General features: G+C 38.4%; 1 pseudogene; it reads right to left on the reverse strand.

Moving 5' to 3' along the window:
• Positions 1-11,942: 11,942 nt before the first annotated feature.
• Positions 11,943-36,790, reverse strand: LOC101434702 (cullin-2 pseudogene; annotated as a pseudogene).
• Positions 36,791-72,089: the final 35,299 nt, after the last annotated feature.

Consider the following 72,089-nt stretch of genomic DNA (forward strand, 5'->3'; position numbering starts at 1 on the left):
TTAGTGAAAATGTTTTGAGGTTGAAGTATAAGAGCTGAGAGAGAATAAAAGGGGGAATGTCCTATTCTATTAAGTAAGAATTATTTACTAATGCATGGGGCAGCCAGAGAGGATGAGTGCAATGTGCCTCCAGGCAAGGCTAGGAAGAAAGCACCTCTGGTTGGGCGCAGGGCCTGTCAACGTGTCTGCTTACCCTCTGACTCTAGTTGTGACGTCTCTCCACTATGCCCAATTAGGAAAATAAAAACTTTGAGAAAAAGATCTCTCCTTTCATCACTGCTGAGAACTACAAGCTCAAAGAGACATTTCTGGGTCTTTCTTTCTCTGATTTTGCTATAATTCTTCATGTTTGAACTTTGGAGGGAGAGAGAGAGAAGCAATAAATCCCTTTAAGGAATTATGGAGCAGGAAACAAAGAAAAGTAAAGAAATAGTGATTCATAAATTGAAATTTTATCAAAATCCTATGTACCTGTTGCAGATGGTATGTTAGTGACTGATGCTGATTTAAATAATGTTTTTCTGAGATATCTTCTCTAAATTAGAAACAGGCAAAGGGATTTTGTCTTACTGTCATGATCTGTTTTCACTATTAGACAAAACATGCGGTAGTCGAGTATTTGCTGTAAAATACATGGACTGGACAGAACAGAGGATTATTCCTGATATGTATTATTCTTGATACGTAAAACAAGATTAGGCCGAGACACTGGGATGATTCTTGGTGAATTGGAAGGTGACCCTTCTTCTGATATATGGTATATCTGCCGAGAGGAAGCCATTAGAGAGTTGTGTACACTGAGGGGGTTACTATTCATTAGAGTAAAGAACTAGAACCCTAGTAGACACACTTTGCTAAATTTTAAAAATTATAAAACAACCACATTGAAGCAGTGAGAGATGTAGCAGAGTGGAACAGGCGGCCTCGTATGAGGGAATTCTCCTTACGCTGGGCACTGGCCAGGGATTGAAGATCTGTGTTGGGGTTGTAGATGACTTCGAATGCTTCTCTGATTTGGAGATTCTGAAAGCCTAAGGAACCTGAATCCCAAGGACAAATTAGTGTGTCTCAGCCACCGCCCCCCCCCCCCCCCCAGTACATCACCTGGTTTCTGGGTATCAGGTTCATGGCACTGGGTGCTGGATGTGCCGGCGGTGGTGCAAGGAGCCCTGGCCTGAAGCTCAAGGCCAGGATATGGCTTCGGCCCTGATGCGCCCTGTCCACGTGCACGTGGCCAAGCCGCCGAGCCTTCTCCTCCTCCCTGAAATGGGAATATTATAATATCCTGATGTCCCTTTTTGTACTTAAAAATATAACATATGGGAGGGAAAAAAAAAAAACAGTGCTTAAAGAGATTTATTTTATACTGTGTTTGTTTTCAATTTTATCTAGAATATACTTCCATAGCACTTGCTGGCCAGTCACTATCCTAGGTGCTTGACAAATAGTCACTTAATCCTTCTAATTCCCTGTGAAGTAGGTATTAATATTGTCCCCATTATAAAGATGAAGAATCTAAAACCTGGGGAGATTAAGTAGTCTTCCCAAAGTGATCCCCCTAGAGAGTGTTCTGCAATAAACTGCAGCTATGATTTTCCCACTTCTAGCTCATTTTAAATTCTCAGATCATTTCTGAAAAACAGGACTTGACTCCTCCATTTTCTTTTTATTTAGGTACAACTCTGGCCCACATTCTAACAACCTTCCATTAGATGACCACCATATGCTAAGATTTGACTTCTTGTTTATTGTCTCTTGTCAACAAATGACAAAAATAATACCTTTCTTTTTTTTTTTAATCAGATACTTGCCAACAGTACCGAATTGCCCTTGTTATCAGACTCCGAATTGTGTGTCTCAAAGCCTTCTAACTATTGCAGCTAAAATGTACTGAAGCTTATTAACTAGGCTTTGTACTAAATATATTATATATTGTTTTCTCGTTTAATCCTCACTGAGTGGTTATTATTTTGAGCCCCCCTTTTCAGATAAGTGTATTGAGTCCGAGAGAGACTAAATTTGCGAGTGGTCCTTGAATCTCAGGTGAGTTTGTCAAATGGCAGAGTCCGTGCCCCTTACCTCTGCTTCGTTCGCCCCCACTCATTTACTTGCTGTGTTGTGTCAATTAATTTTGTTTAGAGTTACTTATTTTATTTGCTATTCCAGTTCTCAAGTCTGCTTGGGGTATGTGATGTTTCATTCTTGAGTCTTCATGACTCCATGGCTACCTTTTCCTTCTTCTCAGTCAAATCGAATCCCCCAACCTACAAAATTCAGCTTGCATCTCCATTGCTTTGCAAATGAATTCTTTCCAGTCTAATTCTCAGATAAGTTCTCAACACTCAGAAACATGTCCATTGTTGCTTTGATGCACTTTTCCCAGTCTCTTTCATTTAACTTACGTCTGATCCTTAGCTAGATACTGTTTCTTTTCTTTGTAAATCATCACACTAGTCTGTGACAGATAGTAGCAACACCAGGGAAATATCCACCAAGCATAGGGAATATTCTTCTGAGTCCTTGGAGTTCTAAATTCCACATTCTAAATTCATGCCAAGTCCTGATTGTTCAGAACTAGGAGATCCTTGCATAACAGGTGCTTTGAAAACATTATCATTAATTTGTAGTAATTATTTTTCCCCCATGGGAAAGAAAAACAAAATGAGCTGGCTTTCCTTTTAACTAATTTCACCTCTTTATTTTACTCATTGTCTACATTTACATCTTGGTACTCAGCCACAAAAATAGTGCACCATTATGTATTCTGCCAGGCACAGCTTCTTCTTTTTACCTTGTCAATGTCCCTACCATGAACTAATCAGAGTATTTATGCAAGCTGCCCAGAATCGTGTTTATTTACATATGACCTCATGCTCTCACAAATGTATCATTCATTTATTTACAGTTCTATAAAAATGCATACTTGATTGCACAGATACCCAGATGCACACAGCAGAAGTGGAAGAAGGAAATGGCTCATAAGGTGAGAGGATGCATGGCTTAGTAAACAGAGGAGAGTTAGAGTGAATCTAAAGGAACATGTTTCTATTTCTCCTCTCAGACTTGAGTTCTCCTTGGTTGCCAAGTGTTATTGTTTTAACTACAGATCACATTCATTATAGTCTAGTTTGTGTTAGGGCTTTATGTATACTTCTTTCTCTTTTTTGAGAATGTGATTTATAGATCTGTTCTATCCAATGTGGTATTCAGTAGCTGCATATGAGCAATGGGTTCTTGGAGTATAGCTAGTTCAAATTGAGATATGCTGCAAGTATAAAGCACACTCCAGACTTTGAAGACCTGGTAAGAGAAAACATGTAAAATTTCTCTACTTTTTATATTGATCACATGTTAAAATGATAATATTTTTGGCATTTATAATAAAAAAAAATACTAAAAATCCATTTTACCTTTTGCTTTTCACTTCTTAAACATAGCTACTAGAAAATTAAAATTTATACATGTGACTTGTATTTGTGGCTCACATATTATTTCTATTGGAGAGAGTTTTTAGAGATGGCAGAAGTTGTGGAATTTTCAACCTTGCATTAATGCATAAAATGTTGTATGGCATTTCATGCCAGTAGATGCTAAGTATTTTTTGAAACTGAGTAAAGTAGATTGCTAGCTTGGTGAAAGTAAGTGAGTGAGTGATAAGTAGCTCATAAAGCTTGGTTAAGTCAGAGGACTAAAATTTACTGCCAGACATTCAAGAATCTAGATGTTATATGACATGGTGGAGGTTTGGAGGCAGATGGTTTATACAAACAAATATGGTAGGAATGAAAGTGTCGTGGCAAAGACATTCGTAATACAGACAATAAATATTTATTGAAGACCTATTATATGTTAAGCCCTGTTTTAAGCATTGGAAATGCAAAAATAATTCAAGTATTTTACCCATCATCCAGTAGATCACAGTCCTGTGCCAGAGACTGTGATTAATTAATGTTCAATGAAACTAGTTAGAGTAGACAATAGTTGCTGTAATGCCATATATGGAATAAAATGGAGTAAGCAAGCTAAGTTTAGGTTTCAGAAAGATCCTGCACAGCCACATGGCAATTAGATGAGAGTTTAATCATGCGAATGGGAGGAAAGAGCCCCACAGAGGCTGTCCTAAAGTTCTTACTACTTGCTTTACTTGGAATAATTCCATGGGTAACAGGCTTGAAACAGAAGGGAGTTCTGCAAGTATTATCTGTGAGAGTTTTTAACTAACAGTTTATCACCCATACTTATGGTAACAGAAAATGTGTTAAGTGTGGGTGACTAAGTGTATGTTTTAAGCATTGGCCAAGCTTCTGACTGCCTAACAACAGGAAAACAAGTTCCTGTAGAGTATGCCAGGCATTCCCACTGTGTTCTGTGATTAGGTTTATTTGGTTTTGTTTGGGAGAAGTTCAATTTTTGAGTTAAAATAGGAGAATCAACATGTTTTGAGTAATTACTGTGTGATACAGTAACCAACGTTGGCGTATTTGCCAGCAGCAGAGGTGATGTCCTCAAATGTGTACCAGGCAACGGCTGTACCATTATCTCTGTCAGTTTCATGCCCTTTCTAAATGCAACATCTCATATGGTGACCTTCCCAAAGTAGTGTGTAGGGAACTTGTTCATGTGATACTAAGGTCACACGGCTAACATTTCTGCCCACTTCATCTGTGAGAACTAGATAGAGAAAAACACTGCCTTCTTTCAGAAGAGACATAAAACAGAGATCTGGACCACTTGTGGTTGCTGAAATACCTCTCTGGTCTCCTGCTTGGGGTGGGCCATTGGCTGCAGTATCCTGGCCCACCTTATATTGCTATGATTATACTAGTAAGGAGTTATTCTTTGGATCCATCCAACTAAGGCTTAAAAAGTACTGATGCCTGGGACCCACTCCCATAGATTCTGATTTTGTTGTTCTGGCATGTGGTCTGAGCACTGGGATTTCAAACTCTCCTGAGGAGATTCTAACATGCAGCCAAGTTTGAGAACTACTCCTTGAACCAGATCACAATGCTCACAAGGCTGCTAAGCTACAACTATTTTTACCCCAGGTCAGCTTAGAGGATTTGTAAGGTGGCATACATTAAGGTAGAAGTGATTTTCCATTGGTAAAAGAAGTGGTGTTCAAGACATAATGTCAATTGGCTACAAATATGATATAGCCATCTTAGCCTTGTCCAAAAGAACCCAAGAAGCTGGAGGCCTGAGCCACCTCTATCTTGATTCCAAAATCTCTGGAGGGTTCTGTCACCTGATCCAACTAGATAGAATATTAGTGGACTCCGTCCACTAGACCATCTGTTTCTACTTAAATTTTATGCAAAGTGCTTACTGTCAAAGTGCCAACAAGGATAGCAGACTGGGGCTTCATTTAGCATTCAGAAAAGTTTACATGATTATTTTCATGGCTTCTTTCTGATAAATGTTGGTAGGTATGACAGAATTCAGCGTCACTCCTACTTTAATTGTTGCATACCTCCTAGTGGTGAGCGGACTGGAAGAGGACTCTCAACACCCTCATTTACCCATAAGTATCGGAATTTACTGGTATCTTCCAAAATGTACCTAATGGCAGTGAACAAACAAATTAATTGATTTAGAGCAGTTCACATGCACACATTCTCTTGGTGGAAGTTGTTTCCAGGTTAAATTCCACCTTCAACAGAATTCCTTGTTAGCAGTGGTAGAGATACCATGAAACTGGAACTTTTCATGTAACAATGTTAAAATACATTTTGGCTGAGTTTTAAAATTTTGTCATTTAGGCTATATACTTATGTTACCCAAGGCTCTGTAATTGCTGTGAAAAATGTCTTATAAGTCTACCTTAGCATCCCAGGCCTTCTATTTTGATCATATGCTAAGTTTATTGAGATATAATTTAGATATGTGAAGTGTACACATCTTAAATGCACAGGTCAGCCAGCCTTGGCCAATGAGTACATCTGTGAAACCAGTACTTCCATGAAGATATAGACTATTTCCATCACCCAAGAAAGCACTTGTGCTCTTTCCCATTTAACAAGCCTCTCCCCACACAAACCTCCCAAACTATAACTGATTCATTTTGTCTAATGTCATACTTTATTTAAATGGAATCATAAAGCAGGCAATCGTATGTGTCTGGCTCATTTTCCTCAGCATAATATTTTTGAGACTGATCCTTGTAGTTGTATGTAGGAATAGTCTGTTCCTTTTGATTGCTGAGAAGTATCCCATAGCATGAATACCATAGTTTGTTTATTCGTCTGTTGAGCCATTTCCAATTTTGGGCCATAATGACTAAAACAGCTATAAGTATTCTTGTACAAAGCCTTTTATAGACTTATGTTTTCATTTCTCTTGGCTGAATATCTAGAAGTAGAATTATTGGGCCATAGGGTGAATGTAGATTGTACCATATTTTACTCTCCTTAGCAATGTATGAGAGTACTAGTTGCTCCATATCTTCAACATTGTTTTCCAGCTTTTTCATTTTAGTCATTCTAGTCCTTGTGGTTTTAGTTTTCACATACTTGATGACAAGTAACTTTAAATACTTTATGATGTACTTAGTAGATATTTGTATATGTTCTTTTGTGAAATGCCTTTTGCCTGTTTTTTAAAATTGGGTGTTTATCATTTTACTGAATTGTAGGAGTTGTTAATATATTCTGAATTCAAGTCTTTGTCATATATGTATTATGAATATTATCTCCAAATCTGTGGGTTACTCATTTTTTTTTTTAATAGAAGTTTTTGATGAACACAAGTTTTAACTTTGGTAGATAATGTTTACCAATTTTTTTCTTTTATGGTTTATGCTTTCTTTCTCTTGCTTAAGAAATCTTTGCCTTCCATAATTTTGAAAAGATATTTTCCTATATTTTCTTCTAAAAGTGTTATAATTTTAACTTTTACATTTGGGTCTATGAGTCATCCTGAAACATGACTTTCCTTTTCCCATTATGTTGCTTTTGGTGTTCTTGTTAAAAATCACTGAATGTGTGTGGGTTAGCCCTTCTATTCTGAGAAAGAAATTTATTATTCATGAAATAATACAAGAATGTGCAAACAGGTATTGAATTGTGTGCTACAGGGTCTCAGCAATTAAAGTTTTTTTCTGTTACTATAGTAGCAGATAAACATCCTGCCATACTTTCCTCACAAATACACATCAATAGCAACAAAAGTATAAAATAAAGAAATAATGGAATACCAAAATCTAGAGATCTCCCATTAATTTCAAAATCAATGAAAATTTTTACCTTGTGGATATTTTTCCATTCATTGTACTGGGTACTTAGGGGACCTTTTCATTCTGGAGATCCATGTACTTTAGTTAGAGAAAATTTTCTTGTATTATTTCTTTGATGATTTTCTCCCCACCAACATTCTATTCATACTCTTTCTGGAGACCCTATTGCTTGCATGAAGTATGTGGAAAGGGGCATTCTGAACACAGTTTTCTGCCTTTCCCTGTGACCGATGAATGAACCCTGTGCTCGGGGCCAGAAGTGTTGGCCTAGTATTTAGGATAGTTGATATATGTGTGCTGACTCCTTCTTGGGGATCTTTGACATAAAACACATACCCTAGCAGATATTGGTCTGCTGGGGGCATTCTTTCCCCTTTTGTTTGCATATGTAAACATTCACTGAGACTGCTTGGCTGAATGTGTGCATTTTATGGCACCTGACCAATCATTGCTTTGTCTGTTCCTGATGTGGAGGGAGCCAGGGATGCACGCAGCATGAGTGGGATGCATATGTATCGTCATCTTGATTTAGCTATGGATCAAGACCTGCTGGCTATGGAGGGCCAAACCGACTAGTGAAGCTGAACTTGCTCTGACTTTCCTTTATGTGAGTAAAGGATTATTCACGCAGTGCCTGGTGAGTTGTACTTTGGCCGACAGCTCCAACACCTACAAACCATGGTAGACATCCTCCATGTGGTGGAGTGAGACTCCTTCCCTGGGAGTGGTAACAGGTATCTCTTCCTTGACAATGTATCTCCGAGATTAATCTCCTTTATTCTTATATTTTCTCTTCTGTTATCCATTTCATCTACTTTCTGATATTTCCAGAACATTATTATCTAAACCTTCTTTTGAATTTTATATTGCAGAAATCATAGTTTAAAATTTAAAAAGCTTTTTCTCTGATTTCCTCTTTCTTACCACACTCCTTTCTTTTTCTGGAATATCATAGCCCCTTTTATTTATATGAGAATGTTATTATCATTGCTACCTGCATTGTCTGTTATTTATGTTGTTTTATTTCTTCCTAATATTTTATTTCCTGTTTGCTTGTTTTACTTTCTGTAATTCATTTGGATTCTTTCCTCAAATATCTAGTAATCCTTGGTTGGCCACTCAATTTGAGTGAGTAATTAAAAATCCGGGTGGAAGATCTTTGGGCAGGAGTAGGCTCAGACCATGGTAAACTTCAATCTAGGATAACCAGATGGGCTAGTTATTTTTGTCATTATGGAATTTAGTAGCTGTAGGTCTTTTTTTCCCTCTTTCCTTTCTCTAGAGAAGAATCTTGCAGCCTCCTACCTAGGAACATGAGCATAACTGCTACCATTCTGGAGGAAGGTGGGAAGGGGTTGAGGGATTGGGCCAATATTTCCATGTACAAACTTAATCCCCTGTTTTCATATGGCCTCTCACACTGGCCCTTTTCTGTGCTAGAGCTTATAGCTACTCTTGTTAGGTTTGTCCACAGAGCAAATCTTTCTCTTGATTTTCTTTTAGAAATTTTATTTTCTGTACTGTGGATACTGATTCTTGTATGGGTTTTAAAAATAAATCACCTTGCTTTTGCCCTTTGCCTTTTCTTCCTTTTTATGTTATCTGATTTTGAGCCATTCTGCATTGCTACCTATATTGCTACTCTGAGCTTCTGGGAGAATGTAGCAGTATGATATAGTTATGATTCCCAAAAATAGATATTGGATTATGTTTGTAATCTGATCTGTACCTGGGTTTGATTAAGTATGATTAGGGCTTTGATTGGGCCATGTCATTAGGGTGTTGTGTCCCCACCCACCAAGGGGTGGGGACTCCTAGATAAAAGACATGACAAAGGACAGAGTTGGGGTTTTTTTGATTTTGGAGTTTTGATGTTGGCGTTTGATGCTAAAGCCTTAATCTGGAGCCCTGGAAAGTAAGCTCACAGAGGAAAGAGAAGCAAGCCCCAGGAAGAGAAAACCTGAGCCAGGAGAGGAACACAGAGGAATAGAGACGGCTCCTTAGACACAGCAGAAGCCCCAGGGAGAGAGACAAGGCCGTTTGCCTGATAGTCTACAGCTGACCTTATGGAGAGAGGCAAAGCCTAGAGAGCCTCATAGTCTACAGCTGACTTTGTGGAGAAAACAGAACCTGAGCCTAGAGAGAAGCAGAACTGGGGAAGGGAGGAACTCTAGAAGCCTGAACCCCGGCAGACGTCGGCAGCCATCTTCCTCCAACACTTGGAAATAGACTTTGGTGAAGGAGGTAACTTATGCTTCATAGCCTGGTATCTGTTAGCTCCTACCCCAAATAAATTCCCTTTATAAAAACCAGCCAATTTCTGGTATTTTGCATCACCACTCCTTTGGCTGACTACTACAGAGAACAACTGACTTTCCAGTGGTTTTCACCTCTCATAGGCAGTTGGGTTCAATTTTTTTCCTCTTTGTTAAACCATTGACAATTCTCTCATCTACTTACATATTCATATAAATAGTTTGCATTATACATGCCTCCTTGCAATGAAGGTGGAGTTAGTTTTCCCTTTCTTGTTCTCATTATTTTAGAGTGATTCTTTGTCATTAGAAGACATAGATACATATGATATGCTTCATTTGTAAGCGTTCTTATCACTGTAAAACACATTCCTATCTGTTTCTTGGAATTAGATATATTGTTTCCTTGTTGCATTTTTATACTGTGTCTAATATGGGTAAGCATTCACATCATCTTCTTTAAAGTAAATAAAAATTGTTATTTTCTTAGGATAATAGGTAGCAATAAAAGTTCATTCTATATTGTACACATGTATACTGATACAACCACTGGAGACAATACCTGTGGCTCTTAATCAGATTACTTTTATTTTCTAAAATGTATTTCCTCTTATATTACACAGTAAAGTAATTCTTGAGCTACTTCAAATATTTTCCCACTCTATTGGAGGCTTGGTATATATTATTTTTCAAGGATGCTGTAAGTCATTTTAAATTAAAAAATACTTTTAGGGTAGCAATTGGATGTCTATCTACAATTCTACAAAATGAAGAATATAGGCACTTATCTTTTATTTTAGGAAACTGCCTATGAGGATGATTTTTTTTTTCTTTCTTTTTTTTTTCGTAAGGACCAGGAAATGAAGCCAGATGATTCACGGGGCAGAAATGCTACAGCTATAGGTAATTCAAATAAAGCTTGGTTTGTTGTTAAAACTCACTATGTCATTTTAGACAGTTTTTTACCATGTAATAATGATAATGTTAAGTTGAATTGGGAAAATAAAGGAAAGAAAAATTACTCAGTGATCTTCATGGTGCAGTTGTAAGGACTTGTAGAAATTTCCTTTTAGCTTAAGATGTTAGTATGCCTAGCAATTATTCAGCAGTTTATGTAAAGTAACTTAGTGTTCCAAGAGTTTATTTTTTTTAACTGTTAATTTTGTCTTTGACTGTTTTAAGAGGAATTCAATTATCTTAATGTTTTCCAGCAAATTTCATGAAGGTTTTACTTTTAATTTTGTATGTGACAATATCACAAGTAGGAGAATTACGTGATATGAGTGTGGAAGCAATCATTCAGCTGATGCTGAATAAGGAATAAGAAATGTCCATGGACTTGAAATCAAGTTTTAATTGTGTGGTAAATTCATTTAATAGTTTTCCAACTCAGTTTACCCAGACATTGACTTTTGGAGAATGAAAAACCCACAGTAGCAAAAAATCAGTGTTATTTCACTATTACTTAACTGTGATGTTTCTCTCTCTGTGGAGGAAATTTTGAGAGATGTAAAACCCAACACATCTCTCAGCCTTATCCATTAGAGTACCTGGCGAAAGAGCAACCTTCTCTTCATACCTGACACGGAAAACTGTTAGAGACAAGGACTTTCAGAATTATGAGTGAATTTAGAGATCATTTCTCAGCCAATACTGCCTCTTTTCCCTTCTAAGATAATGCAATCAATCCATTTAAGTGATAAGTAAATACAGTTAAGATACTTTTTGATACTAGTATTTCTCCTTACCACATGAGTCCTACTAAAGAGATCTTAAAGAAAATAACATACTGGATCTTTTAAGGTTACAAATTCTATCACTAAAGGGAAATCTTCTAAGATTTGTCCTTCTATCTGTATTTTCCTTTTCCATCTATTTCTTGAGATTGCTTCCATTAATTAACCTCTTTCTCTTAAACCTTTTCAGATGCTCAATCTCCTCTCATCAACTTTGATTTCTTGTCATCTTGGTCTTTCATTTTTTTCTTTGTTTTTTCTTTGACAAGCAGCAATGCCATGCTTGTCATTTTAATGTAGATACAATTATTAGGTTATCTGTCATACTGCAATATTTAGGTTTTTAACATTTTATGTCCTTTAAAATACATTTAAAAAACCCAAACACATCAACTGCAAGTATGAGGGGGAGAAAAACCATGGTACCCAGTGAAATTTCCACATTTCAGCAATACTTCACTCATTCTTTTAATAAAGTTTTAAGGAATGTCATAATGACATAAGCTTGAAATTATCTAGAGGCACTTTCTTTGATGTTCATGATGTGGCATTGGTGACGTAAAAAGCAGAAAAACAGGGACTGTCAAATAACCAAATGATGGAGGCACAGGTCTGCTTTTTTCCCACAGGAACATACCAATGATGATGGCAATGATCTTCTTACACCCCCACTTGAGGATCTTCTTGCACCCCCAACTGGAGGACAATGACATCACGCTATGTACTGTGTTCATCTGTCTGGCTGCGTTTGGCATACTGTTTGCCTATCAGAACTTCAATGCACTTCCTTATCAGGCTGATACTTGGATTAAACCCAGCTCTTGACTGGCTAATCAACCTCTTGAATAAGGGCATTATGCCGAAGCACTTTTCGTGCTTTCGTAATAGGAGCTATAGCAGCTTGGAGGGACATTGTCCAGTCCTCATCTTCAGCACTTCTATCTGCTCCGATTCCCGTGGTGTGTCTTTCTGCATTGGGGTTGTAATTTTAAAATTTGTTCTTTTACTGCTGAAGTTCATGTTTAATGAAAATGAAGATTCTGCATAGATGTCTTCTTTGCTGAATCATGGTTAATCATTTTCACATTAAGTAATGATTTGTTTTTGTCAGTTTGCTTTCATCCTTCTGGGTGCTATCTTGAAGCTCTTTATAGCTGACAGTTTCACTGTCGTTAAAGACAAGAACCACCATTTGGTATGTTGTGACCATGGCTACATATGTTTTGCCCAAATAGTTCATTTTTATTTCACCCGTACAAAGATAATATAACCATGTAAGTTTCCTTCCACTGAAATGTTGGCTGTAAAATAACTTGAACATCTGTATACTTTTTTCTAATTCCTAGGGAACTGCAAATATAGATAGAGTCTGCATAAGAGACCATGCATCAGCCTGTAGAACAGATATTTGAAAACTAATTCCCAAAACTATTGCTGTGTCTTGACTTTGATAATATTGCTGAACTTATTGTTGAGATCAGCACTGACACTCATATCTGTGTATATCTGATGTAACTTTTTGGTAAACTCATAACCACAAGCTTGCTTTAATTTATTGATCATGGCTTCTTCAGACTCTGTAGACATAGATTACCCATGAATTAAGTGTTTTGCCAGCATGCTTACATAGAACTTTTGAAAAACGTCCTTATCATCACCATATTTGAAAACAATAATGAAGCTTGTAAGTTTTTCTACTTTCTCAGTAGATTTTGCTGATTTCTTTAGTAAATTGTCTCAGTACTTAGCAAGCAGTTAAGGTGCTTTGCAAACAGACTTGGGTTCCTTGTAATTTACTACTGGTGTAAGGGCCAGTAGCCAATTCACTCAAAAAGTGCTGATCATCATTCAAAATGGTGCTGATAAGTTGAACAGATTTACCAAGGACTTCTAAAACTGTCTCTACAAATAGTGTTGGCATAGTTTCCTGAGTAAGGTTACTCGTTGCTCTAAGACCCTCATCATGGATATGATTTTGCAGTTCCTGAATCATATGAGGTAAACCAGTGGACACAGCACAAAGTAAGACATTCATATTTGCCACGTCATTTTTTCCCTCCTGTTGAATGATACTATGGCATTCTGCATGTATGAACTGTAAGTGGCCTGATACCAGTCTTCACTGACATTCATGAATCACTTTAGTATATGAACTTGAATGTAAGTATTTTTGGCCTCAAATTTCTTCATCTTTTAACTCACCCAGAACCTTTTCAAAATACTGTGAGCAGCTCAATTCTTATAATAAATTTGAAGCTTCTTGTTTGTAATACTCTCCTGTTTCTGTTAGAAAGGGAGACTCAAAGATTTCCAGATAAAACTTTAAGGGCATTTTTTTCTTATGCTGTTCAACATCAACAAAGTTGTTAAGAACCCCATGGACTACTTTCTGGTTTGGGTCTTCTCCACCATGATAATTTTTTATTTCTCCACATATCCAATGCCAGCTCTGCTATCTCCACAAGCAGTTCATTCATATCTATACCACCATAGCTATACTGAAGGAGAGCTTCTGTCAATGTATTCTTCTAAATAAACGGTGTGAAAATACCTATATAAACAGCCCATATAGTTAGCACATTATATTCTTCCCAATACCTATGATACATAACAAGTACTTGTTCTTCAGCCTCCAGAACTCTCTCGTACAAATGCCGAACTTGATTTTCCAAAAAAATTGGTTTCTGTGTAAAGTGTTTCTCCAAGGGGTTCAGGACAGACCACACATAAAGCATAGCTATCTGAGAAGGGATCATTCCAAGCTGTTCTTTCACCTATTCCAATGTGACAGCAGCTTTGACTGTCCTTAAAAGTTTGTTCCATGTTTCACCAAAATCTACTACTCTTGGTTTCAAAGACTGTGTAAGTTTAGTGTTGAAAGCTTCTGCAGAAGCAGGACAAGGGGCAGGGGAGAGGGAGGGGGAGGCAGCGGGAAGGCGTAAAGGACGCAGCCCCCTGAGGGGGTGCAGGCGCTCAGCCCCTTGTCCGGCTCCCAGCACTGCCACCCCTCTGCTGCTGGGGCCGCCTCCCCAGCCGCCTTTCCTTTTTTAAATTCTCAGCATGATCTCCCCTTTCTGCAAAGACCCTGCATTATTGATCTTCTCTCCAATATCTAGCAAAAAATTCCCATCTTTCATTCACTGAATTCAGCCCTTAGCATGTTCTAGTTTTCTAGAGCATGCTGCATTTCGAAACCCCATGGCCAAAGCTCCCCAGCAGGGCATTCACTTTTCACCATCTGCCTCCAAGCTCCTTTCCTGCACCATTTCCACATCCACCCTTTCCTAGTGGTTCAAACTCTTGTCCCACGTGAACCCGTGCTTCCTCATACCCTTGTGTGTTATGCTGCCCTCTGTCTGGACTGCCTTTTACTGTCCCTTTCCCTTACATGAATCTGAAATCGCATCCGTTTTATTCATGTTATTAACCTTTTAACTCCAGTACCACTTTCGCAAAAACAGAAAACACTTCCTTCTCATTCTCCAGTTCAAAATTAATTGGTCTTTCTTGTGCACTGTTAGATATCTATTTCATTGTAGATTTCCTTGCATACATTTTTTCATTATGCTGGGACAGCAGGATACATAAAAAACTCATAATCTAGAGGAAAAATTTAATGCAGTCGTGTACTATTGTACAGGTATAAGAAAATTGCTCTGGGGTATAAAGAAGGGATGACAACATTTTCTGGGGGAGCTGAGAAATGCCTCCCAAAAGATATGACAGAAGAGTGGCGATTGCCTAGGAGAAATAGGAAGTTTTCCAGGGATTCTTCTTCCATTTAGAGAATTTTTACATCATACCTAAAGTGTGCCTGGCATTGTGTTAAATGCCGTAGATTGAAAAGAAAAAATAGTGGGGGGCGGGGCTGGAGAATGATGATAAAATAACCATTAGTCCCCTCGTTTTTTTCTTAAGAAGACAAAGAGCAACAAAACCTTTTTTCCTCCCTGTAACTCATTCAGGACATGAAACTGCAGTGTCCTAGGGATAAATATATTGGCATATAATAGGCACTCAAAAATACTTGCTGAAAATTTGAATACATAAATGAATAATCTTTACTCTTAAGACCTAAATAATCTAGTGGTGACTATAGGTGTGTATTCAAACACCATTTGGTGTGAAAAAAGGCAAATTAAAGCATAAACATGAAATTTTGGAACCACTAAGGATCAAATAACCCAGCCTTGATGTAGCCAGGGGAAGCTGAAGAGGCTATGAGGCTGAGCAGACGTCAAAAGAGTAAGTATGACTTTATTAGGGAAAGTGTTAAAAGTTCATTTAGAAGCAAAGAATCACCAAGACTGTAGAATATTCCAGAAAAGATCAATAACCTAGCATGGTTGGAGCATAGGGGAATGTGTATGAAGACTTGCTGAAAATGCGCTCCTGGTTTGACAGTCAACCTTCGATCGTGGATGCTATCTTTTGGCAAATTCGCCTCTGCTACTCCAGCCTTGGGACTCTAGGTATCCAGGGGAAAAGGTTTAAGCAAAGGATGAGACTAAGATTTTGGAGAGATTAATACGACTGTGTTGTGGAGATCAGCTTGAAGGCTGGAAACACAGATGCAAAGAAACCAAAAACAACCAGTTAGAAGACTATTTTGTAGTTTTCATATGAGAGGCGGTGGTGGGCTACCTAGGGTGAAACCAGTGGAAATGTATTTAGGAGATAAGATCAGCAAGCTTGGTGTTGGCTAGGATGTGGGGTCTGAGGAAGAGGGAGATGAAAAAGATGCCTCTTGATTTTATGGCTGGAGGACCTAAAATAGATGGTCGCTCTGCTATGAGCTAGAGCATTGCAAGGGGACGCACTCGTGGAAAGAGATGATTTTAAGTGCTGATTTGTGCATGTTGTGAGGTGTTTTCTGTATCCTTTACTAAGTGGCAAACATCTTGAGGACAGGACTTACATGTTTTCACTGTTTTATGATCAGAAAGGAGTTTATAGTTGGTGCTCGTAAGAGTTCCTGGTCAATATGCCTTTTTTTTTTTTTGCTAAGAGGAACTCTTCTTAGTCCTGTTGCCAAATTATGCTTATTCCACCTTGGTGCTTAATGAAATATTTCTTACATTACTTACAATATTTTAATATCATGGCACGTGAAGGGAAATTTCCCACTGACAAAGTTCTTGTTTCCCATTTGTTCTGAGTGGTAAAAATAAGAAAATTAATTATAAAATACCTTTTATAATTGGGATTAATCCAAGATTATGATGATTATGAAGCTTGATTAGCGAGGAAAAGAGAATCATTTAAAAATTGGGGTGTACTAATTAGGTATTTAATCTAAAGCTATTTATTATCAGTTGTTGTATCCCTGTCTCTGTTCAGAACACAAATTTAATAAAGGAGAAGCATAAACAATGTTGAATAAACAACAGGATATTGTGGCTCTAAAGTAAGGCAGCAGAAGTTTCCCACTGTTATTGATTGCCTCTCTGTTAGAAGTGCTAATCTTTTACAGATCTAGAGCCCACGGTTCCCAGTGACGCAGTTTGAAGAAACACAAAGCCATGCTGAAGCCAAAGAAATCGATTGCATAGAGGTATCTCCTGGTAGGCAAACAGCTTGGACATTCTAATATTTGTTGCCAGCAGTTAGTCATCTGACTTCTTTTCTGGGTGGCTAACTGGTGACTGATGTCACAGCAGGAGTGTGTTATTCTTACTGAACACATGCTAAGAAGCCACAGGACATAGACCCTGTGCAGAGCAGATCTAAGAACTAAGTAAAGATGGATGAAATGCTGGGTAAGGGGACAGTGGCAGAGTAGAACCTTCAGATGACTCCATCTGGGGAAATAGTGTGTATGCAGTGAGGATGTCTATCACAGCAGCCACCTATGTTTGTCACATCTTTCACCCACTCTCCTGCAAAGTGTTTTCTCACACTGTGGAGCCAGCCTCCCTGATACAGTTATCTTCTGTTCACTCATGCCAGAGGGAAATGATTTTCTGCAGACACTGCAGAAGTACATATATTGCACCTTTTCTTATTTCCCAGGTATTCTGGCATTACAAAATCCTGCCGCTGTTTACAAAAAGAAGAGATAGCATTGACAAAACAACTAGACTAATGAATGGAATTTAATTTATGCAACATTCACATAGGGTGAGCGCGCTGGGTAAATCTCCATGGCAGCCCTTTCCTCCCCTTCCCCTCTGTGATAGGTGCTGCTCCGCTGACTCAACTCCCCTTGAGAAGCTTGGCACTCAAGGTTATGTAAGCAGCACACTGATGTTCAAATATTCATTACAAGAATGACTGCGTGAAAAAGAAAAAGAAAACAAAAATGGAAGGAGGAGTCTGGGGTAAATTGCCACCCAGTTCAGCTAATATAAAGTGAAGAATAGAGATTTGAAAGCTAATTTGAAATTGGGGGTTTACCCTCTGAGTTGATTAATAAAATGGTTTGAGCCATTTCTAGAGTGGTATTGATTGGCTGCCAGCCCAAATAGATTTCAGTGCCATCCCCAACCCCCACTCAATAAAGCCAAAGAAAATTAATTTTAATTCATCATAGAAAAATAATAGTTTCTTCTCTTTATATAAAGTTAGCAAATTATTGTCACTAGGCCTATGTTTTTCTTTCTTTTGTATTATAAATTGCTAACTACCCAACAGGCAGGTTTGCCAGTGATCGGACAGAATGGACAGGCAAATACCTAAGTGCAAGTTCTTAAGAATTATTGAATAATTTGGGCCTGTGTACAGAGATGATTTATGATAAAGAATTTATTTCACTTATTTTCTGGTAATGAAAATATTCTAGCTATGAGATGCCCATCATAAACCGAGAAATAATTAATAGGGAACTTTACTTTGAATTGAAGAATTATAAATGCTTGGGTAGTTTTAAAGAGTATTAGGAATAATGGGCAGAGCTTACATGCTAATTTCTCCTCTTTAACTCATGGTTCAGGAAGGTATAGATAAATATTATCATAATGCTAGAACCATTTAGACATATCAGTCCCAATTCTTCCATTGATACAGAGGAAGAACAGGGCTTAGCAAACTTTCAATTAAATTTCTCTAGTAAACAACTTGAAGTTTCAGTTTAATTTTTAGGTTTGGACCAAGTTTATACAGTTACTTTGAGCTGTTTGGCTTATTTGCATAAAATGCTATCTAGTTTATAGGACAAGAGATTGCATAAGTATTAAATGGAAGTTTTCTCATAAAAATGGCAAATATTCTCACTATAAAAACAATTTGACTCTTTTCAATTCAGGGGAAGATAAATGTTGACTTTCCCTTGATCATTCTTCTAAATCCCTTACATACGCTTTGTAGAAAGATTACATTTTCAGGAGAGAGAAAAAATTTGTTTGGAAACAAGGGAAACAATGTGCAATTTCCCTACCATTCTTCTTGAAAATACATACAGAAAAAGAACTGTAAGCAATAAAGGGGGAAAAAGCACACGGCTGTTTTCCTAATATAGAATAGACCAGGATATGCTAACAGTTGAAACAGTAGGATGTCTTCAGTACCATCACTGTTTCAGGCCACCCTGACCTCTCATCTGGACAGTAACCAATGCCAAGCTGTTTCCCTGCTTCCTGTCTTTCTCCCATCCATTCTTACAGAAAGCTGGTGATCCTTTTGAAAACTGCAGATCTGATCTGATTGTTTTAGTCTCCACTTCCCACCCTTTCACTGGCTTCTAATTTTACTTAGAATAAAATTGAGCCCCCTTGGCATGCCCTGCAAGCCCCCTCTCTGGCCCTGGCCTTCCACGCTAGGCTTCGGCTACACCAGTCTTCTTTTGCTTCCAGAACACCCCAAGTTCATTGCTCCGTAGGGCCTTGTGCATATACGGGTTCCTTTGTCTAGACCATTATTACGGCAAGTCCTCTTGTCTTGGAGGTCATGTCCAAGAAGTCTTCATTGAGTACCATGTCAGAAGCAAATTCATTCCTCCTCCTCTTCTCCATGTTCTTTCAGCCATTATTTGCCCTCATGGTACCTGGTAAGTTTTTTTTAAAAAATAACTTATTACTGTTTTGTAATAGTTATATTTTATGTATTTTTTCCTTCCCACTAAACTATAAGATCTTTAAGGGCCTTAGACAGCCCTGATAGTATGTACTCAAAAAAAAAAAAAAAAAAAAAAGAAGAAGAAGAAGAAGGAAAAGAAAGATAAAAGAAAAAGGAGAGGGAGAAGAAAACAGTGGAGAAGGGAGAGGAGGAGGAGGAACTCACACAAAATATTTGGTGAATAAATAACTGGCTATATTTGTGTGTGTGTGTATGATATGCCTAATACATTGTTTTGAAAGTTTTCTCCTATTGTGAGCCATGGAATCAAATACAGATTTAAAGGTTGTTAAGGAACCATTAAATATATGTATACATATATAAGTTTTATATATATATGTATACATACATGCGCATCTGCTTGGAAAATAGAAATATTACAAATTAAAACAAGAAAAAAATAATGACCCAAGACACATCAAAGTTTGAGAGAATCCAATATCGTGGATGCTTATCTGATTTAAATGTGCAAACTTCTCAGAGTTCAGTCATTACTCATAATTAGGGTGACTGTGGAATTCCCAAACATTGTCTGACTACCATCTGGATCAACGCTTTCATTCTCTCCCTGGAATTTCATTTAGCGCTTCCAGGCATTTTGGTGGGTCACTTGCTTATTTCTGTAATGTCAATTTAAAATAAATTGCAGAATCTGATCAGCAGATCCTTTTAAAGGAATTTTCTCAGGGCAGACTACAGAAACTATTGTGCTATTTCTTTTTCTTTTTAAAGCATGTATGAGAAATGTCCTCATTGGATTTAGCATTATCATGTAACTATTTTGGCAAACATGTATTCTCCATTCTCAGACTCACCACAGATAATTATTGGTCTAATGCCAATTCGGTGGATTTTTCATGGTAAGAAAATGGCTATTAAAATGGAGCTTGCTGATATACAAGCAGGCAATTGCCTTGTTGGTTTTGTGTGATAAAATTATTTATCAATGCAAAACATTGAGAAAAAAATACACCAAATAGCAATCCTGGTAATGCCTTGCTTGGTACTAAGCAGATGATGTTAATAATTTGAGAACAATTTGAGTTCTCAAGTTATGATTTAAAAATCTCCTTTATTTGAATTTTAGACTACTTTTTAAAATAATACAAAAATCATTAGTCTTTTAATTTAACAAGGTGGGAAAAATAACATGGATATATGTATTTATAGTTGCTGTTTTGTCTCAGAAAGGAATATTTTGTTGCAGAATCACAGCTCTGCTACATCAGCACTCTCCCTACTGCTTTTTTTTTTAATTTAAGAAAAAATCTTTTTCACTTCTACTTGTAAGTTTACTGTGGTTAATTTGCTCTGTAGCGGACTAAATTCTTGAGCTGTGGTTCCATCACCTATTTCCACACAGCTATACAGGATTTGCATATACTTCTCATTTTTGTAATACATTCTATGCGTGTGCTACCAATTTTTCACATTCTTCAAACCTCATTGGCTGCCCGTCTTTTCCAGTGTGAGTTAACAGTTAAACATCTCGGCTAACATTCAAGATCTTTATTTTATTGATTTGCCCTTTAGCTATACCCATCCACAGCCCCCAAATTTAGATCAATAGAAACAATCCCTCTGTTTGTACCCTGTGGCTGCCAGCACAGTGGAGAAAAGTCACACAACTGTATAAATTGGTGCCACTACCAATTTATGGTTTCCAATTTCAGCTGGGCCTGCAACTGGGTCGATCACCCTTTTAACCATCTCTGGTCAGTTCCCATGCCCAGCACCTCAACTTTAAGCACCCTTCTCATGCCCTCCCTGGCTCCGTCAGCCATGAAAATGACCTTGACTCCTACTTTAAAAGAAAAAAAAACACTCACCAGAATTTTAGCTTTACATTTTTTCTTTAACTCAATCTAATTTCTAAATCGAGTCCCTGTTCTGTTAGGGTGGTAAACAGTTTTCTCCGCCAAATAGAGATTCTCACTGTCCCGGCACTCTCATCCTGGGTTGTGCTGATGGTTCTGAAGGGCACAGAGGGCGCTCTTCTCTTTGCTCTCACTTGGCAACAAAACACCTGCTGCACCCTGGATCCCTGCTCCGCTTCTTGATCTGTCATTGCCCCAGGTGTTCATAGAGACGGGCGTTTCTAAGTGCATGGTTCAGAGGCAGGAAATCTCTCCCTACTGCTGTGCGACCCTTGCACCCACGTGGGCAATGCTTTCTGCTGCTCCCGTGCAGTAAACAGGAATGCCTGCAGCTCGAGGTACCACCTCCTGAGGCCAGCACTTCTCCAGCCTGGCTGAAAATAAGGACTACCTGAGAAGCTTTACATTTATGGCTACCTGGGGCCCAAGAGCTTCACCTGGGCACTGGGTAGAAATTCAAATTCGCACACCCTAAACGAGGGGCTCTTCACATTTTTTGTACCACGGACCCCTTGACCAGTCAGGTGAAAACCATGGATCCCTCACTAAGTCCACACTCTGTATGTATTACTTAATAAATAGATCACACCAACACCAGCACGTCCCCACAAGAATACTGTTTTTGAGTTTCAGTTCAAACTCACAGATCCCTGGTTACGAAGCCCTGCCCTAGACCTACTGAATCAGAACTCTGGGGTGGTGAGGGGGGTGGGGAGTATCCTGAAATCTTTTGTTTTCCTTAAAGGAAGCAGACTTCCAGGTGATTCTGATACTGAAGGTTGGGAACCCCGCCCTGGTGAGAGCCTGAGTGTGGGTATAGTTCCCAGGTGATTTCAGGGTTCAGCCACGGATGCGCTCCACTGGCCTACACCTACCAGGTAACCTCCTTTTGTGGGTGCTCCCTCCTCAAGACAGCAGGTGAAATGAGATGTAAGTTCTCTTTGGTTTAGAACCCACAGCAAGATCTGGGCGTTTGCTACTTCTCTGCATGAGCGAGAAAAATGGAGTACAGGGCTTCTTTTCCTATGTCCCAGCAAAGCCCTACCGTTTTCCTTCTGGATCTTTTCATTCTCCTCACTCCAGGGAATCCTTTTCTTGTCTTGGGGGTGGGGGTGAAGAAAGGGACTCACTCTTACTTAGGAAGTTTGTCCCTAAAATGTTTTAATATAAGCCATGGGTCCTATCTGGTCTCATAAGCCCCTGATTTTGATATTCGAAAGCCAGGAAGCAACTCTACCCTCCTCCCCACACTTTCTGCTGCCACATCACAAACTCAGGTATGCAGAAAGGTTATTTTAATTTTTAAAAAACCTAGTTGAATTTTTATTTTGTGCCCCCATTCTCCTAAGGTGGTAGAAACTTAATCTCAATCAGTTCAGGAATCCCTCCGTCCTTTATACTGGGTTGTGTATCTTTTTTTGTGGGGAAGAGGGAGTTATGCAATGCCAAGGTGTCACACACAAGGGTAGCAGGAGCTGCAAAATCGGAAGGAGCTATGGGTGGAGGATGATGAATGTTTTCTCAGATACCTGCACAGAATGCTGATAGGGGACTGGATGGAGACAGCAATGCCTAGTGGGCACCTGCAGGTTCAGACGTGGAGGGCTATCATCTCTCCTCCTTCTCTTGACTTCTCTGGAAATTAGTAGGCTCCAGAATTTAGATAAAATACCCTGAAGAGGAGTATGTGTGGGGTCACTTAATTGAAAGATATTGTTTCAGCTACCGTAGCAGACAGAGGTTGAATGAGAGATTCAGTTAAGTAAGAGAAAAATCAAGAAAATTACATTATTTGGGTTTGTGGGCTGGGATTTTTCCTCTGTAGGGGGCAAAATGTCCTTGTCACATTCCTTTAATAAAAAAAGATTCAATAATTTGTTAAGACTTACAGGAAAACTAAAAGTACCTTACAAATTCCAATTATATCGCCCTTTCCTAGATTCCCCAATTTACCACATTTGTACCATCACTCATTCTTCTAACTATATCTTCATTGTCATTAGTCTTTTTCTAAATATTTTGAAGCACCATTACCCCTAAATACTCCAGTGTGTTTTCTCCCCAAACAAGGAGCAGTTTCTTATATAATCACTCTACAGTCCCCCAGATCAGGAATTCATTGATATAATACTACTGTCGAATCCACAGATCCCATTCACATTTTTCCAGCTGTCCTCAAAGTGTGTCTTCCCTTTCTGGTTAAGCATCCCATCCAGGCACACATGCTGTTTTAAGTTATTTTATCTCTTTAGGTTCCTCCAATTCAGAATACAGGTTGTCATTGGTGGTCTTTTCTTTTTTAATCTTTTATGCCCTTCACAATTTTATTCCAGGCTCTACATTCCATCAGTAGGATGATGCTCAGTCTGGGTCTGTCCGTTGTCTCCTCATGACTGGACACAAGTCAAAATCATGCTTTCTTGGCAGGAATGGCACAGAAACGAACAACCCATCAGGAGCACATGTGGCCATGCTAACCTTTCACCTGCTTCTTTGTTTGTGCCTGCCAGTCTTCTCCACTGTAAAGTCACCATTTCTTCCTTTGCATTTGACTAGTATTTGTGGGGATACATCCCAAGATTATGCTCATATGCTGTTGTCAACCAGACTTTACCCACACCCTGAAGTCCCCATTGTAACAGTGTTGTTAGTTGTCCTGGGTGAGTCCAATGAACTGGAGAGTAGGTGTTGCAACTCTGTTGAGATTCAGGGATTCAGGGCCCAAGTGGCACAAGGACAGCCCAAAGATTTTAAGTCTCTTGGCCATACACCTATCAACTCTAGTACTAACTATAGGTTCAAATAGAAGGGAAACCACAACTGAGTCCAAAACTGTCACATTGGGGAGCATAAATTCCAGAGTAGGGCCCACTGAGCTGTTTGCCGTGCCTATAGCATCTTGATCTTTCTAGAACCCTCAGGAGCCCAGCTATTTGGGACAATATTTACTTCAGCAATCATTGAGATCCTGCTGAGACGTGCATAAGAATAACCTCTGGAGTGACCTCCCAATTAAATTTTTAAAAAAGATTTATTTATTTATTTCTCTCCCCTCCTCCCTCCCCCCCCCCCACGCACCCCAGTTGTCTGTTCTCTGTGTCTATTTGCTGCATCTTCTTTGTCTGCTTCCGTTGTTGTCAGCGGCATGGGAATCTGTGTTTCTTTTCTTTTGTTGTTGCGTCATCTTGTTGTGTCAGCTCTCAGTGTGTGCGGCACCATTCCTGGGTGGGCTGCACTTTCTTTCACACTGGGTGGCTCTCCTTATGGGGCGCTCTCCTCACGGGGTGCACTCCTTGTGCATGGGGCTCCCTTAAGCAGGGGATGCCCTGTGTGGCATGGCACTCCTTGCGCACATCAGCACTGCACATAGGCCAGCTCCACATGGGTCAAGGAGGCCCAGGGTTTGAACTGCAGACCTCCCATTTGGTAGATGGACGCCCTAATCACTGGGCCAAGTCCACTGCCTCCCAATTCATTTTGAACTTTCTTAGCCATATAAACTTATTTGTCTTTACCCTTTCCCCCTTTTGGTCAAGGTTTCTTTCCAGTTGCATTGCTAGTTGGTGCTTGTTAGTAATCACTTGGTGCCAGGGAGGCTCATCCTTGGGAATCATGTCCCATGCTGTAGGGAAGGTAATGCATGTATATGCTGAGTTTGGCTTATTTAGAGAGAGGCCACATTTGAGCAACAAGGAGGCTCTCAGGGGGTAACTCTTAGGCACCCTATAACTAGGCTAAGTTTCAACTTCAACAGTAAAGTTTCATAAGTACAGTCATCAATGTCAAGGGCCCATCAATGGTCTGTCCTCCTTTCTCCTCACTGGCCCTGTACTTGAGGGAATTTATGCTGTCCCATTAGAGAATGTGGCAGAGCTCCCCAGGATGGGAATTTGATATTCTTTTGGTTATTGTATGAGACTCCACCCACTGTGACAATACCCCATAAACACTTGAACACATTCATATGCCCAAGGTGGATCTTCTCCCATTCATTCCCTATCACTGACACCCTGTACCAATGATCCTCCCCTGCCACCATTGTAACCATTCTGTGATCCAAAACTTCTTCAAAAATGAAGCCAACAAAATGATCAAATGCAATTAATAAGAAAATGAAATAATAATTGATAATTTTAGAAATAACAAGTATGTCCATTTTTTAAGACTACTTCAGAGTTCTTTCTAGATTGCCTCCTTTCTATGTGTGTAATTGAATTCTTCAACAGTGACAAATTTGACTCTCATTAGCCTCAATGATTTACTTTATTCAGTAGAAACAATTTCTCAACCACTCCTATCAACTCCATTTCCACATCTAAGTGACCTCTCTGTTTATCCTACTTTGTAAAAGGTCACCAGCCACATTGTTTTTTATCAGCTAACCTTTTCCTACTTCCTCAGGTGCCTGTGGGCACACTGCTGTAAGTCTTCATGTGCTCCCTTGACTCTCCTCTCTGTGCTACCACACAGTAGGTCTGTTGCTGGGAAGGGGAGGAAGGGAAGATGGTGAGGAAAGGTTCAGGTGCATTTCATTCATTTTCTAACCAGCTATTTTCTCCCCTATCAAACCTGAGATTCTTGAGATTGAGAACAGAAGTTGAAATTATATCAACCTTGTACTCTTTCTTCATTATAAGCTGTCTTGCATGCAGTAGGTATCAATAAGTTGTTGATGAATTAATGAACTTGTCTTTCCTCTGAATTCAAACTCTTGGCTCACTTCAGACATTTCCATGATTCCTACTCGTGTTAGTCATCTGGAAGATCTTGCTGATTACTCTGTCTTCTTTTGAATGTTGAGTTGGTGAGTGTACCTTGGTGTTTAAGTGTCACAGGGTGGCAAGTGATGTTAAATATAATTTAAGCCAGCATTTGAAAAATAGCTGATTGTCCAAGTTGTATTATCTATACCTTAGTATCCCTTTCCCCATTTTATTCTAATAAATGTTAGACACTAGATATTTCTGTTCTAGTTAGTCTATAAATGGACTTTTGTTTGTTTTCTTACCTTTAGTAGAGCCTCATTTTGGGGAAAGAGCCATGGACAATGATTACAGAAGAAGACAGATCTGCTGGTATGGAAAGTAGTGGTATGGAAGGAAAGCTCCAGAATCTGTAGTAGGGGAGATAGTAAAAAAAAAATCTAGAATCTGTAAATCCTCTTAAAACTTCATTTATGTGGTTTTAGGTAAGAGAAAAGGAACTGTGATTTATATATTTAAATTACAGTTGATTTGAAGAGCTTGCACCATAGACAGAGTGGCATAATAGGGTTTTTCCACCTTTTCCCATTCATGGCAGGCATTCTTTCCTTCTGACCTTGAACTCCACTTCCATACTTTTCTCAATACAATGTTCCAGGTAAATACTACCAATCAGTAAGAGCTGAACTTGAATGTAAAATTTTTGGCACATATGGTAGATTGAATGTACCCCAACAAAAGACATGTTCCCGTTCTTAATATGTATTCCTGTGAGTGTGAACCATTTGTAAAGAGGACCTTTTGAAGATACTATTATTCGTTAAGGTTAAAGTGTGGCCAAATTAAACCAGGGTGGGTATTCATCTGTATTTCTGGAGGCCTTATAAAGCAGAGAAATTTGGATGTTGCAGTCAGCAAGAGAAGCCAAAGATGTAGAAGCCAGAAATCAGAGAAAGCCACAAGGGGAGAACATGGACATTATCATGTGATGGAGGGTTGCCATCACCAGAATGCTCCCAGCTGTGGGAATAAAGCATGGTCTTACCACCATTTTGTTTTAGACTTCTGCCTTTAAGCATGAGTTAATAAATTCCTGTTGTTTAAGCCAACCCAGTATGGTAATTATCATGGCAGCTCTGACTTAGACAGCAAGCCTTACCAGTTCTAAAATAAGTACCACCAAAGACCCTGTGTCCATTACAGCAACATCTTATTTTCCAATATAGTTGAGTATACACTAATGTCAACTTTCTGATCTTTGCAGGATGTATGTTTGGAAACTACTAGGTTCCACAGCTTTTGGTATAAGAAAATGATTCTTCTTTATTTTCCCCCATTCTCTCCTTTAATATCACCTGTGAAAATTCTACCACCCTGATTCAATATAAGACTTTTCATTTTTGATCATTACAAAGGTTGAGCTTTGATAGATCTTGACTAATGGTATTCCTAGTAAATCTTATTTTTAAATGTGTATTTGGATCACTGAGTTAATTATGCAGGTATAAATGAAAGGATGCATAAACATATGTGGTTTTGCTTTTTGTCTTGCCTTTCTCTAGCATGTGGGATAAATCAAAGCAGCACGCAGCTGGGTAGAGGTAAAAGATATTATGCATGAAGCCTCATCTTTTGCAATATTATATAGAAAAAACTCTTATTGTTTATCATCCTGCTCCAAGAGAATTCCAACATCTCAGAAGTGGTATTATTGACTGTTGGAACACAATGAAAGTTGGTAATGTCATAAAAGGTTTGTCCATTTAGGTCAGGCCAACCAATCATTAGTTAAAATCAATGAGCTAAGCTGTATTGCGTGTTTGCTCAATTGAGCTTTTAGAACTTTTCCCATAGTAATGGTTATTCTTTCCAACTGGATGCTAGTTGTAATCAATAGCCAGTACTCTATTGGACATAAGAATGATGAAGTAAATATGATGCCTTTCATCTACTTTAATCAAGGTTTTCACGCTGCTACAGAGGAGACAGTTCCTCATCTGGCAGCCAGAGTGGTAACAATGGTTGGGTTCAGATGTGAATGTTTGGAATTGCTTAGTTGGAACAACACAATGTGTCAGCATTAGTCCACATATAATCAGAACAGTTCCTGTTATGTGTGGAGAAATGGAGTGACTGAGAACCACATGTTAGCCTCCATGTAATGTTAGAATCTCAGAAATGCTAATGGGAAATACACATGTTGCCAGGAAGAGATGTGACCTATCCTCTGTGTTTGAGTTCCAAAGCCTAACTTGCCAGGTCTGGCACACTTTAAAATATAATTTGGGTTCCTAGGGGATTTTTTTCTGTTTTAAATTTATTTTATCTTATTTATTTTTAATTAATTTTTCATTTTTAAAGAAGATTTAGATTATATAAATGCTACATAAAACAATATAAGGTGTTCCCAAATGCCCCACTCCCCTCCCACATTTTCCCGCATTAACGACATCTCTCATTAGTGTGGTACATTTGTTACAATTGATGAGCCCTTATTGAAGCATTGCTACTATCCATGGGCTACAGTTTATATTATAGTTTAGAGTCTGTCCCACCCAGTTTTGTAGATTATGACAAAATATACATTGGCTTGTATTCATCACTGCAATGTCATGCAGAACAAATCCAGTGCCCCCAAAATGCCCCCATATTACACCTATTCTTTCCTCTCCCATCCCTCAGAACTTCTGGTGGCCACTGCCTTTCCATCAATGATAAAGAGTTCTTCCATTGCAAGAATAATGTCTACTATTGTAGAATAACAATGTCTACTATTGTAGAATAACAAGTCTACTTTAGTCCATTGTTCATTCCCCAGTCTTGAGGATTTGGTGATGGTGTTGCCCACTCTGTGATACTTACATTCAATCTGTTCTTGCTTTCCTGTGAAAAAATCCAGTGAATACAGCTCTCAATGTCACTTTTACAAAAACCAATTTGCCACAATAAGATATTTTGGTGATACTTGCTCTGATAGTTACTCTTTTAAAAGCTGTCTGTTGACAAGGTTAAGTGATTGCTTAGAATGCCAGGGGAACCCTCCAAACACTCTGTGTATTTATTTGCTAGTGCTTTCCAGTTTCACTGGAGGTCATCTGTAACTCTCAAGCATGGCTTATGTCTAATCCTGCATCGATCCAAAGAAATAATAAAAAAAAAAAATGGTGAGGAGGGGTGGGAAAATGGAGAAATTAGGTCATGGGTTTAAACTTTTTAAAAATCGACATATGATGAGATTGATAAAGAGAAAGGTTGGAAGTCATCTGGAGGTATAAACCACAATGCAAAGTTTAGGGGATCCTTTCTGTCTTATTCCCTCTCTTGAAGCAGAGTCTCCCCTCTGCTCGTTCAGTTTGTTTTTTTTTTTTAAAACATAGTTTATCTGCCTTACTTTTGCCAGTAAAATTTCCTTTGTTGCTGAGTCAGTATTATTTTTGGCTGATAGAAATCTGACACCATGCCTGACTAAACAGAATTTATTTTTCACATATAAAAGAAATCTGGAGATACAGTGGTACAATGGCTTGAGGCAACCATCAAGAGCCCAGGTTCCTTTTATTTTCCATGCTATGTCCTTTGTGTATAGTTTTGTCCTGAAGCTCACAAGATGGTTTTTCCACCTATAGGTCTCATGTTAATGTTTCAGGCAGAAAGACAGGGTAAGGTTGAAGGGAGAACCATGTTTGAACTGAGTATAGGTTTTACAGAAGCTCAACCCAATAGACTTGCCCTTATATCTTATTGGACAGAACTATTGTCATATGACTTTGGCTTTGAGTGACTCTCTGAGGGTGATGGACATTTTTAATTTGGGACATTGCCATACCAATTAAAATTGTAATTCTGTAGGTAATGATAAAAGGGAAAACATATTGTGTAGGTAGCTAGTAACATCTGCCACTGTTGTCTACGTAGTCAGCTCTAGAACATGTCTGCTGGTTTTTCCAGTAGATAGTCCTAAATTGCAATGATCTCTTAGCCCAACTAAATCATTCTTTAAGGTGCCTCAAGTTCGCTCTCCAAATTACAGATCTGACTGGTTCTCTTTTCCTGACTCTCACCTGCCTGTGCTCTACTCCATGCACCAGGCCTTCTGAACCACACGAAGTACTGGAAACCCAACTGCTCTGCCATGTCTCTGTGTGCTTGTACATGCTGCTTCATATCCTTGTATTACCTGTCCCCTCCTGGGTCTATTTTGAAATAAGTACTCTTTCTGCAAGGCACTGTAATCTCCTTGCTGGGCCAGTGCTTTGAACATAAATCTGTTATGATTTATATCACTCTTCTGAAGTTGTTGCCCCCAAATTGTGAGTTACAAAAGGGATCACATCTTATTTACTCATGTCTTATTCATATGACCAATGCAGTAAATCTGCATAATTACTCTTCATGACTGTGTTACTTTCCATTTTTGGCATCATACATCTAGTATAACAAATTTTTTCCTATGGGTGAAACAATTTGTGTAGATATCGTATAATACTTACAGGACCTATTCATTAATGTTTTCTATAGCATATGTTTAAAGATATTAGAGGTAATGACCAGAACCAACAAGGGTCCTCTAGAACGTGGAGAGCAATCCAAGGACTATCACTAATGCCTGTAGAAATCCAAGGTCCACATATTTAAGAACCCAAGGCCCTAAGAACTACATATGCACATTCTTTTCTTGCAGGGATCCTGATGTGAGGCAGCAGAAAATTGGGAAGGAATTCTGCCACTCACTTGTTCAATCCAGAGAAAGTCAATAAGATGATTAGATTCTGACTTTGCAACTGCAGCTCCTCAAATTGATTGACATTCAGTACCCAAACTCACTTCCAATTTTCACTATTTCATTCCCCAGCCCTTTAGTTATATTGATATTCTCTCTCTCTCTCTCTCTCTCTCTTTTTGGCATAGTGGCAAGTATAAGATAAGGTTAAAGTCATTTATTTGAGTTACATCTTTTTTAATCATCCTGAGATAACCAAAGAAACTTAAATTGTGCCAAATTAACTCCCAGAAAGCTTTGTAAATTTTTTGTGAAACTCCAGACTTTCTCCTTAGCATTACCCCACATCTCAACAAATCCAAGATGGTTTTCATGTAGGTACTTTTCATTGAAAAGATTTTGTTAAAATATCACCAGAATGTTGTAAACATCATTTGACCATGTTTTATCTTCAATAATTTGTTTATATATTTTGAAAAGAAAGACTACTAGGTTTTCATTAGAAAGTTAATATTTATACATGTTTTTAGGTATTAGAGTAAAATATATTTTTTAGAACCAGTGCCCAAAATTATGAAAATCTTCCATGTCAGTTACTACTCTGAGATATTTTTGTCTTCCTTGTTTTGGAAAACAGTTTCCTAAGTCTTTTTTCTTTTTATGTGTTTTTTTATTTGTTTGTTTTACACTTTTCTTTAAAAATAATTCATCTTTGCATGCAGTTGTTTATGTTTAAGGAGCCATTTCTATGTTTGCATTTAGGGAAACATATCTCCTGCATAAATGCAGAGTCCAAAGTTCCTGATTTTATCATGGGAGGCTGTGTTTGTGGAAATCTTCAGAGGAAGAAAAGAAGGATTAGTGTAGAGGAAGAAAATTCTGTGCTTGACATAGTGTCCTGTGTTCTGGTTCTCCAATTTCTGGTGATACTGGATATGTGTGACTTTCATGGGCTCTGAGATATTTTCTCAGGAGTAAAATATTGATATGAAATCTTTTACATGCAGGGCTCAAGTGACTGAGCATAAATTCAATTTCAGAAGAGAACACAGTTGAAGACAAAGGAGACCTTTTTCCTGGCACATGATATCTGGAAAGAAAGAATTATACGAAATGTTTTACGTTACTGCAATATGGCTTTGCCAAGTTTCAGAGCTTTTCTCCTTTCTCTTTTTCTTTCCTCCCTCCCTCCCTTCCTCCTTCTCTTCCTCTCCTCCCCCTTTCTCCTTCTCTTTCTCTCTCTCTCCCTCTTCCTCTCTCAATTCTGTAATCCAAGTTGCTCTAGTCTGAATTAACTTTTCTTCTCCAAACTCCTATAGTATTTGGTCTGTATCACAAGCCTAGTCACTTTTATCAAATGTCTTATAGTGTTTTCCAGTTGTTTCATAGAATTTTTGTTTTCCTGGTGCTATTGAATCTCAAAGACTTCACAATGCTGGTTTCACAGTGGACCTCTTTTCTGAAGCACATCTATTCATGGAAATGAAATAGGGTTGAGAAAATTGGAATGCTAATGAATAATATTCCTATAGTGCTCACCTTTAGAATTTCAAAATACTCTTTTTTTAAAAAAAATGAAGATTGCATTTTCTTTAATAGTCTATTATTAATCAGATTTTACAGAGGAACAGAGATTGGAGCTATTCATCTTTGCTTATGCTGCTAGTGGTAGAAATGTGAGAGGCTTTGATTTGTTGACTTTCCAAGCTAAACAAAACTAGCATCAGCTTTGAGAGTTGCATGTGTTCTATTGAGCAGGCCTCAGCTTAGCTCTGGTGCCAGCTCCTTGCCAAGATTAGTAAACACAGACACCCCTGCTGAGGTTGCTGCCAGACATAGTATGATGAGTGATCCTGGTAAAAGCTGGAGGGCAGCTTGGTGACATTCTTTTTGCAAACAGATTGCTGGTTCTTGGCTTCTTAAACATACTTACATGCACAAACTCTTAGGAAGGAAAGTAAACTATGGCCAATTCTATTTCATAATACCCTCAAGTCAACTAACTACAAGGGGAGTTTGGGAAGCATCCTTTTCTGGCTTTCCTTTCATGAAGGAAGTATCTGGTTTTTCTGAAGTTTTATCATTAAGATTATCTCTAGTCATTTGCAAAACCCATACTTATGGTGTGCTTCTGAAAAATTTCTTCAGTTTCCCATGTGATGGAACAGAAACTTTGCCTTTTTTTATTCATAAAAATGCCAATAACTAGGATAATATTAACATAATTTCATAAGTATATTCAAACACATTGCCAACAATTAGCTTAATACATTTTATGATTTTGAACTGATAGGATGAAGAATCCATACTAGAAAAAACAAGACACTCAAAGACACTCAAAAATAGTGTACTTGATATTAAGAAGGTAAACTGACAAGTTGAAAGTCCTTCTAAACTGAGTAATCTGGAAGATAATCCTAAGTGCACAATTTCATTACTTTCTGAACACACACAATATGTTCTTATTTATTACCTCTACACTACATAGCTTGATGAGAATTTCTACAAACTTTACATTTGTTTAGATCCTTACATAAACTGGACAGAGGCAGATCAAGTATCAATATTTGTATATACTATTAGACTGGTGGCTATTAAAAAAACAGAGGACTACAAATTTTGGAGAGGATGTGGAGGAATGGAAACCCTTGTCCACTGCTGGTGGGAATGTAGAATGGTGAGCCACTATGGAGGACAGTTTAGAAGTTCCTCAGAAAGCTAACTGTAGAACTGCCATATGAGCCAGCATTTCCACTGGACATGAACAGGGACATGAACAGATATAGGCACACTAATATTCATAGCAGCATTAGTCACTATTGCCAAAAGTTGGAATCAACCTAAATGCTAATCAACAGAAGAATGGATAAACAAATTCTGGTATATACATAAAATGGAATATTGCTTAGCTGTAAGAAGGAATGCAGTATTAGCACACAGGATAACATGGATGAATCTTGAAGAACTTAGGTTGAGTGAAGCAAGCCAGGTACTGAAGGAAAAATATTACATGACCTCACTCATGAATTAAGCAAATTGAGCAGATTCATGGAGCTAGAGCCTGGAAGATAGGTTTAGAAGAGTTAGAAAGGGAGGAGATGTTTGTGAGTCATTGCCCATAAGGGCAAAATCTATGAAAAGGTGTAATTTTGTAGTGGTGCGGTGGAGGGGCATGACAGTGGTGTAGTGATACTTTCGGGCTGGGTGGTGCTGGATTGTCAAGGGGGGTAGAGTGGGGAGGGTGGGTTGGATTGTCCATGGAACTAGGGGGAGGGTTGGGGGATGGGACTTGGCAGGTGCATGGTTAAAACGTTGGGGATATTCTTTCTGCAACATGGCAGGGGAGGGTTACTGGTTTAGGGTGTTGGATATGGGGGACATGCAGGATAGGGCATACCAGGGGCAGGTTTCTAGGGAGTGTGTGGGAGTTCATCTTGTCATAATGGGTTGTATCAGTGGGTGGAGGCCCACATAATAAGTGGGAAGGTGTTAGAGTCCCATCCTGGGGAGTCCTGCTATGTTCTCAAATAGAGGGGGAGTCTCTTGAAAGCATAGGCAATGCCTAATAGGGGAAAACAGAGCAGTATGTCAAGCCCTCAATGTTGTTGCAGTAATTATGAATCTTGATCTTTAAGGAGTGAAGCCTGGTGGTTGCCATAGGTCCCAAGAGGAAGGGGAGGGAGAAATAGAATAGATGGAACATGGGACATTTTGGGGGTGATGGAAGTGTTCTACACGATCTTGCAATGATGGATACAGGCCACATTAAAACCTAAGACATAAAAGTCCAAAATGTAACCTGTAATATAAACCATTGACCATGGTTAGTAGCTGTGTTTCAATATTTGTACATGAATTGTAACAAATGTACCATCCACATGAAAATGTTATTAATAGGGAAGGGGGAAAAGGGGGAGGATGTGGGTATATGGGAATACCCTATATTCTGTACATGACTTTTCTGTAAGCTAAAACTTTGAAGACAAAATGAAAAAAGCAAGACACTGGGAGAATAAATAGAAGAAAATGTCACTATACATACAAGGCAAGACATCTTACAGTTATGAAAGACATAATGCCAAAACACTTAAAAAGTATTTTTTCATTATTTTTTATTCCAAATCTTTTTTCATTTTTTAAAATGTTTTTATATTTGATTTCTTATTTTTAAAACTATCATTATTTCATTTTATTATTGTAATTGGCAATTTTGTTGGCTTCATTTTTGAAGTTTTAGATCACAAAAGGGTCAAAACTGTGACAGGGAAGGATCATTTGTGTGGGTATCAGTGACGTGGGATACATGGGAAGAGGGTCACCTGGGCATACATATAAGGCATATAAATGTGTTCAGTTGCCCATGGGGCATTGTCATGGTGGGTGGAGATTCACACAATAACCAAAAGAATGTTGAATTCCCATCCTGGGGAACTCTGCCACATTCTCTAATGGAACAACAAGAATCCTCTGAGTACAAGGGCAGTCACTAGTGAAGGAGGATGGCCTGTTGATGGGCCCTTAATACTGATGACTGTACTTATGAACCTTTACTCTTAAAATTGAAACTTAGCCCATTATTATAGGGTGCCTAAGAATTACCTCCTGAGAACCTCCTTGTTGCTCAAATGTGGCCTCTCTCTATGCCAAACTCAGCATATAAATGCATTGCCTTCCCCCCAGTGTGGGACATGACTCCCAGAGATGAGCCTCTGTCACCAAGAGATTATTAACAAGCAACAACTAGCAATGCAACTGGAAAAAGACCTTGACCAAAAGGGGGAAAGGGTAAAGACAAATGAGTTTATATGGCTAAGAAACTTCAAAGTGAGTCAGGAGGTCATTCCAGAGGTTACTTTTATGCACATTTCAGCAGGATCTCATTGACTGCCAAAGTAAATACTACCTCAAATAATGGGGCTCATGAGGGCTCTAGAAACATCCAGACACTATAGTCAGGGCAGATACCTCAGGAGTTTGATGCCTTGCCAGCAGGCCCTACTTTGGAATTTATGCTCCCCTGTGTGACAGAGTTGGATTCTGTTGTAGTTTCTCTACACATGACTCTTCTGACCCTTTTTTAAACATATAATTAGAACTATGGTTGGCAGGTGTACATCCAAAAGATTAAAATCTTTGGGCTATCCATGTGCCAACTGGGCCCTGAATCTCAATGGAATTGCAACACCTACTGAGTAAGTCATTGGATTCACCCAGGACAACTAACAAGGAGACGATGACGGACAACAACCATCCCAAGGAACCAAAAGAGTCTGCAACTGCAAGCAAGAGGGTCCCATTCATCTGCCTCATGGGATCTAAGCCCCCTCTCAATTAGAGGTGGAGTGGATATCACATCCCAGGATCCTCAAGACTGGGGAATGAAGTATGGACTAAAGTAAACTTATTGGTGGTCTACTATAGAATTATTGTGATTCTAGCAATGGAAGAAATTATATTATTGATGTGGAGGCAGTGGCCACTAGAAGTTCTGAGGGGAGGGAGAGGGAAAAACAGGTGAAATATGGGGGTATTTTGAGGACTTGGGAATTGTCCTGAATGACATTACAATGGCAGATACAGTACATTACATATCTTGCCATAACCGACAAAATTGTGAGGGAGAGAGTGTAACCTGCAATGTAAACTCTAATCCATGCTTAGTGGCAATGCTCCAAAATGTGTTCATCAATTTTAAAGAATGGACCACACTAATGAAGGATGTTGTTAATGTGGGAAAATTTGGGAGGTGTGGGGAGTGGGGCATATGGGAATCCCCTATATTTTTATGCAACATTTATGTAATCTAAATATCTTTTTAAACATGAAAAATAGATTTTAAAAATTTGTGGGTACAGTTGAAATGAAATATTCCTCTAGATCAAACAGTGGGAGTTGCTGTGGTTTGTCTATTTACTCTGACTTGCTCTATTTTGTATCATCCCACCTGGTTTAGATTCCCAAGGCTGCTGTAAAAAAGTACCATAAACTGCCTGGCTTAGCACAACAGAATCATATTGTCTCACGGTTCGGGAGTGTAGAGTCTGAAACCTGGAGGGGAGAAGGCTTCCTGGTCTCCTCCTAACTTCCGGAGGTCTGTGCTAACCTTGGGGGTTCCTCGGCCATTGGCCCCAACTGCAGTGTCTGCCTCACCGTGCACACAGCATTCTCCCGGGTGTCTGTGCCCACCAGTCCTCCCCTCCTTAGGACAGCCATCGTCCTGCACTAGGCCCACCCATCCTCACTAGTCACATTTTCAAAACCCTATTTCCAAAAAGGTTGCCTTCATGGGACCAGGACTTGGGCCTTGACCATCTCTTTTGAGGGGACATGGTTTAACCCATAGCACTACCTTCCTTAATTTTTCCATCCCAGATGGGAATATTCCTCTTCTAGATAAAGACAGGGTTTCTGTCTATTAGTTGTGCCCAGCTGTTTACACTGTCATTACTGAACATCCCCATCCTCTTTGTGTCTCAATTTCCTCACCTGCCAATGGGGATAATGATAGTACCTACCTCGTAAGGGTCTTGGAGTTGCATCAAGTCAAACCTGCAGGGCCCTGTGCACTGGCCTACCGTGATTAATTTCCACAGCCTCCATTTGCTGTGCTCTTGCACACTCACAGGCAGGCCGGGCCCGCAAGGCTTGCACACACACACACACACACATACACACACTCAGACCCCACCCTGGCCAGCTGTGCTGCTGTCCTGGCTGGGTAATGCCAAGCCTCAATTTACCCAAAAGGTAATAGAACCCACACAGCATTTCTCAAACTTTTAATCTCAGCACCCTTTTACAGTCCTAAAAACTGCTGCGATTCCCCAGGGAGCTCTTGCTTGTGTGGGTTATAGCTATTGATATTTGATCTTAGAAATTTAAACCTGAGAAATATTTTAAATATATGTTTATTTATTTAACAATAACAAGAACAGACCCATTACATGTTAACACAACTTAGTTTTTGAAAAAAGGTAATGATATGATCTGAAACGAAAGAATTTAGTGAGAAAATCTGGCCGAGGCTTGCTGCAAATGGTTCTCTCTCCTGATACGGCAGGAGGCTTGGTCCGAGGCATGTTTAAGGTGTGCAGATAGACATGTCACTTACAGGGTGCATGTGTGACAAGGGCACGCGCCACGCACCTGTTCATGCAGAGCAGGCTGGACTTGTGGGTGGTATGGTATGATTTATCTACTTGAGTAACCACAGGAAGGTCTTCCCTCCATAACATTTTAGTTTTAAACATTCTTTAAATTTAAAATTTTAATGGTTATTATCTCCATAGAATTATAGAGAAATGACCATTTAATAAATGGTGCTTTGATGACTCATTTTCACTAGGGATATGGCAAGTATATACAAATGGAGAATAATTTACTGCATTAAATTATATTGTAAAGAAAAGAGTACAAATTGTCTCATCATGACAATAATAACGGCCAATGTTTGCTTACTATCTGCTCTGCCCTGCTTGAAATACTTTGCCTATTGTAACCTATTTAATCCTCACGATAGCCCAGTAGTAATGACAACTTCTTCAATCTCTGTGGATAAGAATTGCTTACTTTGTAGAATTGCAATAAATGTATACTCTAAGAGAGATTCTAGGACAAAGTGGATGCTTAAAAATAGTAATTATTATTATTCCCTAACGTTTCTCAATGTTTCAGTATAGAGATGTCCAACCACTAAGCTCTCATAAAAGTGGTCTTTTATAAACTCACACTGAAAGGGAATAGAAAGGAGAAGGGAAAATAATGCACAGTTCCCCAATCTGTTTTCCCTGCTTAGATTTTCTTGATTTCTTTTAGGTGTTGTGTCCCATGCATTTTGCTCATTTTTCTAATTCATGTAAACATATCTTGACATCCGTGGGCACAATCAAAAGTACTAAAAATAATCCTTGTCTTTATATCATTTATAAAGACCAGTCTTCCCTTTAGGAACATAATTACTAACGTTTGGAATAATTCTTGAGAATTTCCACAAAGCTGCTTGCATTTAAAATATTTTTCAAAAACATATGTGCATGTTTGCTTAAGCACATGCTGTATTTTTCTTTATCAAAAGCTGTTGATTAATATTTACATAAATATGTCATGCAAAAAGATCAATCATTTTTCTGTGATGCAGCCTGCAATCTGCTCTATGGGTTTCCACTTGTTCCTATAAACTGTTTTCAAGAGGATAGCCAAATCTGTTTGAATTCTGTGGATTTAGGTGCATCTGCTGAAGGGCACTGCCAGCCACTCTAGACCCTAATTTACACTGTGTTTGTGTTGTCCAAAACACCAAAGCCCCAAAGGGTTGGGAATTTTGAGCTTCCTAAATGGTCCCAAACTGTGTACAGTCCCATTGGCCGTACAGAAATTGCATGCAAGAATAACAAAAGAATAAAAGAGAAGTAAGTAAAATAAAGAGTTTGGTTTGGTTTTCTGATGTGGTATCTGGTATTTTACAAGGTTCACACCTCAGAATGAGTTCTACTGTGAAATCCCTCCTCTTTTTCTGTGCAGGCTCTGGTTGTAGTACTATATGGTGTCATTTTAGAGTTGGAAGAAACGGAAAAACGTGCATCCACGCATACTTATTGAAATAGCCTCCAGTGTTTTGAACCAAGTGGAAAAGGTTAATAAAAGCGCTACAGTTGAAAAACATGACTACGTTTAAAAACCCATAGTCCCCAATCTTTTGTGTGCAGTCACTCTTTTGTCTTCAAAAGAGCCTGTCTTCATTAAAAATTTTGATATTTTGGTCATCATGGGTTTTTTAGCATAATTCTGATATTTTTAACAATGTTGCATTGAAGCCTATTTACCTTGATTGCTGAGTGTCTTCATTTGCCGGGGCTGCTATCACAAATATCACCGGGACACAGGTCTATTGTCTCGTGGTTTTGGAGGCCAGGAGTCCCAAATCGAGGTGCTGGCAGGCCATGCCTTCTCCTAGCCCTTGGCTCCCTGGTGGTGGCTTGCTGGCCATCAGTCCCTGCGCAGGCACATGACCTTCTCTCCCCTTGTCTCCTCTCATTCTCAATGGCTCTGCATCCCAGTCTCTTCTGCTTGTAAGGACTCCAGCAATAGTGGATTAAGGGCCACCTTGATGCCGTTTGACCCCATTTTATTTTATTACTATTATTATTTTTAAAGATTTATTTATTTATTTCTCTCCCCTTCCCCCACCACCCTGATTATCTGTTCTCTGTATCTATTTGCTGCGTCGTCTTCTTTGTCCTCTTCTGTTGTTGTCAGCGGCATGGGAATCTTTTCATTGTGTCATCTTGTTTTATCAGCTCTCTGTGTGTGCGGCACCATTCCTGGGCAGGCTGCACTTTCTTTCGTGCTGGGCGGCTCTCCTTATGGGGTGCACTCCTTGAGCATGGGCTTCCCCACTCGGGGACACCCCTGCGTGGCAGGGCACTCCTTGCGTGCATCAGCACTGCGCATGGGCCACCTCCACACAGGGGTTTGATCCCATTTTAGCAGGATCTTCAAGGACCCTATTTGCAAGTGTGTTTACAACCACAGGACCAGGACTTGACCCTGTCTTTGTGGGGGATCCAAGCCACAACACTGGCCCCCTTTTAAACCTTGCATTGGAAGTGAATGCCTCCTCCTCTAACTCTCATCGGACTTGGCCTGCCTGCTTTTGGGATGATTTCTGCTTATATCAAGAATGGCTTTTTTTTTTTTGAAGATTTATTCATTTATTTCTTTCTTTCCCACCCCCACTCCCACCTCACTGTCTACTCTCTGCGTCCATTCGCTATGTGTTCTTCTGGGTCTCCTTGTCTTCTCTTTAGGCACACTGGGAACCCATCCTGGGACCATCCAGAGGGGTAGAGAGGTGCTCATTCTCTTGCACCATTTCAGCTCCCTTGTCTGCTATGTCCCTTACTGCCTCTCCTCTGTCTCTTTTTCTTGTGTCATCTTGCTGCACAGCACTCCATGTAGGCCAGCTTGCCGTGTGGGCTAGTTCTCCACTTGGGCCAGTATTCCTCATGGGCCAGCACTCCTGTGCAGGCCAGCATGCCACGTGAGCCAGCTCGCTGCAAGGGCCAGTTCACAGCGAGGGCCACCTTGCTGCGCAGGCCAGCTTGCCTTCACCAGGAGGCCCTGGGAATCTAACCCTGGACCTCCCATATGGTGGGTGGGAGGCCAATTGCTTGAGCCACATCTGCTTCTCTCAAGAATGGCTTTTGTGTTACCTTTTAGCATTAGGGGTCCTTCAGATTTTTCTTCTTGAAAAATGAAAAAGTACAATATAGGATGAAGACCCTATAGATTCATTTGTCAAATGAAAAAAAAATTCCCATTTTTTCCTCTTTAGTCTCAGTTCTTTTGAACTTGAGACATTTTTATCCTACTCTGCATTAAATGCCGAGTAATCAAAATTGAAATTAGATTTCTCTCTAAATTTTTTATTTTGAGATAGAAAAATCTTAGCTCACATCATAATTTAAATGTAAAGATTTTATTTATTTATTTTATTTTTTTAAAGATTTATTTATTTATTTAATTCCCCCCCTCCCCCGGTTGTCTGTTCTCTGTGTCCATTTGCTGTGTCTAGTTTCTTTGTCCGCTTCTGTTGTCGTCAGCAGCACGGGAATTGTGGGCGGCACCATTCCTGGGCAGGCTGCACTTTCTTTCGCGCTGGGCGGCTCTCCTCATGGGGCGCGCTCCTTGCGCGTGGGGCTCCCCTACGCAGGGGACACCCTTGCATGGCAGGGCACTCCTTGCGCGCAGCAGCACTGCACATGGGCCAGCTCCATATGGGTCAAGGAGGCCTGGGGTTTGAACCGCGGACCTCCCATGTGGTAGACAGACGCTCTAACCACTGGGCCAAGTCGGCTTCCCAAATGTAAAGATTTTAAAAGAACATGGCCTAAAAAAAAAAAAAAAACCCTCACAGTAACTTATCTGCACTTTCTATGTTACTTCTTTCCTCCTTTTATTTTTTTATTCTTTTTTGTAGTCTGTTTCATACTTACTTTACTCAAACCCTTTGTTTCCCATAATGCCCTCAGACTTTCTTTTCCCCTAGAGTCTTCTGCTACTCTTTTGGAATTTTCTCCCTCCTTGTGCATTCATTCACAATTGTTTACTGAGTACCTGCTATCTGCCAGGCAGTGCTCAAATCACACACTCACCAGTGAAATAATGGACCAAATCTTGGCTCCTATGGGACTTTGCTTTTAGTGTCACGAGATGGGCAAGAAATAAGTTATATGGAATGTGTTAGATGGTGACAAACACAAGGGGAAATGGACAAAGGTAATGGGAATCAGAAGTGGAGGGTGGCCATTTTAACTAGGGTGTCAGGGTGGGTCTCACTGAGAAGTCAACACTGGAGCAAAGTCTTGGATGATGGGAGAAGGTGGTGACATGACTCTCTGGGTGGGGACATTTCCAAGCAGAGTGAATAGTCAGTGCAAAGGACCTGGGAAAGCAGCCAGCAGACCAGTATGTCTGTAGCCGTGTGCATGATTGGAGAGCAGTAGGTTTCAGGAGAGGTCCTTTCGCTGCTTGTTGCCTCTCCATTCCTCCCAATATGATTTAATTAGAAAACAAAAAATTTTTTAAAGAATATTTATTATACTTACTGAGAAGTTTCTGTTAGATTTTGAAATTTAATTGGATGCTTTATATTTATATCAAAAATCAAATGTACAATGCTTCATGCTAGTATCTTTTTTGTATGTGACTTCAAACAACCCATTTCCTCCCCATTCATAAGCACAGAACCCACTGAGCCTTGGTGTTGCCTCTTCCTGTCCTGCATGCACCCACTCTTCTGCTTTTGGCTTCACCTGCACGTTTCACATACCACCAGAAGGTAAGGTCTCGGGAGGTTGTCTCTGCAATGTTCCATCCGTAATTTCCTTTTCCATTTCCACCACAGTCCATGGTTTAATTTAGGGTTCACTGTGTTGTGCAGTTTTGTGGATTTTTAAAAATTTTATTCTGGTAACATCTATAGAGCCTACGATTTCCCCTTTAACCACATTCAAACATATAATTTAGTGCAGTTAGTTGTGTTCATAATGTGAAGCTACCTTCACCACCATCCATCACCAAAACTTTTCCATCAACCCAAATAGAAACTGTATATTTTGAGACTTAACTTCCTATTCCCTACCCCACCCCATCCCTTGGTAACCTGTAGTCTAGATTCTAACTTTATTAGCTTGCTTTTCATAATTATTTTGTATCAGTGAGATCATACGATATTTGCCCTTTTGTGTCCGGTTTATTTCACTCAATATGATGCCTTCAAGCTTCACCTATGTTGTCACATGTATCAGACTTTCATTCATTTTTATGGTTGAATAATATTCCAATGTGAGAGTGTGTGTGTGTTTGTGTGTATCACATTTTGTTTATCCAGTCATCGGTTGATAGACACTTGCATTACTTCCACCTTTTAGAATTGTGAGTATGGCTGCTAAGAACATCAGATGGGAGCACTGTAATTATAAGAGTCCTCGGAAGTGCAGAGGGCGGCAGAAGAAAAGGCTAGCATGGTGTAAGGTGAGCAGAACTCAACCCACCGTTGCTGGCTTTGAAGAGGGGGGAAGGGCCCACGGATGAAGGAATGCAGATGGCGTCTAGAAGCTGGAATAGGCAAGAAGATGGGTGCTCCTTTGCCTTCAGGAGGAATGCAGCTCTGCTAATGCCGTGATTTGGCTTAGTGAACCCTCTACCAGACCTCTAACTTAGGAAACTGTAAGATCACACATCTGTGTTTTAAGCAATTTGACGTAATTTGTTACAGCAGTGAAAGAAAACTAATTCACTAACTTAAGGTTTTGACATTTCATTCATTGTGGATTTTGGTATTTATTTTGATTATTTTACATATTGCATTAAAATATTATTCATCTTGATTATCAAGGCAACTGCTCGGGAAGAGAGCCCCTAACTCACCTCCTCCAGCCTTGGTCCATGATGAAGAGTCAGTTTTGCCCGCAGGACACGTCTTTGCTAACAGCATTGTTGGTGCTGGCCTAATGCAGACAAATGATCAGTAAATTTGCTGACTACATCTCTTTTGACTTTTCTTTGTGCAACTTGAAGAATTCTTAAAGTCTTCACTGAGCCTGCAATGAGGGTTTAACTTTGACTCTGGCGAACTGTTTTTCATCGACGAATATTTGCAAGAACATGACAAAGCATATATATGGAAGAACTATTCCAAGGAATACATTCTTGGAGAGCTTAAAATTGAATGATCCCAGGATGTTTCTGATGTTGAATTTTATACCTGCATGAAGGACATTTTTAACTTGACCAAGTTTCAATGATTTACTCATTTTCTTGTGAATAGCATTTTCTACTACTTAGGCAACCCTGAAGTTGAATTTCAGACTTGTCTCATAGGCTTTCAGCCTATAACTAGAGAAAGAACCAGCTCTTTTTTTTTTTCCAGTTAGTGTGGAAGTATATGGTAACACAGGCCAACACAAGTAAGTAACCTGCATAGTAAAAACAACAACAATAAAAGTAACAGCCATGATAAAAATAAAATCTATCATTTCTAGAATAAGTATTCAATTTTCACAAAATCCTCAAAACAACGCTGCAAGACATGTTCTGTTCTCCCCATTTCTCAGATGAAGAACCTGTGGTTCAGAAAGAAAAGAACAGAAATGAAAAATAAACATAGCTAACACTTAAACGGGGCTATCCTATGCCAGGAACTATTCCAAGGGCTTTACTCGTTTACCCACGGCAACCCTAAGAACCACGACTGCATTTTAGAGATGAGGGAACTGAGGCCGAGCAAGGTGAGTAACTTTCCTAAGGTTGTGCACCTGTTATGGAGAAGGCAGGTTACTTGTTTCAAGTCATGCTGGTAATAAACAGAGGGCTAGGTATTCAAGCTCAGATCAGTCCACGTGAAAAACACGTTGCTCTTTTCACTCTGCCCAAGTTGCCTCCTAGAACCTTAAGCTGCCGTTGTCTTTCCCTCATTAACCCACCTCACCGCCTCAGCCATGCTCTTCCCTTCCTCTGACGTGATCAAGTCACTTGTCCTTTTAGCAAATCCCAGGCCCAGCTCTGGGCGGCTTCCTGGGGGTGGTTCAGAGAGTCCCCACCCAGGATCTCCAAGCCCTGGCCACGAGTGCCCAGCACCTGCCCTGAAGGTGCACTCAGTCTAGGAGGCCTGCTTGCTCTAAGCCAGACAGAAGACAAGGCAAAGGGGCAAACTGCTGTGCTCAGAGAGGATTTACGATCCTGACAGCAGGGCTTAGACAAATCTTTATTGCCCTAGTGCCTTGGGAAAGGTATTATCTGGCCAGGGTGGGTAGTGATAATGCTTTTACATCAATAGAAACTATCGCAGTGTTAAAGTACATTCAGTAGAATTTGTTGCACTCTCCCAGCAACACTTCAGGGATATCTTTAAAGGGCCCCTTCAATGTGAAGATCGTTTTTTGGGTTCAACTCAGGATCTGGTGGTTTATCTGTGAGATTGTTTCCACAGGTTGCCTTCAAATATGAAGCCTTTTTAAAAGTTATGTAAAAATAACTTTGAGTAAATTTAAATACTTGGTTTAATGACACATTTTTTATCTTTTTATCCCTAGTTGATTATAACCTAATGATTATTTCAAAGGGTGCTTAATAAGAAAGAAAAGTTTTGCCAACTTACGTTTTAAACCAATATATAAATTGGTTTTGTTTGAGGTCAAACACTTGATAATGTATATCCTGGGATGGATACTTCCTTTAATATATCAAAAATCCATTCATTTGAATGGTTCTGTTTTTATACATTTAAAATTTATTAATGATAGGCAGAAGATACCAATTTTATAGCTTAAAAGACCATCACAGAATAATGAATAATAGAATAAAATGAATAATGGACTAAAAAATAGACCAAAGTCTGAAGACCTGGTTTTTGGCTCACCTATCACTAGCTTTGAAATTGTACTTCTCTGGGTCATAATTTCCTCTTCTGTAAAATACAGTAATAAGATATGCCCTTCCCACTTTACAGGCTTGATTTAAGAATAAAATGAGGCAGTATAAAGATAATTTGAAGATAAATAGTGTAACATACTCTACATAGTTTAAATCATTGAAATTAATTTTTTTGATGTCTCTTTCCTAGGGACTATATGACTACTTTCATACTCACATTTCAGTTACATCAGAATTTGTATCATGTATTATGTATATGTATCATATATTTATATTTCTTATACTTATTGAACAAGTGACCCTTGAAATGAAAGCGCCTAATGTTAGGAAAAAGGTCGATATTTTGAGAAATGCACTGAAGTAGGATTCAGCGGCTTTGCTCTACTACATCCGGCTGCTAGAGTCTAGGCTATTACTGTTAGAAGTCATTACACTTCTCCAGGCTTCAGTGTTCTCACAAGTAAAAAATTTGGGGTTATGTGAAATAGCTCTAAACACTTTTCCTGAACTTTCCTGCTACCTTAGAAAAAGTTCTAGTTTGTTTTTATTATCAAGGAGCATATTAGAGAACGTATTATTATCTCTGTAATTTTACTTAAAAATATATAGATATAGATATATAGAATATAGGAAACAAATTATAGAAAGACTTAAAATCATGTACATGAATACACTAATTAACAGTTTTCCGGGATTCGTTTACATAACAAATATAACATCACTAGGTCCATTAAACTCATGTTTAGTCTTATCCTGTAAAAATAGCTAATATTTATTTAGCATTTCCTTTGTGTAGAGGCAATTTGATAAACACTTTTTATACTCTGTAATATTTAATCCTAATAATAACCCCAAGCTGTACGGGTGTTGAGTATCTCCATTTCAGAGATAAAGAGATGGACCCAGAAAGAGGTTCAGTAAATCACCCAGTCGCACAGCTGTTAAAGTTACTCGAAGGCCTTTCTGCTCTGCATTTGTCATATACAAGAATAAAGTCTATTTGGGAATATTCTGCGAATTATTTTATGAAAAAGCCTTTCTTATCCTAATCAATCAGAAACACTCTCTCTTAATATAGGAAAGGTCATTTTTCAATACCTGGCCTAAATTTCTAACTCATGATTTACCTAAAGAAATAATTTGGAATTTTTGACTTTGAAGAAACAACAATACTTGTTCATTTGCCAGAGTAGTCTTAGATCTACCATACAAGTATTTTTTTTTTTTAATATATCTTAAACCTGGACTGGATAATTGTAAACACGTATTATAGTTATGCCTTATGAGAAAGTTATTTTATATGCCACAAGAGAGCAATTACAGAGTACAGTTAGTCAATGTGGAAGATACATGAAACATTTTTGTGTTTTTTTGGTGGCAAAATTAGGGATGAGGTTAGGATAGTAGGTTAATTGGTTTATGTCTTCATGCTATTCAACTATGTAAACACAACCTTAGGCACATATTTTAAAGGAAGTGTTTTGTTCTATCCAGTAGAGGGAGATGGCATATTAGCTACTACACTGCAATTTTAATTCCATATTTTTCATAATTACCTATAACATCCTAACAGGTCAAATCTGGAATAAGGAAAAGTTTGATAATTTAAAAATTATGGAAACAATCTGAACTTAGTTCTTATAGTGAATTAAATGTGATCTGAGTAGAACAAAGTATTCCAGAGATTTATATCTAGACAGAGTATGGGGAGATTTTAAAGTCAATTCATAGGGAGCGTAGAAAAAGATCCTGCTAGTATTTAGTAACTTAAAAAAAAACCACACACACATTGAGCTTACATTGTCATAAACAATGCAGAAAGATCTGCTTGAGGGGTAGATTAAAAGCATGGTGTCTTGGAGGGATGTAGCTCAAGTGGTTGAGCACCTGCTTCCCACCGGGGTTCAATCCCCGGTACCTCCTAAAAAATGGCATCTGTATTGTGCTCAGTGACGAAGTGAAGGTTTCCCCCGCACAGACGTGAAAATCGTCACTCACGATCTGGAGGCTTTATCCTTGAAACCAACGACCAGATGAAATCAAATGGTAGGTCTCCTGCTAAGAGCAATGGCTTAGGCCAGGGTTCCAGTAACAAAGCACCACAGACTACGTGGCTTAAAGAACAGAAATTCCTTGTCTCTGTTATGGAGGCTGTATGTCTGAAACCAAGGGCTCAGCAGAGCCAGGCCTCAGCTGAAGTCTCGATGGTCTAGTGGTGGCTGGGAATCTATGGTTCCTTGACCTGCACCATAACCCAGTCTTGTCCCGTCACATGGCCACCTCCCTCCTGCCTGTCTCCTCCCAGTGGAGCCCAAATGTCCTCTGCTTGTAAGGCCACCAGTCAGATCAGCTAAGGGCCCACACGCCTCCAGCTTGGCCTCATCTTAACTAATAACATCTTTAAAGAGCCTGTTTATAAGTTCACACTGAGAGGACCTGGAACCAGGACTTGAACGTGTCCTCTTGGGGACATAATTCAATCCATAACAGTAATGTTTCTCCACTTTCTTCTCATAACATTTTTTATATCACATGGAAATTGTAACATTTCTCAAAGCAAAGCAATATTGAAGTGAAGGTGCCTGAATTTAGAAGTAGAGAAAATGACACCAGGAGGCTTAGCTACAGAGAAGAAAGAACTAGATAAACTGTGAACATATCCCAAAGCAGAAGCTGAAAAAAAAGATAACTTTTGATGAAGTGAATAGACCACAGGTGGATTCCCGATACAAAACAAGTCATAAATTTTTACTCGTTGAAGAAATGTTCTCATCTTTATCATTTTTTGGGCATCCTTATTTAATCAGCTTTTTAATATGAAGTCAAGATGAATAATTTAAATGTTTTCTTGAATGGTCAGTGGAAATAGAAATGAGTCAATTAAGAAACCCAGAGCCTAGTCCACCCAACTCCAACCATTTAAGCATTTGGTGAAATGTTTGAAATTATCTTCTCATCTTTTCTTGTGCAAGTGCCCTGATACCCTTCTCAAACCCAATACGCAATGAAACAGACATTGCCCACGAACAATGATCAATGCTGGTCTCCAGCTGCCCTCAGAACTGATTGCAGAGTATCTCTGGATGTGGCTATGTGGCTTCAGAATGTCCGAGAAAAATGTTGGTGAGAATATAGAACCTGGATGACAGCTCTGAAGAATATGCAAAGGAAGAGGCGAGCCAATTCACTGGGTCTCACCTTGGTCTACAGCTTGAGCAATTTTTAAATTCTTGGTCTATGTTTTTGTTTCTTCACAAAGAGGCTTTGGGGTCCACTGACCTCCAGAATTTCATTGAGATAGTAATCAAGGCATTATTTTAACGTGGTCCACACGTGTACTTTCTCCTTTGCTTTCCTGGACTAGTACTGCTTCAGCTTTGGGCTTTCAGCCGCATCTCCAAACATCTGTTTGCCTTCAGTATGTGGTGATGTTTTTAGATGTAATGGTGTCACGGAAAGTGTTTGCCTCATGTAGAAGATAAGACTTTATGGAAGCAGGATCCTCAGACAGACATCTTGCTGAGTCTCTTTTTCCTTTTGTCTTAACAGGTAGTCCTTTCTCTCCCCTTTTCCTGGAAGAGTGCTTCCTTTGTATTAGGAACAAATTATTCCTTTTCTTTCCTCTTGAAGAATGATTAGTATTTTTATGCTTTTGATTAACTTTTCATTAGCTTTATCCTTTTTAGTATTTCATGTATTTCCTGGTTCGAACCAACAGTCCCGTGTGAAATATCTACCTGAATATAGGAGTAAAATTTATTCAGTCCTATATTTATTGGCCTTGCCTAAGAATGACTGGAAATTAAGAAACTGGAAGCTTTTAAATCATTATCCAGACAAGAGAAGATCAAACAAAACCTACTACTTTAAGGTGTGAATCATCTTGTTGGAAACTATTTTCCTCTTGTGTAAATTTCAGTTATTCTCCATTTCCTATTAAACTCCATATGACATAAATCTTGTCCTAAATTATACAAGATACTTTGCCAATTTGAAAAAAAAAAAAGAATTTGAATATTCAAAACCTCAACAATATATATTATAGGTTTCCCCCCCCCACAATTGTGATTTATGACATATAACAGGAAAACATTTTTGAGGTGCATCTAGTTTGTTCTGGAAGATGATGTGTAACAAAAGGTTGGCATATGAAAGGGGACTTCTGAGAAAGCTTACACATGGTCCTGTTCAAATTTGATTAAACCCCATTTGTTGTAAATGACTTTTGGTCTTTTCATTATTGTGAATTCCCCCTCCTTTTCCTGGCTTCATAGCTTTTGAAGTCACACTGTGTCACATAGCATGGAACAGTTTCTCACAGTCCTTGTCAGTACCACTGTGCCAAACCTAATTAAGGAATGAGGTTCTCAGTGGATCTTTCAAGTTGATTGATAGTGCTTTGTTTGTTGTTTTTAAAGCAATCGTGGAGCAAAGTCCAGGGAGCGTCCTCATATTTCTTAAACATAGGCCTCCTTAAAATCTACTGGAAAGAGCAAATCACCAGAACCCAGAACACCCAGTTCTAGGCTTTATTACATGCTGTCCAAATTGCGCAACATTGGCCAAACAGCCTGCCTCTCTGAGATGCAATTTCCTTCTCTGTAAAATGAGCATAACCTTGCTTGGCCTGCCTTTTTAAAAGGATCAATCCAAGTGCAAACGTTCTTTGTAACCTTTAAGGTGCTTCTTGACAAAAATCACAATTTTTCAGTCTCTATACTTAGGGCAATTTCCTATGAGGTTGTTGGTTTTAAATCATTTAGGGAGTTTTACTATCATACTCCATCACAGATATGCCACACCTTATGCTGGATTTGTGAGCAGACTTGCCCAATTTCAAATCCTGGCTCCACCATTTATTAGGTATAAGATTTGGGGAAAACGTCTTAATCTTGTTAAGTCTTCACTTCCCTTGGAAAGGGATAGTAATACCCCTTTGATAAGGTCGATATGAGAATTAAATGAGATATGTTTTTTTAAAGCACCCCGTACACAGCAGACCTCAAGGAATGGTGGCTGTTTCATAATGACAATAAAGCAGAATATGAGGAAGGGACTGACTGTTGACACATGACCTGGGCCTTCCTTCCAGTAGAGCCAATTTGGGCAACTTAACATGATTGTTTGGAGGCAGGTAAGGTCTGAGGAACCGGTGCTTAATTTTGCTATTAGTTATTACAAAATGTCCATACTAGTTGGGTTTCCCATGCCAAGTACACATGAATATAAAATTATATTCTTTGGTTGACAAGCACAACTTTCAAAGTAAACAGAAACAGGCACAGATTTTTGTTCTGACATCTTTAAAAATGAGTTTGGGAATGTTTTACTTGTTTAGATTTTATCCTGGATAGTATAATATATAATGCTTAAGACATCTGTTTCTTTCACAGGTCATTCCTAAGTAATATTAACCTAAAGAGGAAGTTGTTAATCTTTAAAATTGTAGTATGTTGTACGTGACATCATGCACAGAACTTCTCATTCTTACGGTCAAAGGTTATCTTTTCTTCCCCTCCTCTTGAGATTTTCATAGTGCTCAAACATTTATAAATGAACTCCATATCATTCTTCTCAAATATGGGCAATTTAGTTCATTTGAGAATTTGTAATCCTTTGGCTCTTTCCTTTATTTTCTTATTTTTTTAAAAAGAAAAACTTTTATTAGAGATATTCTTGGCAGAGAGAACAACAGGCAAAAAATACAGGATTTCCATATGCCACGCTACTGCTAGTAACACCTAGCATTGGTGTGGTGCCTTTGTTACAATTAATGAAAACATATGGATTTTTAAAAAAACATTTCCTCTTTTAACCACATTCAGATATATAATTTAGTGCTGTTAATTACATTCACAACGTTATACTTCCATCACTACCAAAAAACATTTTCCATCATTCCTAATAGGAACTCTATATTTTAGGCCTTAAAAGTCTATTCCTTATTCCTACCCCATTCCCAGGTAACCTATAGTCTAGATTCTGACTCTGTGAGTTTGCTTATTCTAATTATTTCATATCAGTGGGATCATACAATATTTGTCCTTTCGTGTCTGGCTTATTTCACTTAGCATAATGTCTTCAAGGATCATCCTTTTTATGGTTGTATAATATTTCATTCTATGTATGTACCATATATATATACAATTTTTAGATTCTAGGCCTGGGGATTGAACCCAGGACCTCATATGTAGAAAGTCAGGACTCAACCACTGTACTACACTGCCTCCCCTATACCATATTTTGTTTATCCCTTCATTGGTTGATGGGCACTTGGTTTGCTTCCATCGTTTGGCAATTGTGAAAAAATGAAGATCAGTGTGCAAATACCTGTTCAAGTTTCTGGTTTGAGTTCTTTTGGGTATATATTCTGAGGTTGGATTGCTGGGTCATGTGGTAATTCTATACTCTGCTTTCTGAGGAAGCACCAAACTATCTTCCACAGCAGCGACACCATTTTGAATTGCCACCAACCTTGACTGAGTGTCCCTATTTCTCCACGTCCTCTTCAACACTTCTAATTTCCTGTTTTTTAAATAGTAGCCATTCTAGTGGGTGTGAAATGCATCTCATTGTGGTTTTGATTTGTATTTTGGGCACATTTTAACAGGGTGGGAAGGAAACATAGGAGATGAAAATCATTGTCAGTCTGACAGTCCCATATATCAGCCTTATGATGTGAGTCATCACAAGGTCCTTGAAAAAGCCTCAAACTTTTCTGACACATTGTACAACTACATCTACCTATAAAAGAAATGGTTCAAAGGTTGTGTGTTGGGAGAAGAAATGGGTTTGGCAACAGCCTATGAAATTATGGAGGGGTGAGTTTTCAAATTACATTGCCATCCTGTTTGAAGCTGAGAACCTCATAATCTGAGAAGCTCTCAGATTATGTATTTAGAGGACCACCATTTCTAATGGGAGTATCTAGAGCCTTTGAGGGACGAAAGTGAAACAAAGAAGTTGAGCCAGGAGAAACTTGAATGTTCTGGGACATGATCTTCCTGCACACGCTCTCCCACAAATTCAGCCTTTTCCAGACTAAACCACAGCATTTCCTGAGTAGGAAAGGAGAGAACCAAGCATAACAGGACCAAGATGGGAGTTGGAAAGCAGAAGAAAATCCAAAGTGGAGCACAAGTCACAGAGCTAGCCAGCTCTGCTCCCTAAGTATGTGTCCAAAGCTTTAAAGGATTGATTTGCAGCTATAAGAGACCATGAGAGAGAGAGAGAAAGAGAAAAAGAAGAAAAAGGACACAGGGTGGTGGAAACAGAGAAATTGGAAGTATACCATTAAAAATATAATGATGCAGGAAAACGGGTGTGTCTCAACCAGTTGGGCTCCCGTCTATCATATGGGAGGTCCAGGGTTGGATGCCCAGGGCCTCCTGGTGAAGGCAAGCTGGCCCGTGCAGAGTGCCAACCCACTTGAGAATGTGGCCCATGCAGGAGTGCTGCTATGCGCGGGAATGTTGCCCCCTGCAGGAAAGGCACCCCACGCAGGAGTGCCAGCCAACATGGAGAGCTGGCGCAGAAAGATGACACAGCAAGAGACAAAGAGAGAGAAAATAAAAAGACATAGCAGAGCAGGGTGGCTGAGGTGGTGCAGGAGAGTAATTGCCTCTCTCCCGCTCTGGAAGGTGCCAGGATTGGTTCCTGGAGCTGCCTAATAAGAGTACAAGCAGACACAGAACACATTGCAAATGGACACAGAGCAGACAATGGGCGGAACGGGGGTGGGGGTGGGAATAAATAAAATTAATCTTAAAATATATATATATATATATGTATATATGTAATGATGTAGATGATGCAGTCTTGTAGAAAATCTGAGGGAATCCATAAATCTCTGGGGAACATATGTATATAATTATGGGAAAGGACAGAAAAGGCAAACTGATGGAAATGGAAAATAGAACAGACTGTGATTCAAGTTAATCCTCCAAGACCAGGAAGTGATTAGGAGCATATTGTGGGAGGCCAGTGGCTAGAGTTTAGGTCACAATTGCTAGAAGATACTTGGAATTACTTGTAATATTTCATTTAAATGTTATATATATATATGTGTGTGTAACACACATGACTATATATAATTGGCAAGCAAGTCCTTTTTCTTAGTTTAATTTCTAGTCTAAGAACAGGATAATAATTACATATCAAAAGCAGAGGGAGAGCAGAGTCTCTGTTTCATTGTCTTTGGACCTACTTTTGTTGCAGTTTGTTTTTGAATGTAAAGTATTAGTAAATTCTTGTAGAAATGAACTAAATTGAAAGGAGAAAGTGGTCAACATTATCCTTCCACCTTTGGGACCTATGTATCTGAACTTTATTCACAGAGGCTGACTTTATTCACTCAGAGCTGGGTCCCATGCTCTGTGTGGGAAGTTACATAGTTCAGAGCTGTGCAATGTGTTGTTTACGCTAATGAGCACACAACTATCTTCTCCCACAAACCAGTTATTCAGCTGCCAGTTAGCACTTGCTCCAGGCCTGTTAACCGTTTCAGCTTCTTTGCATGATTATCTCATGACATAGCTTGAACGCTACCTAGGAGGGCTGGTGGACTGCTATATCTTAAGTCAGTTATGTTTGTTTATTTTAAATAATATTCTCCATATTCTACTTACCTAAGACCAGGCACACTGTTTTCTTTATTCCCTGTCTCTGAGTTGGATTCACCTGCTTGTCAACTACAGATGATCAAAGTCCACTAAATAATATCCCAATTTAGCTTGCTCTCATTAGTTTGGCTGTTTTCTATCAGTCACAGAGGTGTCATGTTGTAGAAGATGCACATTGCTACAAGACTTTTATCTTTGACTGCTAAAGGGGATGGTATAGGGAGTCAAGCGACAGTGATTTTAAAATCATTTCCATGAGCAATTTATTAATAAAAAGCACTTTATGGATCTGTTAACAAAGGCTATATATTGAAGTAGGTGAGTATTAAGTGTATTTATATGTTAGACATTGTGGGGCTTTGCCACTATGCTCTTTCCTGGAGAGTAGGATTATTTTTGTTACATTAACTTCAGGAATATCTGTTAAGTAGCTACTATAAATCAACTTCTGGCCCAGGTAATAGGGACTACAAAATGAAAAGAGCAAATCCACATGCTCCTACTACCGACTCAAGGAATCTGCCTGGAATCTGCCTTCCTTCTAGTTACAATGAATGAATTGTATCTATTCTAAGGCTATGTAAGATCCAACCCTCTTTCTCCACTCAAGAAATTTGTTCCTGCTATTGACCCCTTCCTCTCTCCTGCATCATAAATTCTCCCTTTGTATTGCATCACTTTTATTACATGCTGAAATATCTCTCACTTGTAGAAAACCCAATCAACCATTTGCCTTGTCCCACTTTACAGCCTGTTCAAGGATAATAAAAAAGGTTAAAATCATAACTCTCTTACAGATATAAAATGAAGATTTTATTTAACTTATTAACAAGAGAATTGGTAGGATATCACAAGCAAAGGAAAATCCAAAGAACAGGTATATTTATAGATTAGGAATATTGAAACAAATGTTCCAGGAGAGGCAAAACTGACTTCTTCTATAGTGGGGGGGAAGGGACAGAACTCATTTGCATGCTCACTAACAAGAATCATTTTTCATTCTCATCAGTTATCTACAATTTAAAGGGTTGTATAATAACCACCAAAGAATCAGAATTAGATAACATGAAAGGGTGTGCTCTAAACAATTCAGAGTTTTCTATGGAAGCACAAAATTCTCTTTACAAGCTAAAGTCTTTGAAAGAGACTTCCCTTTTGATGGTAGACTGAAAACGGTCACATATTTGCAATACGAGATGGGATATATTTCCTTCCCTCTTGGATCTTGGCTGGACTTGACTCTTATTTTGACCTTAGAATGTGGCAGAAGTGATCGTCTTGCCAGCTCTCACTCATGGAGCTGCTACAAGGTGAAGGAGCCTAAGGTGGCCTCAAGGGGCCACGTGGAGGACTGAGGTTCCCCAGGCAACAGGCTGCCCACCACTGGGCATGGGAGTGAGACCACTGTTGCCATCCAGGTCCCCCCGTGCTGCCAGCTGCCAGGTAAATGGCGCCAGGTGAGACCAGAAGAAGAGCCACCCACCTGAACCAAAACTAAGTTAACCCACAGAATTGAGAGTTAATAAATCACTTTTAAGGCACTAAGTTTTGAGCAGTTGGTTATGCCACAGAGGTTACTAATATACCATTTTAGTAAACGATGCCTCCATTTTTCCAGTTCTTCATGCCCCAAACCTTAGCTTTTTCTTACCTTTTTTTCTCCCTTTTCTGCACCCAACATCTGATCTATTACTAAATACGCTCAGCTTTTCCTTCAAAATATAACCAGAATATAACATTGGCTTATTCTAAAAGTAATCTTAAGGACACATGAAAATAAAAGACTATTAACCAGAAAACAGAAACTGTGTCCTTTTTAAACTTTAAATATTCATATTTTCATTTTATTTATAGTTATACTACTTACTATATTGTACTGAAATTATTTGTGTAGATGCTTATTTTCCCCAACAGGCTCTCAGCAATTTGAGGGCAGCAGTTAAACCTTCTTCATTCCACTACTCCACACGTCATGTTTGTATAGGTAGTTTTGTGCTAGGTATACGGTAGTCTCTCAAGGAATCTCTGCTAAATGAATGAATTGGATTGATGTAAGCAATGAAAGATAATCAATTAGCAATTAAATATTTTCTTAATATTTATTTTCCTAAAATGAATAGGATTCCCTACCTCTTAGGAGGTGTTGGCATATTCTTGGTATATTATTATTTTCTTTTCTAGCTTTTAGTAGTTTTAGTATTTCTCTCCCACATACATTCTATATTCCTTGAGGGATTCACCCTTGTATCTCCTCTATATCCAAGTTTAGCACCTTATATAGAATACTTGTTAGTACATGTTTCTTGAATATCACTGAATTGACCTCTAAGCTCAGTATTAGTGAGGCATTCTTCACTAAGAGGACAAAAAGTATTTTTTCAAAGATGTCAGTGCCTATCTTAAAAATATGAAAGACAGCTTAGTCAAATCCAGACACATAAACAAGTAAACATTCATACAAACCAAAACAAACAAACAAAAAACAATCAAAAATGTTTTTTAGTGAGGGAAAAACAAGCTTTTCAGAACACCAGGTTCTTTTAAACATGCCAAATATATGTTCTTGGTTAGTGTGTTTTGTCTTGTCATCTTGTCTCCTCATATTCAAAAATGATATTAGGGTTAGTAGAGTTCATTTCACAAACAATAGAATCTGTTGACTGCTGTGCTGTTTGAAATATCTAATATATTGTGAAAATTGGGGCTCTTTGCAAAGCATGATTTCCTCTTACTAAGAAAACTCTGAGTATAAAAACTTTTAATATAGATTGATTGAAACTATTTAAGAAGCAGTTGGAGCCTTAGCACGCCTTTCTCACCTTGGCAGAAAATTGAAGGCTTCTTCTCTGAAAAGGGCAAGATAGTGGATCCTGGAAAAGAGAACGTTAGGCTGAGTTGACTGCAGGGGTCCTATACTAGAACCAAAGGGATGAATTAAAGTAAAAAACAACTTTTTAAGGAAGGCTAAAAAGTAGAATTTAGATTGTCCTGCTAATTCCTGACCCCTGCCTGTGTGAGCCTCTGTAAGCAGCATAGTGTCTGAACAAGGGCTCTTGCCACCGGGAACCTGTGGCCCATATAAAGTCTTTCCAAGGACTATGCTAACACTGAGAGGTTTAAGGTATACAATTTCCCAATTCTCCACTTCCAAATGCACTTTTTGCTAAAATTTATCAAGAAGCCACGCCTTCTTTTGTGATAGAGGGCAGACTTTCTCTTCCTATCCCACTCTCCTCTCCTGCCTCAAGTGGAACCAAGGGCTGTGGACTTATCCGGGTTAGTGTTGAGAAAATAAATGACTTTGATGACTATGTATCAAACAAATCCTTCCACAAGATGTGGTAGCTTTCAGTTCTTTGCTTCAAATAAACAAATAAATAAAAGGAGATTCTACTCAAATGGTTAGCTGATTGATCTATGTGATTCTTGTCATCCAACCAGATGGGATGCAAAGACTTACATCGCTCTCACAAGAGTTCTTCCAACCCTCAACCATTTTTGATGTGAAAAAGTTCTTCAGAGCTTACATTTATAAAAATGGAAAATAGAAACAAAATTACCTGAACCCTACCTTATTTTAGCTGTAAGACATTTTCATTCACAGACATATGAACTAAACTTTTTAAAATGTGCCCCCATCTCAATAAAAGAAGTTATTTCAATAAATTTTATCTGATGTTCAAAATGACCAAATTTTAAAAATTGTATGCTACTATAAACTGTAATAACTCAATTTAGAACAAGGTTTTAAACTTTTTTTAGGAGTACCAGGGATCGAACTTTGGACCTCATACATGGGAAGAAGGCACTCAACCTCTTGAGCTACATCTGCTCCCCCAGAACAAATTTTTAATACTTAGAGCTATGTAGTCAGAGGATTAAAATATCAAATTTCATACACATATCTGGTAGGGTTATACATAAAGTAATTTTAGTGTTAAAATATATTGAACAGAATAACATCAAGTGGGTTGGGTGAGGAAAGGGAACAAGGTTCTGGGACCCAAAGGAACAGTGTCACATTTCTGATGGTTAAAGAAAACTTTTTTCACGTATTTTAAAAATGTAGAATGAGTATAAAATCATTATGTAAAGATTCTGAGGATTAAAATGAGCCAGATAAGTGGAAACAACAGATGCTTTCGGCCTTCAATATGAATTTTTTATCTAATCCCATTGGGATCACAGACATTGGCAACCTATTATTTTTGTCATAGGGATCATTTTCAGTGAAATGGTGGTGATTATCAAACTTTGGATCTTTGAAAAAGTGTATGTGATGTTTATTTTCAGTATCCTCTAAAATTTCTTTCTAAATTCCTCTCTCCAGGCTAAGCAGGACAATTACCTCTCATTTTTTATACAATCCTTTACTCCATGCAACTAATTTTTGGTTAGATATTGAGGTAAGTAGGAGATTATTTAAAGTTAGGCTGTCTTAACTTGCCCTCCAAAGAAAGATACTTTAGCCTGGTGTCCTTTTAGCTAGGGTAGCCTTCAGCGATTTCACAAAACTTCTTCATGGTCTTTTTCTCTCTTTCAATGGTGTGAAACCAGGTCCATAGATGTCATTAAATATTGTGATAGAAATTATTTTAAGGATCACTGATCACTCATTTGTTCATTTGTTCTTTTAATCAGCTTTATTGAAGAAAACCTTACATTCATCAAAATTCTCCCATTTTAAGGGTATAGTTCAATGAGTTTTGGCAACTGCATACAGTCATGTAATTCCCACCACAGTAAGTTATAGAACACTTACATCATCCTTAAAAGTGCCCTATGCCTCTTTGCAATCAGTCTCCCATCTCCCCTCCAGTCCCTGGAAATACCGACTTGCTTTTGCCTTTTTGAGATTGTCATATAAAAGGAATCCTATTGTGTGGTGGTTAATTTCATGTGTCAGCTAGGCTAGGTTATGGTGTCCAGTTATTTGGTCCAGCAAGCACTGCCTTGATTGTTACTGTTAGGGTATCTCATAGATGGATTTACATCATTAGTCAATTAATTGCATCTATGGCTGATGGCATCTATGATTCATTGAGTCTACAATCAACAAAAGAGATTGCCCTCAGAACTGAGGGTAGTCTCCTCATACAATAAGTTGGAGATCTTAAAGGGAGAACAGAGAAATTCAGGACCTGGAAAAATTTCTGCCTTTTCTTTAGCCAGCCAGCTTCTCCTAGCTAATACTTCACCTTCATTAATTTACAGTCTATGGCCTGAGCAGCTTTTCAAAGATTCCAGCTTGTGGCATGCCCTACAGAATTTAGACTTACCAATCCCCATGGTTAAGGAAGCGAATTGTACAAATTGCTTAGAAGTGAAATAGATGGGCTCTGTACTAAATTTTGACTTGATCTGTGTAAGCAGAAAAGTTCTAGATCAAATGAACAAAACTCTAACTTCAATAGAACAGAGAGTGTGGCAGTTTGCATCTGTTTTTCTTTTTCTTTTCACTCAGCATAATGTTTTTGAGATTCATCTATTTTTTTTGCATGTGTGAGTAATTTGTTTCTTTTACTGTAGTATTCTGAGTAGTAGTCCAGTATATGGACATACCATCATTTGTTTATAGAGTGAACTGTTGATGGACATTTGGGTTGTTTCCAGTTTGGGAATATTATGAATATAGCTGCTATGAATATTGACATACAATTCTTTGTGTGTACATGTTTTCATTTTCCTTAGGTGATATTGCTGGGTTGCATGGTAACTATATAAGAAAGTTCAAATAAGTTTACTGTGTATATATATTTTTTTAATTTTTGAAAAAGGAATTTATTAGACTAAGAGAATCTTTTTAAAGAGAAAGTATGATGAGCTATTTCTGAAGAGGGAGTTTCATCTCATTTCCAGAGAACAAACCTTCTTTACAAGGTCACGGTCTAAATAAACACACGAACATAGACAAGAGGGAGCAGATCCTGGTGCCCTAACAAAACAGGCTGCCAACGAAAGTTTGTAGGGTTGCCAAGATGCCTCTATGGAGATAGGCTTAACGAGGTGCCATGTATGCAAAATGATCATTTTAGGACTACCCAGAAAGCAATATAAGGGACATAGTTATACAAAATTTGTTAGGAATATCAGAACATTGGGAAGATATGGAGGTTTTATCATTTAAAGATAAATCATTTTACTGGAAATTATAATCTTTGTTTTTAGCCAAATTGAAATAGTCATGTCTTAACCGAAAGTTTGGCAAAAGAACCAAAGAAGAAAACATAAGGAATTTTCACAAATAATTCACCCATCTGCTAAAAAATGTAGGTGGTGAAATGATTATCCACTTGGTTTCTAAATTATTTCCATTGCCCACTGTATGCTGAAGGGAATTTTTATCACGCAGCATGTTCTCTGAGGAGCTGCTGTTTTTATTTTCATATTTGTTTGAAGTGAATCTTTTTACTGCTTCTTTAACGTAAGCCATGTTATAGTAATGTGTTCAATATTTTAAAAAGCGACTAATAAAGAACCACATGCATTGGAATTTAGTGATGGAGGTTTGAATAGCAAAGGGTGGTGGAACACTTCAACCCAGCGAGTCATCATTTCTCTGCATTCTGGCCCCCCCACTTTCTATGATTGTTCCCTGCATTATCTTTACTACTAAACCAACCCTCTGTGATGGTTAAGTTCTCATGGCAACTTGGCTAGGTTATGGTTTCCAATTTTTTGGTCAAGTAAGCCCTGGCCTAATTGTTTTATTGAGGGTATTTTGTATTTTTAAATCATGTATGGCTGATGACAACCAACAAAGGAGATTGCCTTCAGCAATGAGAGAAATGTCCTCTAATCATTGGAAAGGCTTAAAGGAGAATGGATTATTTCAAAGTCAGAAAGAAGAATTTCTGTCTCTACTTTGGTCAGTCAGCTTCTTCTGGGGAATTCACTGAAATCTTCATTGGAGTTCCCAACCTGTGGCCTTCCCTTTGGAATTTGGACTCGCCAGTCCCCATACTTGTGTGAACCAATTCCTATAATAAATATCATTATATATATATATTTCCTGTCAATTCCGTTTCCCTGGAAACATTGACAGGAAATATATATATATATATATATATATATACTCCCTCATGCAAGTACTAATGAGAAGCTAGCAGGATATAGTAAAATATTCAAAAGTAACATAGGTACATTCTTGGGGTTTTCCCTGCTGCTTTGCTTCTAATTTTATTTTATTTTTTAAAAATCTTAAGTATTCTTATTTTATGACTCAGTGAGATGGAGACTGGGCTGGTGAATGGCAGTTGCAAGCAGGAAGATGAAAGTGCTTTTTTCTAAGCCAGATACTACTACAGTTCACTACTCTGCAGCCCCTCTTCCTAGAGATCCATGGAGGTCTGTTTCAAGGTCGCTCTTCTTTGGGTCTGTCCTGGCACCCTCAGATTAAGTTAGTACTGTAGATCACAACTTTGTGTTTCAGAATGAGATGTTGTGCCTTTAAGAATTTCTCCATCTTCTCCTTCTGGTTAATGCCTCCAAGTCAGAACTCAGCTCAAGTCCTGTGCTATATGCAACTGCTGTAATATGCAAACCATTTAAAAGAATTTATGTAGGAAGATTTACATGTACATACACACACACCTGCATGGATACATGAAACCATCCCAAGAGACTGTGCCGAAGATTTCAGGGTACCTTAGGAGTGTGAACAGTTGTAATGTGTGTGAATACAGAGGTATTTTAGCATGAGCTAGGTTATTATGTTCCTCACTAGCATAGGAACAATATCTAAAATAAATTGATATAGAGTTCTTAGAAATATTATTATGGCTCTTGGGAAAAAATCAAATAAATACATATTTCAAGGCCATAGTTCTGGACCGCATATTATTCCTCCCCACCCCCATGCAAATTTGCTTCTACACAAGAGCCCAAACTTGAGACACCTTTGAATTTTAAGCCCAGGTCCACATACTGGTTCCACCTGCTGGTTTCACCACCACTCTTATGTCTTGAGTGAAAAGGATATAGTTAAGATGTTTAGGGAAACAGGACTTGTGAATTCAAATGTTAACTCAAGATTTTCCATAGTCACCGTATTTCCTTCCCCCTTCTCCTTTTTCCCACTTCCATCACATCATCAAGGATTTCATAGGTTTTACTTTCCATTGTTTATACTATAAAAACAAGAGTTTTCTCACTCTCCTCCTAAGGCTAAAATAATATTGAATATGCTTTTCCAAACACCATATGCTTCCCTGGAGATTCTGACCTGTTGTCCTTTCTTTGCTCCATCCTGCTTGAGGATCTCTGGACTGATGGAGGATTAGAAGGCAAAGCCAACATCCCGGAAAAAGTGTATCTTTGCAGGCAAGGAAGCAATTGTGCAAACAAACGGAGTTAAGCAGTTAATGCATGTAGTTAAGTCTTCTAAACGGGTCTCCTGAATGATGTCACATTTCATTTAATCAAACTAGGAAATAACAAAATGAAAGCTCTGTTGATGTTTGTCAAGAGATTTCCCTTGTTAACTGTAGAAGTAAGATTTCTTTTAATAAAAGGGGTCACAGAAGGACCTTGGGCCATAAATTACGTGCATCTCTTGGACCAATAATGTTTTATTGATTGAATTATATGTAGGGATTTATTGGAACTGTGGTTTAACACTCCTTTTAAAGTCTTTTACCACTGGGATATCAATGGAAAAAATGGACTAAAACATTTAACTTGGTAGTGGGGTGGAAGTAAATAGGAGAGGCAGGGAGGGCCAGGAATTAATGAGTGGTACTCCCTGTGGAAAAGAAGATTGACAAAAGCATCCTTATTATGTTTGATTAACAGGCTGATATATATAGTTGTGCACATCTTGCATTGTGCATTTCTGAGGAGCACCATTCACATTAGTAGTCATTATAGATTTCTATATTTATAAAGGTATTTTTCAAGCACCTTGGTACATTTTCTTGAGAAAGTATAAGATTTTTCTAATTTTCAGAAAGATGCCTTTGGGTTAGTTGAAGTATTATCTGATTATTTTATTAGAGATTGCTACTGCCACTGCACACTTGTCTTGTGAACTTGGGAAAAATATAGTATTCTTGGGTCTCAGTTTCTGCATTTGTAAAATGGTAAACAAACAAACAAATAAAAAACCCTACATGTAAGAATTGTGAGTAGAAGAGATTATGTATGTGGAGTCCCAAACAAAGCACGTGTAAATGGAAAGTATCATTATTATAAATATTTTTACAATATTCTGATGATTTGTTTTAAGCTGGTGAACTGGTGTTTTTTAACACTGACTTTGAAGAGTTTTTAACAATATCTGACTTCGTGTTTGCACACAACTACTAATTGAAATCTAATGGAAAACACACATTAATGGCAGTTTATAAAATAGAAAATTTCCAATGAGAATATTTTCTTTCCATTGTGAGATATTGGATTTCAAAACCTAAGTATTAAATCCATGGGCATGGAGTTTCAGATATGTTCTCAGGTATTCATTTAGTTAAAAATGCTGTAATGTCATAATAGTTAACATGACATGTTTCCCTTTTAGGAAGGATGCCTCCAGATCGATATTATTGTGATGGCTATTACATATTGCCAGTGTTCAGGGCACTTACATGATCTGTAGCAATTGTCTCTAAACTCAAGAAGTTTTCTCACTGGCATCTTCTGTCTCTAAGCAGCTGCTCTGTTGTTGGGCAGCTCCACCACCTGGGGGGTCATAGCAGGTGTTCCTCATCCTGACCAAGATGGCAGAGACACTCTCTTTTTTTTTTTTTTAATTTTATTTTTTTAAAAAAAATATTACATTCAAAAAATATGAGGTCCCATTCGACCCCACCGCCCCCACCCCCCACTTCCCCCACAGCAACACTCTCTCCCACCATCACAACACTGTTGTGATCCACTGTACCTGGCAAGCACATCTCTGAGCATCACTGCACCCCATAGTCAACAGTCCACATCATAGCCCACACTCTCCCATGCTCCATCCAGTGGGCCCTGGGGGGATCCACAATGTCCCGTAATTGTCCATGAAGCACCACCCAGGACAACTCCACGTCCTGAAAACGCCTCCCCATCTCATCTCTTCCTCCCATTCCCCGCACCCAGCAGCCACCATGGCCACCCTTCCCACACCAATGCCACATATTCTCTGTGGACCTTGGATTGGTTGTGTCCATTGCAGATCTATGTCAAGTGGGGGCTTAGATTCCACATGGATACTGGATGCAATCCTCCTGCTTTCAGTTGTAGGCACTCTTGGCTCCATAGTGTGGTGGTTGACCTTCTTCAACTCCATGTTAGCTGAGTGGGGTAAGTCCAATAAATCAGAGTGTAGGAGCTGAAGAGAGACACTCTCTTGACCACTTAAACTCAGAGCCCCAGAGACTGAACTTGATCGCAATAGGCATTCTGCCTGTAATTTTAAAGTGTTTATGGTAAAAAACTATTCGGGGGAGAGTGTAGACTACAATGTGAACCACTGTCCATGTGGTGTAGCAGTGCTCCAAAATGTATTCACCAGGTGCAGTGAATGTGCCACCGTGATGGAAGAGGCTGTTGATGTGGGAGGAGTGCGGTGGGGGGTGGGGGTGGGAGGTATATGGGTCCTCATATTTTTTTAATGTAACATTTAAAAGAAAATAAAGAAGAAAAAAAAAAGCACAAACAAACAAAAACTAGTCACATGAAAGCTGCTATTATGGAGAAAAAAATAACCACATTGTAAACCATGGTCTATAAGAGAAATGGGCTGTTCAAAGGGGGAAAAACTGCCTCAAGATTTTTTTCAGTTTTTCTTGAGTCCTAATACCTTTCCTTTTGGTTATTCTCTCTTCTAAATTCTCCTTTCACTGGAGCTTGTTTGAGTGGATTTCTGTTACTTTCAACAGAAAGATCCCTAAGATGCTTGCCTTGTTCCAAGGAAAATTTTCCTTGGAAAAATTAAAGTGGGTTAACATGGTTATTTCTTGAGCAACCACTACCAAAATAGCCTTTTGTGAGCCACTGTCCTTCCAGGGAACTGTGTGTATGTACCGCCCCCCTGCCCCCCACCCCGCCACTGATCTTTCCAGATTAACGGGGAAAGGATCATCAGAGCACAAGTACCACTCTCCAGTTCTCTGCTTATTGATGACACTGATTACATCTTCCAGGAAATGAAGACTCAGTTAAACTCTTCCCAGGGGTTCCTTCCTGCTTCTGTACAAGCTGAAATTTGGAAGACCATTTGGAAAATGTTTTAGCCAATGCTTAATTGTGATTTCTGCTTGATAAGGACAGGACATTAGGGTGATGATGCCTTTTACCTGAAATGGTTTTCTACAGAGGTGCCTGGTGCAGCACAGGCCTTGGGTGGTGATCTGTGTGAGGTACAGGAGAAAGCTTCATTTCTTTGCCGAGGAGAACGAACTACTGTAAAGGATGTCATTTTTATCCAATAAGAACTAAGAATTCAGAATGAACAATTATCTTTAGGCTTACATTATACTTTGGAGGAGTCAGCATTGTTTTCTTTCTTTAACAGTTAATAGTTAATGAAGTATTTGGCCAGATACTGCTTTCCATCTCCATGGGCAATTACATTTTTATCTGTGTGGAAAATGTTCTAAGGTTAAAGATTTGATTATGGGAGTAGTAAAATGAGGGGCCCCTTTTATAACAAAATGTTAGACAGTGGGGAAAAGGCTACAGCCTGGAAATAAAACAGATCTTGGCACTTGGGATTAAAATTGAAAACGACTGGCTGCCATGATAAATAGTGTAAACTGGTCCTTTATATTATATTATCTTTGATCAAAATCATATACCGTAAAAGCCATACACTGGGTGATCACTTGCTTATTATGTGTCTGTTGATCTCTGCAAAAGGAATTAGGAATTGTGCACGTGGCAGTTGTACAACCCATCACTTAATGCAGTTACTTCTGTGTGAAAGAGAGCAGCTGTTCGACATCTGCACCAAAACTTACTGAGGCAGGAAACAGGACTTGGACTCTCCAACTGAACTAGCCAAGTAGTCGGTTCTTGTGGATTGGTAACATAGTATGCTTGCCTTCATCCCCACCAAGCAACCATTTTGTTTGGATCATTTGCCAATTTCCTTCTTCATGATGAATGGGATCTTACAGACTTTCAGGACACCCATCAAAATTGTGATTTTTATTTTAAGAATTTGAGTTTCTTTGCCATCACAAAAGGAAGGAGAACATGAAGAGATTTGAAAAGAAAATAAGTAATTTTGCCTACTGAATTTTCCCATTGCAAAGAAATTGGAAAGATAAAAAATCATAGAATGTCTTGAGGAGGTAAAAAACAAAAACAACCCCTCCACCCCCCCAAAAAAAACCCAACAGAATCAACAATTTTAGAAAGTGGGAAATTGTTGAGGACAGAAACAAGAATGGAACAATTAAATGGAAAGGGATTCCATGTATTTCATTAAAACAACAATGAGAATATTATTTTGTATGAGTAAATAAAAATTAATGCTTGTAAAGCCATGGCCACATAATGTCACTGAATTACTTAAAAGCACTTTAATTATACAGGCTTGTTAATTTACATTGCAAACCCTTATTAATTTAGCTACTTGGAAGTAAAACATTATAATTTTGGAGGAATTTTAATGAAAGGCAGTGTTAGATCTTTAGACCCACACTCCTGTATCAGGGCCGCTGGCAGCTGGAAGTCCTGTCAGAGCTGCAGTGAGGACCAGGAAGAGAGGAGCCAGAGTGAGCACAGTCATTTACCTACCCGGGACACTCTCAATCTGTCTATTTAAATGGTTAAATCAACACCCTGAACTCCTGCAATCTCGGCTGGTAAAACATTGTATAGACTGTAAAGATAAATGTAAGTTTACTCCATATACAGTTTCAATCAGTGGAGGTAAATTATTGAGGCATTACTCCAGTTCAATAGTCTGAGCCAAGGGGCAGAAAAATGTTAACAATTGTCAAGGTGAAAGAAAGAAGGTAACTTGTTGATTTGCTCAAGGTCATTGAGGAGGTTGGTAGTTCAGGTTATACTTTTATCTCTGCCCCTTGTTCTCCAGGAGTGTTGTTCGGATCAGTCATCACCATAAAGCCACTACGTAGTGAACCTCACCCCAGAGTTGAGCAATCCTTCGGCTCTCCGTAATTAAAGGACATTGATTATAAATTGCTTCTAAATGTATTGAGAAGTCAATTTTATTTCAGTTTTTCCCGGTCCACAGGTATGTTTAATTATGCTAGAAGTGTGTTTTCTTGATAATTGTTAGAGTGGAGAATATATTGAATTGCAATAATAAAAAACTTAGATGATAAAAGTTGGAGTAAAGATAAGAGGAAGAGTATTCGCTGGTTTTATATAAAAAGGAAAAATGCAAGAAAATAAAAGAAAAAAGAGAGAAAGCAAGCAAGCACAAAACCAATGCAAAAAGAAAAAGCAAATTTATCTTGCTGGCTAAAAATTAACAGGCATCATAAACCCAATGACAATTTTCTTTGATAATGTATCAACTCAAGCCCAATAAAAGTAGTTGACCATGGCATGCTTCTGCTTTTTTTTTTTTACCCTTTTATGTAATGCCATTCTTTCATTGTGATGGTGTTACCTGAAGTTGATAAAAATTTATGGCTAAATAAACCAATTAATGTTAACAACCATTTTGTCATGTGAAGGCCTAGGACTGTAAATAAACATCAAAAGAGGCAATTGTTCTTTTGATGACATCTGTTTATAATAGAAGGCAAGATTTATGCAATGCATTTCAAATACAAAATGTTTAATACAGTCATTCCAGGTTACTGAGTTATGTATGAAGCAGTGTAAAGTTAGATATTTGGGAATAGATAATTCACACTGGGTCTTAGAGGATGATCATTGTGAACTATCACCTCGAACAAAAGAAAGACTTAATTACTAACCTGTTTTCCTAAGCCACTGATCTATGTTTGACTATAGCCAAAGAAGCCACTCATGCACACATGCATTTGTCATCAGGGAATTATATGGAAAACTCTTATGATCCCATCTAATGAGTATTCCATGATATTACTAAATATTTACATGGCATATTTGTTTATTTTTTGTCTTGCCAGATAAAGAATCTCTATATATTTAATTTTTAGTTAGAGTATATATCGTTAAATATAAAATTACCAGAAACTTCTGTTAAGGGAAGAATATATTTATAAATTTTCAGTACAGCATGTAAAACTGTGATGCTCAGCTTAATAGCCAATTCAAATTTGCTGTGGAAAGGCAGACTATTTTAGAAATTAAGTTTTTTGATGAACTGTAAGAAAATGCAGACATTGGCTACTCTCTATATTTAAAGCTTATTATTCATTTCATTGAGAGCTCAGATATTACTTTATTTAACTTTCGGATTTTTATTTAGCGTTTCAGTCCATGTTGTATCTGCAGAAGAACATGGAAATTCCACTGAGGGCAGGGATCAGTGCCTCGGCGTCCTGCACAGGGCTCTGCAGAACACAGGAGGGTGGTAACTGTGCCCAAGTGGCAATACTGTGATGCCCGAGGAAAGAGCAGAGATTGCCAAAGGAGACTGCTCTCCCTAGTCCTGTGTTTGTCTTCAAGTCTTCTGCTTTCTCTCTAACTTTCAAAATGCCAGCTGTTAACTATTACTGAAATGTGTTTGGATATTAAAAATGTCCACTTGATGCAAATAATGAAAACTCTTAAAGCCTTAGCTGCTGTTTCATCTGCTACATTTCAACCTGTCTTTTGACTTTCTCCTGTGGAAAGATCCTGTAATTAGAGTCAGGACCAGAGTTCTATTTGAGGCGTTTCTCTTCACTGGGTTTATGACTTCAGCAAGTTTCACTTCCCCTTCTGCCAAAGGAGAGTGGTGCTAGTCCTTATAGGAAGAAGCTGTGAGACTTAAATAAAATACTGCATATGGAAAAGGTACTTTGGAAACTGAACAGTGTTAGACAAATGCTAGACTGACCTCGGGATAAGTATTGTTGTCAAGTGGGGATTTGCTGTGCCAGATAATTTATAATTAACTAATAAATTATTTAAAACAATTATTGTTCCATGCTAAATCAAGACTTTAATGTAGTCAATTTTTTTGAAGATATATTTTGACAAATGGAAGTTCTAAATTCATGTAGTAGAAATGCCTGATCATTGTTTCTTTGGAGTTTATTTAAAACATTAACTAGATAAGAAATTTTTCTTCCACCTTCAATAATCTCGTTATATTCCACAGTGGTCTCTCTGAGCACAAATCTATAAGTTCAAGTGGAATTTGTATTGTTAAGTGGTTCGTTTAGATTTTATCTGACCTCTTAGCATACAAATATTACGCATGACTCAAATGTGAATCCATTACCGATTTTATCTATTTTCCTTTTTATCAATTTTTATGAAGATGTTGGAAAGAAATCTAATATATTAGCTCCAAACTATATGAGCAGTGATACCCAGCTTCAAATGCAATTATTTCCAAATGTTTGTGACACCCAGTGGCAGTCAACTGTACAGTGGCAGCAAGCAGATGGTGATTAGTACATCCAGTTTATTTGCCAGATTTCATCATCCTTGTATAATACTATCCAATCTGGCATTTTAAAGTATGTACAATCTTTACTTTTAAACAAGTCCCTGTTCTAATAAATTTAAACTCATTACCCTATCTTCTTTTCCATTTTAGGTTCATGTACTAGCAGGCCTAATTTTCAGATCTTCACAAATCTGTGTATATTTTAAACCCTCTCAATGAACAGACTTGATGAGACAATAGCCCTTTTAAAAGGCCAAAACTTTAAAAGTAATATTAGTCTGTACAGAAACAAAATGTCTATTTTGCTTGTTAGGAAAAGTTGAATGGGAAAATTCACAGCACAATCATCCTTCAAGTTGGTTTTACTTTGGTGATATTCAGATTTTGGGTTTTTGATGCCTGCTTTAAAATCTGAAATATGAGGAAGTGTACGTTAAATATACCTCTTTTCTTTTTACCTGCCTTACTGTGAAGAGCTGCTTCTATGCTCAAATTTCCTGTAATATTAAGGAAGCCGCCTTCCTATAAATGACAAACATAATCTACATTAAAATCCAGTTAAGTCCCACGTGGGTGCTCCCATAAAGACCAATTTTCCTTTCTCTCTGCTCTGATGAGACTTGCAGAAGTATACGAGGATCTCAGCTGCAATCACTGGATTCTGAACCCAGCCAATAAATTGCTCTGTCCTCCAAACAGATGTTTCCCTTTTAGGTTAATGCATGATTTGTAGACCATTTTCCTTCCCTTGAGGAACTATCTGCATAGTCATAAACTAAAAAGCTTCTTCCAAGCATCCCAGCCCAGACGCAGTCGGGGCACTAGCAGTCTAGGACTGAATGCAAACCGGAGATCACTTTCTGCATGAAATACCCCCTTCCTTTCCTCTTTTTTTCCCCACCACTTGGCTATTTCAGAGATCACTTGATATTTTCTGGGAACACCTGCTTTTATTTTAATGTTTAAGAATGCTTATTGGCTGATTTATGGAACATGTTTCATCCCAACACAGCTCGAGAGGAGGGCAATGAGACTCAGCAAACTGCCATTTCTAACGCAGTAGACTCTCAGGGATGCGGGAACAGGTGCCTCCTGCACTGGTGCTGGAATAGACACATTCCAGAGTCTCGAGATGAGTGAGATAAATTCAGAGTCTTAAAAATTTAGTATGAACTTTCATGACAAAGAAAGAGGAACTTATTAAAAAATGTTATTCTCTGAAAAAAGAAAGGAACAAAAAGGCCCACTTCTTCATTGCAAGTGTGGAATGCCTCCCCCCCAAAAAACCACCTCATTTTTCCTTTGCAGTGTTTTGCTTTCCGAAAAAGGATCAGCCTATTTCCTTGTTATACAAATGTGGGTTCCTATTTGTGAATGGTGTTATTTTTTGTGGTATGTGCAGGTACATTTTATAGGTACATTTCCCCTCTCTGAGTGATGTGGCCATATATATGCCTCAAAAAATGAGTGTCTCTACCTCTCTGACTCAATCGAATGGAGTGAAAGTTTATAGGCCAGTAAATGGGTAAATCTGAAGGTGTATTTTATGACTTACCAGTATACCAGGATTACATATAACATCAAAAAATAAAGTATCATTTATTTCCTTCAGAAAATGTCTCAGACTGGAAAATCAGACAATTCCATTGTAAGAGGAAATTTTAAAACAATTTCTACAGAAAAATGTAATGTTTCTGGACTTTACTGTTGGCTTGGTGGTTAAAATACTTTCTTTACTTTCATTTTTGGTAATTTGAAGGAAAGTTTCCAAATTTTTCATTTAATTTGTTTTTCATTTTTCTGAATGCCTCTGAAATTTAAGACTCTACATTCTTAGATCCCATCCAATATCATGTACTGCATTTAATTGTCATTATCTCTTTAATTTTTTTATAATTGTGGAAACATATATAAAACATAAATGTTCCCATTCCAGCCCTTCCCAAGCATACCATTCAGTGGGATTAATTACATGCAAATGTCCAAATACCCTCACTACCATCCATTACTAGAATTTTCCCTTAACCCCCAAACAGAAACCATGTACTCATTTTTCATTAACTCTCCACAGCTCCTGCTTCCCGCCCCTGGTAACCTGTACTTTCTGTCTCTATGCGTTTGCATATTCTCTAATATTTTCTTTGTGATTACCATGGAGTTTAAATTTAACATCCTTAATCTATAACAATTTCATTTTTTTGTATCAATTTAACTTCCAAGGCATACATAATCTATATTCCTATATCATCTATCCTCTCATCTTTTTGTAGTTCTTGTAACAAAAGTTATACTTTATATGTCCAAACCCACTGATTCATCATTACATTTCATGCATTTGCCTTTTAGATCCCATAAGAAGTGAAAAGTAGAGTTACAAATCAAAAATAAAATAGTACTGGTATTTATATTTACCCGTGCCATTATCTTTTCCAGAGATCTTTGTTACTTCATTTGGATTTAGTCGTCTAGT

The sequence above is a fragment of the Dasypus novemcinctus genome, chromosome 20 (assembly GCF_030445035.2).
Source record: "Dasypus novemcinctus isolate mDasNov1 chromosome 20, mDasNov1.1.hap2, whole genome shotgun sequence".
NCBI lineage: Eukaryota > Metazoa > Chordata > Mammalia > Cingulata > Dasypodidae > Dasypus > Dasypus novemcinctus.